This window comes from Castanea sativa, chromosome 2 (assembly GCF_040712315.1).
Source record: "Castanea sativa cultivar Marrone di Chiusa Pesio chromosome 2, ASM4071231v1".
Lineage (NCBI taxonomy): Eukaryota > Viridiplantae > Streptophyta > Magnoliopsida > Fagales > Fagaceae > Castanea > Castanea sativa.
This window is the reverse complement of record NC_134014.1, coordinates 9329211-9401299: the sequence shown is the minus strand read 5'-3', so window position 1 is coordinate 9401299 and position 72089 is coordinate 9329211. Positions and strand designations below refer to the sequence as shown.

General features: G+C 33.1%; 6 protein-coding genes and 1 non-coding gene across 9 annotated transcripts; 2 read left to right on the top strand and 5 right to left on the bottom strand.

Moving 5' to 3' along the window:
- The first annotated feature begins 4166 nt into the window (after positions 1-4166).
- Positions 4167-8944, top strand: LOC142623299 (vesicle-associated membrane protein 724-like). The gene is made up of 5 exons (XM_075796694.1): positions 4167-4505; positions 6591-6732; positions 6843-6954; positions 8334-8396; positions 8477-8944. Exons 1-5 carry the CDS (start codon positions 4316-4318, stop codon positions 8624-8626), a joined length of 657 nt encoding a protein of 218 aa, XP_075652809.1. The 5' UTR covers positions 4167-4315; the 3' UTR covers positions 8627-8944.
- A 15293-nt stretch (positions 8945-24237) lies between these two features.
- LOC142626218 (flowering-promoting factor 1-like protein 3) lies at positions 24238-24979 on the bottom strand. Its single transcript, XM_075800011.1, has one exon. It carries the CDS (start codon positions 24891-24893, stop codon positions 24570-24572), a length of 324 nt encoding a protein of 107 aa, XP_075656126.1. The 5' UTR covers positions 24894-24979; the 3' UTR covers positions 24238-24569.
- Positions 24980-32672: 7693 nt separating this feature from the next.
- Positions 32673-32743, top strand: TRNAG-CCC (transfer RNA glycine (anticodon CCC)). Its single transcript has one exon. It is a non-coding gene; the product is annotated as a tRNA-Gly (tRNA).
- A 7890-nt stretch (positions 32744-40633) lies between these two features.
- LOC142625839 (uncharacterized) lies at positions 40634-42125 on the bottom strand. Of its 2 annotated transcripts, none has more exons than XM_075799572.1 (2): positions 41645-42125; positions 40634-41431 (listed from the first exon to the last, which is right to left on the bottom strand). In XM_075799572.1, exon 2 carries the CDS (start codon positions 41401-41403, stop codon positions 40840-40842), a length of 564 nt encoding a protein of 187 aa, XP_075655687.1. In that variant the 5' UTR covers positions 41404-41431; positions 41645-42125; the 3' UTR covers positions 40634-40839. The 2 variants fall into 2 exon arrangements, with proteins under 2 accessions (XP_075655687.1, XP_075655686.1); XM_075799571.1 differs by having other exon boundaries at positions 41637-42106.
- Positions 42126-52935: 10810 nt separating this feature from the next.
- Positions 52936-54871, bottom strand: LOC142626202 (glutathione S-transferase F13-like). The gene is made up of 3 exons (XM_075799997.1): positions 54625-54871; positions 54406-54454; positions 52936-53484 (listed from the first exon to the last, which is right to left on the bottom strand). Exons 1-3 carry the CDS (start codon positions 54769-54771, stop codon positions 53033-53035), a joined length of 648 nt encoding a protein of 215 aa, XP_075656112.1. The 5' UTR covers positions 54772-54871; the 3' UTR covers positions 52936-53032.
- A 2763-nt stretch (positions 54872-57634) lies between these two features.
- LOC142626326 (protein SRC2-like) lies at positions 57635-58860 on the bottom strand. Its single transcript, XM_075800149.1, has one exon. The coding sequence runs from the start codon at positions 58687-58689 to the stop codon at positions 57859-57861; it is 831 nt and encodes a 276-aa protein (XP_075656264.1). The 5' UTR covers positions 58690-58860; the 3' UTR covers positions 57635-57858.
- Positions 58861-60197: 1337 nt separating this feature from the next.
- LOC142623443 (PWWP domain-containing protein 1-like) lies at positions 60198-64497 on the bottom strand. 2 transcript variants are annotated; one of them, XM_075796860.1, is made up of 3 exons: positions 64277-64497; positions 63173-64145; positions 60198-62884 (listed from the first exon to the last, which is right to left on the bottom strand). In XM_075796860.1, exons 2-3 carry the CDS (start codon positions 64080-64082, stop codon positions 60681-60683), a joined length of 3114 nt encoding a protein of 1037 aa, XP_075652975.1. In that variant the 5' UTR covers positions 64083-64145; positions 64277-64497; the 3' UTR covers positions 60198-60680. The 2 variants fall into 2 exon arrangements, with proteins under 2 accessions (XP_075652975.1, XP_075652976.1); XM_075796861.1 differs by lacking the exon at positions 64277-64497 and having other exon boundaries at positions 63173-64212.
- Positions 64498-72089: the final 7592 nt, after the last annotated feature.

The following is a 72089-nucleotide window of genomic DNA, read 5'->3' as shown; positions in this document are numbered from 1 at the left end:
ATAAGAAGAATACTAAATAAAGGTAAAATATAATTTTATATTACAAGAAAAGATGAATAATATAATACTAAATTATATAATTATATAATTTATATTCTTTATTTTACAAACTCTTTGACAATTACGAAAAAACACATTCTTTATTTAGCAATTAACAATTAACTTCTATTCTTTATATTCAGCAACAAAAATCCAAGCCAATAAATGTATTTAGCATTATCATTTAAAGATATTTAACAACAAAGAGGAGAGTAAGATAGAAAGGGAGAAACTCATCATAGTTGCATGCATTTTGAAGACATGGAACTAATCCATTTGTCTCTCTTTGTTGAAATAAATGCATAGTGCTTATTAGCAACATCTACATGAAAGTCTTTGTCCTCAATCATAATGGTGATGTAGAATAGAAATAAAATACAAGAAATATAATATATACCAAATTACTTCTTGTGAGAAACTATAAGAGAAATGAGGAGGATGGAAGATGTGAAGAGTTTGATGAGAGAGAGAAAATTGGCACTTAGAAGAGTATTGCAAAGTGAATAAAAATCACTTTAGGACTTGCTAAATTAGGGAGAAAGTGCACTGGACTCTTTTTTGTTGATGAACATGGAAGATTTTTGGAATTTGAACTCTGATGTTTTGCTATGTAGTATCATAGAGGTGTTTTTATTTTGCTTTTTCCTCTTTTGCATTCCCCTTTTATGTCCTATGTAGTATCATAGAGGTGTTTTTATTTTGCTTTTTCCTCTTTTGCATTCCCCTTTTATGTCCAATCCCATGTATGTTATTTTATACCCTAAATAATTAATCTAGTCACAATTGAGGCTATTTACATAGTTTTTTATAAAACCCAGATCTATCTAGTATATGCTCGATATAGAACTTAACAAGTAGGAGCAAGCACACACTCCACAACCCTCAAACCCTAATTTATTTATTTGTGCTTTCCCGTTGCTCTCTTACACTTCCTCCTCTTTCTCTAGAGCGCCGCAAACCATATCAGTCCGGTCCCTCCACCCTAATTACTTAATTCCCTTTCTTATTTACCCTTAATCATGGGGGGATTGTTGCATGACCATTTAGTTTTGAAAATTTTATCATTCAAATTTTCACTTGTTTTTCCTTTAAAAAAAATTAAAGACCAGCCGCTTGATAAATATTATGTTTTATTTTTATTTTTTTTCCGTGTATTACATGTACTCTTATGGACTAGCAAGTATTTCAAACATATTTATAGGGCCACTCAAGGAACCCCAATAATCTTTTGCCGAAATGCTCTTTTATGTAATCCAAACCAAAATTTCCTATCTTTCCCAATAAAATGTGCACATCCATTTGGATTCAATTGTTTTTTAGAATTACTTTTGTGGGGACTCGAGGACTGAAGCTTGGAAGCACCACTATAGCCTTTAGTTGTTCCTCACGAAGAAGCATTTATAGCCTGAGGAGAGAATGAGAAGTGACAGAGTGTCCTTGGGGAGTATAAGGGGTGAAGGTGGGCGTCTTAGGGGATAAACAAGATATTTGTGGGAGGTTTCTTGTAAAGTCTCACCTACTCCTCCGCATTAAATGGCTAACAACAGCTTTATCAGCTACATTAATGAGGAAGTGACCTGAACAATAGATCCACAGCTCAGCAGCTTCTTCCACCACCTTCACCGGAAGTCTAATGGGACAAGTGTCCTAAGGAGATTTAGGAGGATTGAAGATGGACAGACAGGATGCAAGAAGCCATGGAGTATATAAAGGAAAGAAACTTTCAGATAAAGGGGATTTGAAAAAAAATCAAGGAAAGGGATTAGAGCTAGAACAGTAACTAAGAGAAAGAGAGTGAACAGTGTATGTAACAACACAAAAACATTATCCTCGGGTAAGCTTGTAAAGATTCATCTACATATTTAAATCTTAGACTTTTGCCTCCTCCTTCTCTATCTTTGTCCTCGAGCGAAGCCCAACTTATTCATTCCACTCTCTTTACAAATATTTATTGATTTGGGTCGGGTTTGGAAACATCAATCTCACCATTCTAAGTGGAATTGGCCACCAAGATTTCGTGCCCTTACAACTTTTTTCCTCATAGATTAAAAAAATAAAAGTTCTCAACAAGAGTTATAAATTATAATTAAGTTTTATTGATTAACCAATATGTATTGGGTAGGTTGTCCACTCCTACTCATAAATGTATATACTTTGTGAAACACGTACGTCAGTACACCTAAGTTTGTTAGGACCTTAATCTTGTTTCATCTATACACTCAACACAACAGAACAATATACATATAACTTTCACTCAACTCTTCATATAATTTTCATTTCTATCAGTTATAATTTCCTTTTTTTAGGTAATGTTGGAAGTCTTCAAAATATATTACAATCAATCGTTACTTTTTGGAAATAATAACAATTCTGAAAAGCTATGTGATTTTTTTTTAAACAAATGTTGTGTCAAACAAACAACTAAGCACAAAGACACAATCGTATAATATTTAATAGACTTGGCATTTCACCCAATTTTTTAAATTTAATTGTTCACATACGCATATATTTTTTCCCCAATTTCCCTGCTTGTGGAGCTCAAAGGATATATGAAATTTTAATATATATATATATCAAACGGATAATTAGATAACTGATCGTTTTCGGGTTTGTTAGGTTTATAATTAAAATAATAGTATTGGAAGTTGTTCTTATGATTAAGAATGTATTTAGATTAATTTATTTTTATTAATTTATTTTATTTAAAAAATCAGTTATGCAAAAGTTTAGTTGTATCCCAAAAAAATTGTTTAAAAATAATATACATATATATTATTTGATTATTATTTTTTCCATCTAAATTGGTGGAGAACAAACTCTCATTTTAAGCTAAAACAATTAACCTGCCATAGGAATTGTTATTTTATTATTATTATACATGATACAGGTAGCAATGGAATGATTCAAATTTAAATTCTCCTTGTGAGAAAGATTGGAAAGAACCGTTGAGTTACAAGGTTTTTGACAAAAAAATTATATAAATTTTGTATCTAAAAAAAAAAAAATTCATTTTAAACTCTATAATTTATAAAGAACAAAGTTTGGCTCCAAACATGTTAAGAGCCTTAGACTTCAACCCCCAATAAAAAAAATGACATGTATCCCTATTATGTGCTGTGCACATGATGTTTGGAGCAAAAATTTTCCATTTATTGAATAGTTTAAAATTAAAAGTCTGGTTAATGGGTGCCCTTAAAGCATTTGTTAATTAACTATTTTAAGAAAGTTTTAATATTATTTTTATGAAAAATATTCAAAAGATCAGTTACTTTTTTCCTTTTCCATAAAAGATTCCGAAAAATATTTTGCTAAATGAATGCCTATAGGGCATCCATTAGCAAAATCCAAAGATAAAATCTAATATCAAAAGTTTCAAATTTAACCTTATTACAAAGTAAACCTTATAGTTTTTTCAGTGTTAATCACACTCCAAACTTTTAACATTGTATTAATATACAATATGAGTATTTTAGGCTTGATTTTTCAAATTTGATTGAGGTTTAAATTGATACGATTTGAAACTAATGTAAGTATAGAATTTTATTTGTAATAGAAGTCTTAAATATAAAGGTAAAAATTAATTTAAAGCAATCATTTAAAAAATGACAGAAGGGAGTTTCACACACATACACTTAGATTAGGCTAGAGTGGAATTCTATCTTGTATAAAAAAAAAAAGTTACATAACCTATTTAATGAGTCATATAACTTATTTCAATAATTTAATGAGTTGGGAGATCTAATTTAATAAACTTGAATGACTTATGGGTTTGAGAAAATTCCTTAAAACCTGTTTAAACCCTTTCCTTAAAAGGGGAGAGAAAAAAAAAAAAAAAAAACTATGATCCCCTAGTTTTTTTTTATATGAATGATTCCCTAATTGAGTTCTTTTTATTTATTTTTTTCTTTCTTTCTTTCTAGAACATAGTATTAGTACTTTGTTTTTGTTTTTATAAGAGTATTTCTTAAGACATGGTCACAAATAGACAATCTCGTTGAATAATCTTTACCTTGTAAACATTCTCAAAAAAAAAAAAAAATCTTTACCTTGTAAAGAAAAGGTCCTAAAATTGGCTAGTCCTATCGTAATAATTATAAATCCCAAGTCTAAGACAATTATATATCTTCGCAACAAAGAAACAGACCAATATTAGCATCCTCCAACTACAAAATCCTATTCTTAACGTACAAACCAGAACAAGTTTAGTTCTCTCTACCAATTGTCTCTGTAGCTCAATCGCCCTTGTCCTGAGCTGACTCAGTGCCAAACACACACAATGAGTCAGGAATCGTTCATATACAGTTTCGTGTCCCGAGGCACTGTGATCCTTGCTGAGTACACCGAGTTCACTGGTAACTTCCCAGCCATTGCAGCTCAGTGCCTTCAAAAAGTCCTTGCCTCAAACAGCAAGTTCATCTATAACTGTGACGGCCACACTTTTAACTTTCTCGTCGAGGATGGCTATGGTAAATTAATCATTCTTTCATTTCCCAGTATTTCTCTCTGTTTTGTACTGGTTTTTTTTTTTTTTTAGCTGGAAGTTGAATTATGAGAGAAAGTGGTTGGATCTGGTCTGAAATGGCTGATTTGGTGTGGGGTTTTACTTTAATCCGAAGCTAAAACTCTCACACATGGAGTTTTGCTTTCTGGGTTTTGTTTATTTTCTTGTTTTCTTTGAGTTCTTTTATTAAAGTTTAATTTTTTGCATATCACACATGGAGTTTTGTTTTCTGGGTTTTGTTTATTTTCTTGATTTCTTTGAATTTATTTTTTTGCATATGATATTCTGTGTGCAACAGCTAAAAGTAAGCTAATTTGTTGTGTTCTGTAGAATTGAGTGGGTTCAAGAACTTTCTTTTTGTACCTGAGTTTAAAATTGCTATTTTTAGAGTTATAGACTTGTAATTTAGTACATGCTTAATGGGAATTTAGCTTTCAGGTGCATGTGGTCATGAACATGAATTCAAAGTTTCCATGAGAATTGTGCTACTTAAAACTGCCAATGAACATTTTTAGAGGGTTTTGAGGTTTAATGGGGTTAATCTCTAGGTATGACCTTGGTTTGTTTGGTTAATTGATGGATAAATGCTGCTGGGCATGGAGGTGTCTATATGATGAAAGCAATCAAAAGAAAATAATTAAAGTTTGCAGGAGAATAATAATGATGTGGGGGTAAATCCAGACAAATGACATAACAAATCATTCTACCTTTACTTTTAGACCTTAGTTGAGCTTCTAATTTTTGACTTCTTGACCAAAAAATTACAGCTTAATCTTTGCTTGGCTGGTGGGAAATTCGTTGTACAATGGGTTTTTTATATTTATGTTTAGAGGAGATATACCATGGAGAACGCCTGTGGCATGAGGGCATTCAGTTCCTTTGGCACTTGTGAATGGATCCTTTCACTAATTATAACTAGGGCTTCTTATAATTGTTTATATAGCCTACATTGACCTAGTCAGACCAGATGCTAGTCATAATTTTTTTTTTTTTGAGAACCGATACTAGTCATAATTGAGGCTTCTCATAATTGTTTCAAAGTTGAAATGACACTAATGTCCTTAGAGAAAAAGAGATACAATGATCTTTGTTTCCTTTTTTCTTCAATGAACCATTGTATATATGTATCTATTTATTTATGTATGTATTTGCTTTAAGTCCTTTTTTCCTAACTATAACAAAAAAGTCTGTTTTGACCAGTGCATCAAACTGTCAATATCATTGGCCCCCAAACAAAAACTTCTTGTTTTTCCCTTAGGAGGGCGTTTGGTTCGCCGTGATGTGCCATTGATGTGATGCACATTACCATATTGTCACATCTAGGTGTTTACCATAAGTAATGTAAGATCACCTCTATTTAAGAAGGTGATGTGATATATTTTGTAATCTTAGATTATGGTAATGTTAGAAAGAATTAAATGAACCAAACACCTTAATGTGACATTAAGGTAATGTGCATCACATCAAGGGCACATAATAGTGAAACGCCACCTTAATTTTGGATGTCACTCAGATTGTTAACCCTTTTTTCATGGTCTATATTCTGGGCCATGTGTTGCAGATAATTCTACCTCAGAGCAGTTTCTGTTTTGGACACCAGATACATATTATACTATATAGCCCTTGTTTGTATCCAGTGCTGGATGGACCATTACCAGATCTATATGCTTATTCTGTGTTGTGCTTTATGATTTACTGCTAATATTCTTTCGTCCTCAAGGTTTTGAACGTCTGTGAAGTCGCCAACGAGTTGTGGCAGTATTTCAGATATTTTGTTTAATTCTTAAAGCAGTTCTTATATGATAGAAGCCAGAAAGAGATATGATCAATAATGTATCTTGTCTTTGAGCACATTAATGCACAAAGTGTATTGAAGTGAAGCAGAGTTGTTTACTAAGTTATAATAGTTGAGAATGTAACCATCATTTCCAGTTCTTAATAGGTGCAAATGCAAACTAGCTATACTCTTATCTTCTATAATTTTTTACCCCTCCCTCTAAATTATATAATTCAAATTATTAAATTTGTGGCTTACTGTGTGAATTTGCAGCTTACTGTGTTGTTGCCAAAGAATCTGTTGGCAAGCAGATACCTATTGCATTCTTGGAACGGGTGAAGGCAGACTTTAAGAAAAGATATGGGGGTGGTAAAGCAGATACAGCTATGGCCAAAAGCCTTAACAAGGAGTTTGGGTATGTTCATTCATGAAAATCTGACTCCTAAGTATGATTTGTTGTTGTCTATGGATTTGACTAGAAAAATCACATTACGAGGTAAAAGTAACATGAGTTTAAATTTACAGACCAATAATGAAAGAGCACATGAAGTATATTGCTGACGATGCAGAGAAGTTGTTGAAAGTGCAGGCTCAAGTTGTAGAAGTTAAAAATATTATGATGAGTAATATTGACGAGGTAAACCATTGATGTTGAGTGAACTATGGATGCTTTTACCCAATACTGTGCATGTGCTCAAATCTGTTTTCAGGGTTATATGTATTCTGGTTTGACAATATGCTTCTATGGTTCTATTTATATGCATTGCTCTAATGAGTGATGTCAGTAGTTTTTTTTTTTCTTTTTCTTTTGAATAGAGAAAAAAGGTGAGAGGGGGTGGGGGGGTGGGTTCTGGAACTGTTTAGATTCAGAATGAAATATGTTGCCCTTTCCATGTAATCCAAAGGACTAGGAGGATTAGATGTTCCTGTGGGTTATCTCTTCATTGTACTCAGGAGGAAACTCTACAGATTGAAGCTATCCATCTAAAGAATGCAATTTTAGAATTGAGTATCTTTATTTTCCTGGTTTTAGGTGTTAATATAGACAGTAAAATGCTTTTGTTAGTAAAATAAGGACAATTTCTGGGGGAAATTTGTACCTTGGTCTGGGGTGTGATCTTTTTGTTATAGTTAAAATGACTGTTTTGATAGCGACGAGAGACTTGTAATTTAGTGGCATTGCTTTGTCTCCTTTACGAGGAGACCCATCTCCCAAGTATCAAATCCCTCCACCCTCATTTATAGTAACAATTGGACCATAAAATAAAATAATAATAAAAAACCCAGTTCTGCTGGCATACTGTGTTGTCTAAAGTCGAGTGGATGTTTTGTGGCACACTATCTTTACACAAGGTTTTCCACCGAAACAAACAGATAAAATTATCTGTTTGTTTCGGTAGAAAACTTTGTGTAAAGATAATTTTCTATATTTTTCAGTGTTTGGTAGCATCAAAAAAAAAAAAAAAAAAAAAGTCAAAGGAAAACTATCTTTAGTCAATTTAAAAAGTATGATTTATTTTTAGAGATTGTTTTCCACTCATTTTTTTTTGGAAAACAACTCAATCTCATAGCAAGCTTAATAAGAGAAGTTAGGAGATTCTTTTTCAGCTCATTTAAGGTTGCTACCAAACATAAGAAAATGAGATAGTTTTATAGAAAATGTTTTTTGAAAAATAACTCATTTTCTAGAAAACATCATCGCTGAAACAAACAGAGATTCCAACCATTGGTACGTGCACTGTGCTGACAGAATTAAACGTGTCATGTCATGGTCTTGATTAAATGACTGCCTTTGATACTACGAAACTTTTGCTTAGTGAAACTTTCACATTCGATGACTCATGTTATCTCAAAAGGCTTGATTCCTATTATTGTATTTTCTTTCCATGCTATATCCTCCGGCATGCTTTAACCTAGCATGCTTAAATTGCATGATGTGAAGGTCACTTAAATTACAGGGGAACCAAGCAAAGGAAGTTGTGTTTTATGTTATTTGACTTTATATGTGCTTTTCAGGCTACTGGTAGAGGGGATCGCATAACTAACATTTCTCAAAAGGCCGAACACCTACGTAGTGAGGTAATGGATCGGAGCAGGACTTGCTTGTGGCTTTATCCCTATGCTGACTACTGAACAACTTTCTTTGTTGCCATTTTCAGGCCGAAGGATACAAAAAACACTCAACACAAGTTAAACGGAAGATGTGGTATCAAAACATGAAAATCAAGTTGGTTGTTCTTGGAATCTTATTACTTCTGGTTCTGATAATCTGGCTTTCTATTTGCCATGGATTTGACTGCACCAACTAGTAGAACTTTTCTTCAGTACACAGAAATGCAAAAAAAAATTACAGACATCTATTCAACAATTTGTGCTTATGAAACCATCTTCTGTAACTTGGATACATCAGCAAAATCACGAGTAAAATTTTGCTGAGCAGGATGGTCCAGAAATTTGCAAGTTGATGCAGGTCTTCTTCTACTCTTTTTTTTTTTTTTAGAGAGAGAGAGAGAGAGAGAGAGAGAGAGAGAGAGAGTGAGAGTGAGAGCTACGTCATGTTGGTCTTGTCAAATATACAGTGATATGTTGTTTATTATTCTAATATAGCAAGTATTTGTGGTAGTCAAGATCATTGTGCAATTCTGGACAATTTTAGTGATTTTTTTTTTCATTAGATTTACCTTCAATCTTCCATATAACTTATCAAACCATCTGTGAATTTTCTCTCATGGGGAACATGTGGAGCTGTAGGCAAGTATTATTTGACCAAAAATGAATGCTTGTGCCTAAATATGTTGGAAAGTGTTTGTGAAATTCATCTGACTAGGCATGTCTATTTTCAATATTCGGGTAACTCTCTGCAAGGAAATAAGCTATTCAAATGCAAAAATAATATTACTAATTTTGTTATATAAATCTTATATACTAATGTGTCAACTTTAAAATACAAAAAAATTAAATTAAATTTTTATTTATTATATTGTTGATATGGCGTCAAATCAATTACATTTCCGTTCAATTAGTGAATATGTTGTAACAAAGTTGATAGTAATTTTAGCTTTAAAAAAAAATGGACGGACTGATTTTAGGAAAAGGTTAATAAATATGTTGTAGAAAAGTTGATAGTAATTTTAGCTATTACAAAAAAAAAAAAAATGGCCAGAATGATTTTAGAAAAAGATTCATGCATGATCAATTTTTAAGTTCAGTTTTTAGTTTTAAGTTTTTATGTACAGCTTTTAAAAAATTTACATTTTCTAATTTTTTTAAGGAACAAAAATATTTTAGCATACTTTTAGTAAAAAACTAAAAAATTTGTTTTTAAACCGGCATCAGGTGACAGCCTTTACACAAGAGCTTAATGACTAGGGGTGTGAATGAGTTGGGTTGAGGGAATTTTTTGACCCAACCCACCATGGTAAAAAAAAAATTTGATCCAACCCAACCCATCACATATGTCCAACCCAACCCATGTGGGTCGGGTTGAACCCATGGGTTGGATATTTTTATTTATTTATTTATTATTAAATTGAACCCATATTTTTTTTATTAATTATATAATATATTTAAATATCTATTAAAGAAAGTAATAGGATTTTATATTATATATGTTTGTAAAAATTGATGAAGTGCTCTACAGTTGGGTTTTAACTTAAAAAAATATTTATTAAATATATAATATATTTTAAATATATATTAAAATATGGGTGGGTCGTGTCGGGTCGGGTTTGGCGGGTTTGTAAATTTATGACCCAAACCCAACCCGACCCGCTACAAATTTTTTTTTATAACACAACCCAACCCACCAAGCCCTAAAAACCAACTCAACCCGATGGGTTGGGTCGGGTTGGGCGAGTTGGTGAGTTTTCTGCACACCCCTAATAATGGCTATGGGGCTTGCTCTTTCTCTTTGAGGCCTTAGAGTGCTTACCCAAATGATTGAGTTATATTATTTGGGTGTTTTTAATATATGTGTAAGTAAAAAAATATATAAAAATGTATGTAATATTATTTAAAATGTGTAAAAATAGGTTAAAACTAGCTTTCCAAATCCTCCTAAATCCTAGAAGAATGTCAAGGACTGACAATAATTGATCCATTGCTAATGATAATAGATAAAGACCCATTGCTTCAAAAGTTGCTTTCACAAATATTTTTTTGGGTCCAAAACAACTCACACCCCTACACTACTTTGTGCCCCACATAGTTTTTATGTTGGACCAAATTTGAGCCCAATTGTAAGCCTATGAATTCTTTTCAAGCGGACCGACCCCATATCCTTTATTACAAAGTGTCAAAGCTCATGTTACTTTGACATTCCAAGTTCCAACTCTCACTTTTCTGTGATTGCTGGTCCAACATTTGATGATTGATAGGGGTTCAAATAGTAGCATCATCCAGTACTTTTTTTAACCCAGGTTTGGATGAGCAAAAAATTCAGTTATTATTTCCAGCATTTTAAAACTCTATATTTCTAGATATATACTTTTATCCAATATATTTACTTTAAGTAAAATAAGATAAATGAAACTGACAAGCAATGAAAATGAAGCATGCTCTTCTTGAAAAAATTTCTAAAATACTTGGGATTGTGCCTGCAATGACTTTTCCACGACAGAAGCACAACATATATAAAAAGTTCTTCTAGGTAGAATTTGGCAAGGGGTAACTTTGTAAGTGTGGGGAGTAAAAAGACCCTGATGGGGATGTGGGCCTTTGGGCCATACTAAGGAAGGCCGACCTGCTCTTGGGTTTAGAACTTGTTAGTACTACGGGTCGGCCCATACGCCGAGGATCCGAGGATCCAGCCGAGGGTGAATTTCCCTTCGGACGGACACCGGAGAACCCGGGACTTCATGGTAAAGGTTAGGGAATGACACGGTCAAGACCAATGGTTAAAGGGGGTGAACCCTTGAATGTCCTAGAAGCACCAATGTTAGAAAAATACCAAAGATAAAGGCTGCCACCTCCACATTAAAAACCCTGCACCTACCACCCTGGCCGCATTAATGGGGAAGTGACACCTGAACAGTGGAAGGGAAACTTCTGGTTACTATTCAAAGGCACTGAGAAAAGAAATATCTAGGCTAAGGGGGAGTTAGGGCAACACGTGTACAAAGTATCAAAAAGAGGAGTATTTAAGAAGTAACCTAGAACAGGAATGGGGGGCGCCCTTTTTTGTAATCTAAAAGAAAAAGAAAAAAGAGAAAGAGGTAATATAAGAACAGCTCTCGGCTTACGTCCGAGCAGGTTGATTTACAATATTCCTTGTTGTTTTCAAGTGTTTGCAATCTTTGGCTTGTTATTTAATCATCAGACACTTCTAACCTGGGTTTCAAGCCCACACTCTACAAATTCATATTGTTTAAGGCTCATTGGGTCTGAGCCCATAACTGTTCTTGGGGCTAGGTGCAATTGTGCACTTACAGTAAGTACTGGCTTGAACCCTGATGGTAGCAAGTTTGCTTTATCCATGATTATTGTTAGATGTAGCCATACAGGGTCGTAAATAAACCAAATTATATATGAATAGCCCAGGACAAAAAAGTTTGTTTATGTTTGTTTTGTTTAATAAATAAGTCAAGCTTGAACAAACTGATTTTAAGTATAATAATGTTCTCGTGAATTAGTTCGTGAGAATGTGATTTGATTAAAGTACTATATATAAAATTATATGTTTAAAATATACTCATATAGAGTTGAGGTTGAATTATATAAATTTATAAATAATTTCATAAGTTATCAAATTATTACTTACAGTACAAATAATTCATTTTGTAGTAAAATATAAATAAACAATTTTTGACCATAGAAAATCGATGAATATAATTGTTTTAAGTTCATAAATACTGATCATTCTATTTAATTAACTCAAATAATACCATTTCAATTAAGTTGTAGTTAGTAATTATTAACATAGTTTGTGAAGGGCTAATTTTTTTTAGTTGTGATGTTTACTAACTTATGGGTTAAATCAAGCAATTAGTGAACATGTAATTAAGCTTGTTTGACAAAAAAATGAATTGAATATGTAATTTAGTTTAGCAATGAACTTAAATTCAACTCTTGTTTGAATAATTTTAAAGGAAAAAATTTAAACTTTTTATATTCGACTTGGCTCAATTTGTTTATAGCTTTAACTTAATAATCTCTGAAAGTTAGTAGGGACTAAGGAGCTACTATAATTTTGTAAATGTATAGGCCACGACGAACTTCTTTACTCTTTTCCCTTAAATAAACGGTATAGTAGATATTTTTTTTTTTCAAGACTATAGAGATTCTTTGTACTTGAACTCTTTCTCCATTTAAAGTTCCTTGCCAAACTATGAAAATGAAACTATCCCAAATGGATAGTGAAGCATGCTCTTCTTGAAAAATTTTCTAAAATACATGGGATTGTACATGCAATGACTTTTCCACAACACAAGTACAACATATGTAAAAAGTTCTTCTAAATAGGGTTTGGTGAGGGGTAGATGAATTTTTTAGTACAGGCTCGAACCCCAATGGTGGCAAGTTTGGTTTGACAATGATTGTTGTCGTTATTGTTTGATGTAGCCATGTATGAATTAACGGAGAAAATAAGTTTTTACCCTTTCTTTTTAAAATATCTAGCAAAATATCCTATGTCTGAAACTAATTAGGAAAATGTACCTGTTTTGAAACTTGATTTTCTAAAATTGAGTTTCAAATGTATAATTTGATTTTTGAAACATTGAGTTAAAGCAAACGTGGACTTAAATTTTTTTTTTTTTTGGAACTTGAGATCCAGAAAAAAATTTTATTTTTATTTTTCAATTTGCTATAACTCGATTGTCCAAAAATTGAGTTTTAAATTGAAACTCAATTTTTAGAAATCGAGTTTCAAAATAGAGACATTTCTCTAAATAGTTTCAGATATGGGGTATTTTGCTGGATATTTATATAAAAAAAAAAAGAAAAAAAGGGGACAAAAGCCCATTTTCTCCATGAATAAACAAAATTATATATGAAGAGCTCATGACAGAAAATGTTTTTTATGTCTGTTTATTTAATAAATGAGCCAAGCTTAAACAAATTGAGTTAAAACATAATAATGTGTGCGTGAATTAGTTCATTAGTATGTGACTTGATTGAAGTACTATATAATATTATGTGTTTAAAATACACTCATGTAAAGTTGAGGGTGAATTATGTAAATTTATAATTAATTTCATAAGTTATTAAATTATTACTTGCAATTTATTGATAGTATAAATAATCAATTTTGCAGTAAAATATAAACAATTTTGACCATACAAAATCGATGAATATAATTTTTGTAAGTTTATTAATAATGATCATTCTATCTAATTAACTTGAATAATATTATTTCAATTAAGTTTTAGTTATTAATTATTAACATACGTTTGTGAGGTATAAATTTTTGAGTCGTAATGTTTACTAATATATAAGAAAATAATAGGTTAATCAAGCAACTAGTGGACACGTAATTGAGCTTGTTTGACAAAAAAGTGAATTGAATATGTAATCTAGTTTGGAAATGAACTTGTGTTAGACTCCGACTTGAATAAATTTAAAAGAACAAATTTGAACTTTAATACTCAGCTCGGCTCAATTTGTTTACCGCTCTAACTTGATAATACCTTAAAGGTAGTGGGACTAACCGACTAAGGGGCTACTATAATTATGTATAGGCCACGAGAAACTTCTTTACTCTTTTCCCTTAAATAAAAGGTATAGTACATAGAAGAATTTCAAGACTATAGAGATTCTTTATTATGTTCATGAACTCTTTCCCCATTTAAAGTTCCTTAACATCTCCATCCAAGTATATTATATTCGGGCAGCCTTTCCATCACATCATTTTCCATATGGTCTCAAAGTGTTCACAACGATTTGAATGCAAAGGTACACATGTGCTCCTATTATTAGTTTATAACTGAGAAGCACCACAAGTCATCACTTGCCTACCACACTATACTTTCAAAGAGTCTTAAATATATTGAGTCCCATGAAATTAAGGTAGGCGCTGGAAAAGCTTTCTTACAACGATAGCCTAATTCCACATGGATGGTCAGTAAAACATAACACAATAGGCAGTAGAAATTTCAACTCGTTGAGGCATATGATTCAATAACGTAATATAATATGTAAGGTAGAGTGCTTGGAATAGACTATAAGCAGTGCTAGTTTCTATGAACCATCTTTATAAATTCTTAATTGTTGTCATGATTGGCACTAGAAAAGTGGTACAACTCTTTCGGTTGTTTTTGGAGGAAAAATGATAACCTCCAAGTCATTTGGCCATGGAAGAAAACCTATAGGGATTAGCCTATTGGGCCATATACGTATCGATATGGCAAAGAAATTCTGAACCAATTGTTAATTACCGAAAGTACAGAGAGAGCAATGTCACTCAACTAACTTGGCTTGACTTATGCATCGAACTGATGCGGCTAGCTTGATGTTTCTTTCACTCCAAAACCGAAGAAGCATTGTCTTTGGATTAGTTTGAAAATAACCATTATTGTGACTATAGTCCAAGATAGAGCTTGCATGGGGACTTGATCAGTCAAAAGACAATGATGAAATGATGTGTCATGGATTTATGGTACACGAAAACGAACATTGGTGCGGTGAAACTTGAACCCATACTCAACTTTTATATTCTTAAAGATTGAAAAACTATCTGGAGCAGGTTTTGCAAATGGAAAATGCAAAATCTATTACCAATTTCTATATAAACACCTATAATTTGATGTAACATTGAATATGATTTGTGTCACTGCATCAATAACAACTAGCAATGGGCTCGCGCAATGCGCGGATAATACTATAAGTTGTTATACGAGAAGATTATATAGTATATTCAAAATGTTTTAAATTAATATCATGAAGTAGTGTTGCGATAAATCAATAATATGAAAAAGAGGTTGTTGTTTAATTAATGATGTAATACAAAACTAGGGGATGGAGAATTTAGACTATAAAGTAAATGTCCTATGAATTAGAAATTAGTAATTATATGGTGTACCTAATAAGTTGATTGTTTGTTTATTTATAGTTTTTATTTCATCGATGCATTGGAGTTAGTATATAAATTTTGGACAAAGTTTAACTATAAAATTGTTTGTAGCCTTAGGCTACAATCTTACTCAATAAAATAAACATCATTATATATTTTAAAAATCTAACCGTTGAATTGTATGTTCTTTATACTCCTAATACACATATCAAATTTTGTATTGATCGGATATTATTTACTATATGATCTATAAGTTTATATTTTATGCATAATTTTAAACTACAAAAACTTGCAAATTAAACAATTTATAGATGACATAATTATTAATCTTCAATTTTCTAAAAATTTTGCAAGCATAGAGTATATAAGAAGAAAATGTAATTCAATTATGGATTTATCAAAATTCATCTCTAATAAAAAGATATTGAGTAAGGTTTTAGCCTAAAACGACAATTGACTTTGTAGCTAAACTTTGTCCTAAATTTTTTGTAATATCATGTTGATGTTTATTTGGCTTATGGAAATATCATAGAAAATTTATGATATTACATTTATATTATTTAAATATGATAGTGGTAGGTTAAACACTTAGTAGAAATATTAATATCCAACTAATATAATTTTATTATAATCCAAAATATGTAAAGAAGGTAAGGTGGAAAGTTAAATGAAAAATACTGTAATAAAGCACCCCATGGCCGAATTGCGAGGTTTTTGCTTTTCTATATAAAATATTTAAAATGCATGCGCACGCGCGGGCACACACACACACACTATATATATATATGTGTGTGTGTGTGTGTGTGTGTATAATTAGTGCACATCTATAGATAATAAATAGGTGTATTTGCACCATTAACACATTCAATGAATTAAAAATTTGACATAAATGCAAACTTTGATGATGTTAAAGCCTAAATGAGAGAGTTTCAAGGATTATGCCACTTGGCAAAATCTCTCTTCCACATGGGAAATTATTGTGTATTCCATGGTAATTCGGGAATATCTAATAATTTTCCCTTCCATATGAGATCTCTGCTTATATATATATATATATTTTGAAGTTACACCTGGTGTAACACTATTAAAGTTACATTTTTTTTAAACCATAGATCTCTAAGACATCTAACGGGTCTACTTTTTCCAGTAAAAAAAGACATCTAACGGTTTAAAAAACACCATTAAATATTAATTCCTTACCAACTCATTTACCTAATCAATAGAATTTTTTCTCACTTCTTATTTATTACTTTCCATATTTTTTTTTTATTTTTTTAATGGTTGAGATACTATTTTTTTCCACCTCATTAAATGTCATTATGCCATTTTTTTCAAGAAACTTTTGAAGTCTTAAGGGTCCATTTGGTTGGAGGGGTGGAAAAGTGGAAGGATAGAAAATAGTGGGAGAATAGAAAAAATTTTATTTTCTCTCATTTTTGTTTGGTTGGGAGTGGAAAAGTGGAGGGATGGAAAAAATGAGTTTGAATAAATTTACTCATAACCACAAAAAAGTGACAAATAACCACAAAAAAAGAGCAATCACCCAAATTTATTAAAAAAAATAAAAATCTCGTCTACTTAAAAAAAAAAACAACTATCACACCTAGGCCCTAGAAAATCAAAAGAAAAAAGAAAAAGAGGGAATCGTTGCCCACTGCCCAGGGAAGAAGGAAAAAAAAAGGGGAACTTGAAGAAGCCCATGTGCACATGCCCATGGGCATTTTTGTCAATCAAGAAAAAATTCATCTCCACTCAGTTTTCTCTCTTTTTTGAGGAGAAAATATTTTGGTAGGCTTGGGGAGAAAACACCTGGACCCTACCATTTATTTTCCTTCCTCTACATCCAACCAAACACACTTCAAAAAAGTTTTCCCTCCCATTTTCTCTATAAAGTTTTCCATCTACTCTATTTCACCTCCAAACAAACACACCCTAAAGGTCACTCAGCCATAGCCAAAACCTCCAATTTCAGCCTTGTAGGTCACCCTGCCATATTTTTAAAGTACTGACCAAAGGTTTTCTTATTGACACTATTTCTTAACAAACAAAAAAACATTGTAAAGATGTTATCTTTAGTAATCCGTGACTTGATAGGGCATTTAACTATATCGTAGCTTTTGTTTTATTAGGGTACCAAAGACATTTTCCTAGCAAGGAGATACCAATGGTTGTTCACCCACTCACAATTGCTTTATGAACCAATTTTTTTATTTAGCCTTTTGGCAACAATATCTGCTAATATTTATTCATGAACTTGGTTATTTGTAGTGGCGTCAACTATATGTAAACTGATCTTTCCATTTCTTTTCCCCTGATAATTTTGGCTATTTGCTTGTTTAAAATATTACTAGGCTATGTCTCTGTTTTTTACAATGTAAAATGTGAACTTGCTTCTAATTTAGTAGAGTAGTTCTACCAAAAGAAGAAGAAGAAATGCAAGTTGGGAGGGAAGGAACAATTAAGGAGAGAAAAAAAATTGCTATTAATTAGTTAAATGAGTTGGAAAGCATAAATAGTCAACCATGTTTTTTAAACTGATCTCTTAGAGATCTACAGTGTAAAAATGATGTAACTCTAATACAGTTACACCAGGTATAACTTGAACTCAATTCTATATATATAATAAATAAAATTTATTTATATCTTTAAAAATTCAGAAACATCAACTTATAAAGTTTAAGTAATAAAACTCTCGTATAAATCACTCTTTTCAAATTGCCCAAGTCCTTTGCTGTCTTGACTATCTCAATGTAATGGGAAGTGAAATGTATCATGGGTCTCTAATTTTTTATTTAAAAAAGAAAAAAAGATGAGCAATGAAAAAACCTCAATGCATATGCATGATAAGACGAAAGCTCTTTGGTGATTAAAATCAAACTTATGAGAAGACAAAGAAAGATTTCGATCTCTTGCCCCATCCTTTGTGGATGTACCCTTCTCTCCTTGAGCTTTTTGTGAGTCTAAATTCACTTTACATTTTTTCGAAAGAATACTGACCACTCAATGAAAAGTGCATTATAGCCCATTCAAAGAAGGAGTGGGTTAGTATTGGCATGCATGAATGAGAATGAGAAAGGGCTGCTCAGCTCTTTTGGTGATCTTCTTAATGGAATTTTTCTCCAGTTGGAAACTTATAGCCTATAGGTGTTGATAAGACTTATATCATCATGCGTTTGTGATTCATGTGATCTTTGTGTAAGTATAAAGGGTCTACTTTTCCCCCACAAAAAAAAAAAAAAAAAAAAGAAGTATAGAGAGGTTCCAGTAAAATATGCTCCACGATATGATCTTTCCTCCAAAACTTTGAAGCCAATTTTTTTGGTAACATTCATGGATTGGTCAAAATGATTAGGTTCATGCATTTTGCTGGTTCAACATCCTCGTAAATTCTTTTACGCCAACCCAAGAATTCAGAAGTGAATCAATTAATCAATGGCACATAGAAGACGCCAAAGCGGAACTAGGAGGGAAAAAGAATCAAAATCTTTTGCGTGTGGTGTGTGTGTGTGTGTATAAGAATCACATGACCACCCAATAATTGTTTTGACAGAAATATATGTTTAAAGAAAATGTCCAGTTAATGTATGCCTTTATTAAGAACATACATTAATCATCCATTTAAAAAATATATTTATAAAAAAATTGTCAAAAAATTTATTACTTTTTTATATATGAATAAGGATAAAACTTAGATATAGTACCTTAGTGCTGTTCTTTAAGTTTTTCTCTTAAAATTCAGTCAAGTGGCTACTTAACTAAAAAATACATTTTCATCTCATAAGAAAAAAAATTCACGTGTCAAAATCTTAAGAAGGAAACGTAAGGAACAGCACCTAAATACTATACTTAAATTTTGTCTTTGAATAAAAAATTTCCTAAAATAGTTAACTAATATATGCTCTAAAGGCATACGTCAGTAAAACCCATTAAACTTGACAACATATATATTATTTTGCACTTTATATTGATTGAATTAACCATATTATCAATAAAAAATGATATGTCAACAAAAAAGAAATATAAACAGTTAATTTATAATTCCATATCAAAATTTCTAATTGAATGTAAAAAGATACACATTTAAAATTCTTGCTTTAGAAGCAAAAATTCAGAATTGTATTACATACCTTTATTTAATTTATATATATCATTTGAAGATTGTATTTTTGCTATTAGGAGTTGAATAGTATATAAGGATCTTTGAATAAATCTTAGATTAGGTTTCCTTTGAATACTACCTTATCTTGTTAAGCCATCTATAATATATATATATATATATATATATATATATATATATATATATATATATATATATATGACTTGATGTTCATTAATAAAGCATGTTAAAAAATATTTTTATTGATAGAGTTTTCATTTTCAAGATTTAGACTCCCTCAGAGTAGTCGATTTATCAATTAGGAGAAATTGATTCCCTAGCAATAAAAAATTGGGTCTACATCAACTTGCATCCAAAAAAAGAGCAAGCAAGCAAGTAATAATAATATGTCCAATACTTTGGGGATATAGTCTTTAGGCCTTATGAAGTGGATGTGTGGGACTGCATTTCTAATACTGTCCTAGCTTATGGCCCGCTAAAGAAGTAAGAACACGTCCAATTTACTTGACGCAAACGTGACATGCTTCTATATATGTGTGTGTATATATATATATAGAGAGAGAGAGAGAGAGAGAGAGAGAGAGATATATATATATATGTAGAGAGAGAGAGAGAGAGAGAGCGCAAGGAGGTCCTATTCATAGCCAGCATATATATATATATATATATATATTTTCTGATTAACCTCTTATGTTTTCTACGCAAAACTCCTTTGCTATAGCATTGTGCTGTTTCTGTCATATATGTATAGTGGATGCCGTAGTTATCAAATGTCATGGCAAGGCTGCTTATCCTCATTCAAGATATGGGTGGACCCATTTTTTTCTCATTGGCGAAACTTGATTGGTTTTGATAGATATATTGTTCTTTTCAAAAGAAAAATGTAAGTGTTTGTGTTATATGAGACACGGGTTAGCTCCAGTAACTAGAGCCGATATGATATGAACTTGTGTCCAATTTCTGCCACGTTTTTGCATTGTGTCGGCTCTAATGCACTGAAAGTTGGAGCTGACCCTTACCCTCTTATATGAGGGTTAACTTGTATAATTTTAGAGTATTTATTTAATTGTAAGGATAAATTGCAAATTTTATATCTCAAACATGGAATTTGTTTGATTTTGATTTTTGAATTTAGAAAAAAAAAAAAAAAAAAAGAAGAAGATTTGTTTTGGTCCTTAAAATGTAATAAGTTCACTTCTATTTACATGACTAACGAAATGTTGAAGAACTTCATTTTTAAGAGACCAAAATTGCATCGCTCTTATATTTAAGGGATCAAAAACTAAACAAAAATTGGACAAAGGGATTGATAAAATTTGTTCCTTTTAAAAGTTTAAAGGATTGGGTTAAGATTTATTTTAAATCAAGGGACCAAAATTGAAAAAATATTATTTTTGAGAGACAAAAATGCAATTTACCCATGGAATAATTTTCACTTAATTTTTTTAAAATTTTATTTATCAATTTATTGCTTGTAAAAATTAAATAATATAATCACCCAATAACCTTAATCTTCACAAAGGAAGATCGACTTCCAATTAAAAATAAAATTAATAATATATTTTTTCACATTCATTATATATAAACATATTATACAAAAAATAAAATAAAACAATTTATCTGAACTGTAATTTGTGCCATTAAGTTGAATGGTAAAAGAGAAAAAAAAAAAAAAAAAGTGGTTTGATAAGACTAATATTCATGGACCGATTTTGATTTTTTTTTTTTTTCCCCAAGTCAATTGACAATGGGTATAAAATTAATGATTTTATTTTAGATTTTTTAGAAGCTTTTATTTTAGATTGTTATATATATAAAGAATAGTATCATACTATAAAACTAAAATTATAAGACCATTAAGTATGTAGCATATGTCTTTTATTAGATGAAATAAGCGTCGACAATAGAGATGGAAATACTCATAGACTAAGGCCACTACCCCCCCCCCCCCTAAAATTTATAAATAGTGCATTTAAAAATGTGCATTTTAAATTTTGAGGAAAAAATATATATTCGAACCTCCCCTCCCCCCCAAAAATGACTATTGGCCCAAAAAAATTCAAAAGAAATTAATGGTTATAATCTAGCTCGTTCATGGTTTTTTTTTGAAAATTTTAATATTAAAATTATTTTGTTAAAAAAGATGATGACCATGTTTTGCACTTTAGTCGTTTGCTGTATGGAACCCAAAATTAAAAGTTTGAAGTCTTAGGATTTGGATGCTATTGACAATAGCATCCAAATCCTAAGACTTCAAACTTTTAATTTTGTGTTGTTGTCTGACTTCACTTAAACGATTCATTTGGATGTTTTTTAATCTTTTTTACTTGTACCTTTGTTTGTTGGAAGAATATTAGACATATTATATAATGCTCATGAGTAGCTAAGGTTGGGTGCTTTTGAACTTTTGTGTGTGTGTGTTTGGGTGTTTATTTATTTATGTTTATTTATAAAGTTTACTAGGCAACACTGATTAGTTTTTTTAATTAAAATATAATTGCAAATATAATGAGATAGTAAATATGATTTCATATAATGGAAAAACTAATTACAATATATATCTGACTTTTCTACCATGAAATATCCAAACAAAGTTTTACAATAAATTGAAAGATGGTTTTTTAATGGAACTTTTGTATATTAAAGGGAATTTGCTAAGAAATTTAATACATAATAAAAAAAATACATGATTGTTGGTATTTAAAATAACATTGAGTTCCATTTTAATAGATATTTAAGTTGAAATGTATCAATAAAAAAAATCATTTTTTGTTAAATATTTTATTCATATATATTTTGTTAATGCTAAATATAAGCTTGTTTAGATTTTTATATATTAATTTAATTTTGAATCTTAGTATATTTCTTATTCTTAAATGGAATATTTTTTTTTATAAGAAATGATATGTCCACAACATTTTTACAATAAATCTTAAGTGGCAGGTTATTACTGGTTGTTATTGTTGGGGCAAAAAAGTAATCTTAGTGTTAGGTTCAAATTTGAACTAATAATAACTAACCATCTATGATTTGTTGTGAAAATATTGTAAAAATGTTATGGACGTAGCAGCTCTCTTTTTTTATACATAAAAGGACCTCATCCCCTGGTTGACACAACAAATTGCAATATTTCGTTTATAAGCAGCAATTGTTTCCCCTTTTATCTATAAATTGTAAGGACAAAATTAGAGAATTTAACTTGTGAGGACTGGAATGAAGGCATAAATGAGAATCCAATGCAAAAGTTGTATTTGCTTCAATACACATGCATGCATACATACATACATACATATATATATGAAAAATTATTTTCCTATAAAATAAGTCTTACACAACTTTATATATTAAGTTATTACAAGAAACAATCCTTATTCTTGTATATGTAATGTGAAAAAAAAAAAAAAAAACTCAGCATTATATATTGTAGATTTAAACATAATTTTTTTATGGGTAAGGCTTAGGTACTGTTTTTTAAGTTTTCATCTTAAGATTCTGCTATGTGGATTTTTTCTCATTAAATGAAAGTATATTTTTTTAGTTAAGTAGTCACGTGGCAGAATCCTAAGAAATGAATCTAAGGAACAGTATCTAAAATACTGTACTTAAGTTTTGTCTTTTTTTTAATGATTTATACATGCAGATGCAGTGTTATTCAAAATAAATTTTAAGCGCCACTGCCAAGTATTATACGACTTCAACAAAATTAATGACAGAAATTTAATTCTCAGCTCAGCAGGATTAAATTTTTTTGGAGTTCTGCTCCAGCTGGCAATGCCATAAGCTAGGCTATTGTCTATACTGTTTTCCTGAGCATGGGCTAACACAGTGACAATATGACCTAGAGTCCTTTTTATTTTAGATAAATTGTCCCTTTCTAATTTTGGAAGGAATTTCTATGTTGAGTTATCTAGAATAAAAGATCTTGCTGATCCAAATCTCACAGGTAAAAAACAAAGCCATTCTTGTTCACATTCCATTCCAGTTTTGACCCAGGAAAATGTTACAGAGAATTTAGAGATTGCCTTCACTTATTTCATATAGTGCAGGCTTTTTGGTATTTTGAATCATTTTATACGATCAAAACTCCCTTTCAATACGAATAAGACAGATTTGTCCACTTGGATATAAACACAAGACAGTACCAACTTTTTGTTTTTAGTTTATTGTTTTTGTTTTTGTTTTTGGTTTTTTTTTTTAAGAATCGACTCGACCAGCTTTTTGTTTAAACAAAGCAAAATGGCTGGCTTCACATGAATTTACTTCTTACCCTCCAACAATCCTTCATATGTCACCAATATTCGAACCTCTTCATTGCTGTGAGGCAAAGAAAAAAAAAAGAAAAAAGAAACCTCTCCAATCTTCATAGCTAATGTTTAAGCCACATTTCTTTTACTCGTTCCAAAAGTTTCTTTTCTTTTCTCGTTAAATCTAGCAAGGCATATTTGGACTAGATTCTTATTGAATAAAAATTGTTTGTTTCATTATGAGTGTTCTTAGTTAATTATGTTCCACCAATACATACATACATACATATTCCTTTTTATAATATAACGAAAGTTTATAGGCACATAATGTATTATAGTTGGTGGAATATAAAATGAAAACACTAAGTAGAATAACTATAACTATATAACAGATACTTTTGGGACGTGACATTGCCCCATTGCTATCCTAGGGCACATCGGAAAAGAAATGTTATCTCAGCCAAAATGGCTTATAGAAGAAAAAGAAAAGAAAAGAAAAGAAACTAAAAAGAAAGGGATTTGGACTATAGTAGTGGAGCAAAATTTACACAAAAAACCAAAATTCCATTGCAAAATGACACTTAAGAATTTACAGAACCATGACACATCTATTACTCACCAACCAGACCCTTACACTAAATCAGCTTCCCCTACCTTAATCAGCACAAACTTGACCTATTCCATCATCTGAAAAAGGACCCATATATGTAAAATCATAGACCAACTAAATTAGACTGACAAAAATCAAAGTAAAAACAGTTTGCAACACAAACAAACAAGCAAGTGATCCAAATTAAGAAATTACATTAACACACACACACGAGCTATATATATAGCACACCATGAAGAACAAGCTAGCTAGCACCATCAGCACCAAGCTAGCACTAGCACTGCATGTCCTGTACTTCAAACATGTTGCGATTTTTCACGACTATATCATACATGTGCATGGACTTGAACTTGTTGAAATCCTTTGGGAGAGAGATGAGGTGGACAGTGGACCTTTTGTGAAACTGTAAGAGGTCAGGGTCGTCGTAATACCTTTCCCAACCAAGTGACAAGAGCTTGCGCTCAAGAGCAGCATAAGATGTAATTACCTCTTTGCTAGGAGAGTGAACTAGCACTTTGCGACGAGAACTTGAGCATTCAGCAGCTGGGTTCTCAACTAGGCGAAGCACACCGTTCTTGAAAACCCAAACACCAGACATACTTTGTGAGAATTGCTAGCTAATTAGAGAAAGAGAGAGGGACCGGAAGATGGGTGAGAATATATGTGTATGAGCTGTCTGTTTTAGCTTGGGGATGGACCAGCAAGGAGGTTGGGTAGGCTATATATATAGGTGAAAGTATGGCATGAATTGAATGCTGAAACCAAAATTTTTACTTTTCATACTGATGAGTTGACATGTTATGATTGGTGTATAATAAAGTTATTTCAGTAATAAACATGAAAGCGGTGTTTTAATCACAGTATATTATCTTAATAATTTATTAAAAAGATTGAAAAAAAAAATGTGTATCCTTGATTATATGGGAATGTTTGGGTGTGGGTGTAGGTAATAAGGGGGCCCGCCCTAAGGATACATTGGGGTCATGGTGTTTGGGACACAATTTACTATCTATGTGGGCATAAAAGGATTGAGGGGAATCATGGTTCTTTTTTCCAAGTCTTTCAACCCCACCAAGGGAATCTTTGTCTTGTTTGAATAAAAAACATTAAGATTGAGACTCATTCTATCTACTAGAAAAGAAGCCTACATTTAAGTATGGTGTATTGTTGATGTACTAGTCAAAATTTTGTAAACTACGGATTTTTACCACTTCATCCGATATTTGTATTTGGGGAATCGACAAAAGGAGTTTGGATGCTGATCATGGAAATATATGATATGGTATATAGTGTCACGCACTACAAATTACTCATTTCTTTATTGTCTCTTTATTATAGTTTCTCTTTTATACTTTTAGTTAAGAAATTAAACTTATTCGAAGATGATTTATAAATTATAATCTTTTGCATGTGGAACATGCATAGTGATATTGGGCTTTACACTACAACATAGGAATGGAGGTTTAATTTAAAATTTAATTGGGAATAAAAAAAAAAGTTGATTAGGGCAATATAGACAGGGAGATATATATATATATATATATATATATATATATATATATGTGTGTGTGTGTGTGTGTGTGTGTGTGTGTGTGTGTGTGTGCAAATGTGGAGAAATGAATTGATTAATGGTTTTGCATGGAATATATTTAATTTCTTTAAGTAGAAAGTATGGATGCTTATGGAACTGTAAAATATACGTCTTTTTTCCAAAGTTTGTGAATGGTTGTGGGGAAAGAGAATGAAAAGGTTTGGGGAGGTGGGGTGGGACCATAATTCTCAATTCTAGTTGTTAGAGAGGAACCAACCAGGGGCTTCGTAGCGCCGGTTTTTGCCTAACTCTTATGTTATTTTATTTGATTTTTTTTATCATTGATAAAAGGGCTGTTACCTAATTTTTGACTATCTGCCTCATTTGCCTGCTCAAATGTATTTGCTTAGGGATGAATACAAATTTCTCTACTTAAATTTGTGTGGATAGTATTCCATAACAATTAAAGCATTTAACTCATTACAAATTTTTCTACTTAAAGTGTTTTAAATTAACTATCTTATTATTTTCTTTATGTATAGTGGCAATTGTATAAAGTTGTGCTGAATTAGAGCTCAACATTACGGGTGTCCAATGGACCTGAGCTGAAACTGATCCGATCAGGCGGCTATGGCGATTGGCGCCTTCAAAACCTGATTTCATTGAGTCTCAATTTCTTTCCTTCAAAACCCGAGCAAATTGACCTGACCAAAAACCCAAGGAAACTTCAACGAGATTTGCCAAATTAGGCAAAATCTTAGCAAGATCTCGCCAGATTTTGTGAGATTTCTACTAGATCCAACGAGATCTCAGTTAATTTGTTGAAATATATCTCACTAGATTCGGTAAGATCTCTCTGGATCTAGTAAGATTTCCACCATATCTAGCAAGACCTCACCGGATCTTTGCTGTTTTTCAACAAAATCTTGATCATCGCTGCTTCTCTTGGTTTTGACAGAAATTGACTTGACTTGTGAAAGAACCGACTTGACATGACCCGCTAATGTTACCTGTCGACAGCAGGTCCTCTATTCTGCCACCCATCAGGATCGAATCAAGTTCAGGTGGAGCCTAAACCCCAGACCAACCCATTGATAGCCTTGCTCAACATGCATGGAGTGACAAACCTGTCAAAATTACTTACTAATGTGGGTCGAGTGTTCACCAAATTGAACCAAAACTGCCTGCAAAATGGCCGCACCGCTAGTAACAGTGCACCGGTGCAGTGTGGTTTTATAATAAGAAAATTGCATTGCACTGCATTCTCTCTATATATTAATACATTTATTTATTTATTTTTAATCATGAATATATTATTAATAGTCTAATAATCCTAGTTTTCAACAAACAAAAAAAAAAGTTTGATAACCTTAGTAAGTTTTGAACTGGGTAGGAAAAGCCCAAAATTTACAAAAATTTACTGATTTCAAGCTGTTCAAATTGCATCTTATACATCGCACCGCACATGTGACCGCAAAAATGAGGTGCGGTGTGGTTATGGTTTTGTTTAAACTTTAACCCGCACCGCACTGCACCACACTGCACATGCGACCGCAAAAATAAGGTGCGGTGCAGTTATGATTTTAGTTAAATCGCATCACAAAGTACAGTGTTAAAAATAGCTCAAAACTATATCACACTGCACCGCACCGCGAACACCCCTAAATGTGACTATGAATTGTACATTTTCAAAGTGCATTAAAAAATCTTTATTTTTTTTAAGTATAGTCTTTTCAAACAACCTTATTTAAAAAGCCTGACAAATAAGCTATGCCAAATAGGCACTAAAGAGCTATCTAATTGCATTATAAACTTTATCTTGTAATGGGTTATTTACACCTAATGGTATGTTTTTCTACACTAGTAATTTTGCCATCTAATTTTGTTGTCTTAATTTCTTCTTCTTTTTATCCCTGAAATTCCCCACAGCTTTTGAGTGCCATTATGTTGTTTTTCCAAGGCTAGGGCACGGGGAATGAGGTCATGTTAAGCCCAAAATGTGCTTGCGAGAACATTCTCTAGTATTATAGTACGCAACACATGTATTTGTTAGTGCACCAATAATTTGCACTTGTCTTATATTGCCTAAAGAATCATGGATAATAGGCAATGTATATGGAGGAACTAGCTTGCAAGCGACAACTTGGAAGCATAAATGTAAAAGTAGTGGTACATTAATTTCTAGCACCCAACCCAACCATACCAAAGGTGATGGATGTAGTGTGTAGGCCTTAGGACGCACATTCTAGCTTTTTCCAGCACTATGGTCGCAATTTTGCTAGATTTGGTAACTTCTTCCTCGTGCCACATGGTCCAAACATGAAAACTAAAACCGACCAAAAACCAGCATTTCCCTTCTCATGACAATGATTTCCCCACATAAATATCCAACTTGTCAGCTTCTCTAGCTAAGCTAGCTAATTCCACTCAATCTCAATTGGACCACACCTTAGAATTCAATTTCCTCCAAAGTTATGCTATTCTTCCACAGCTAGCTAGCTAGAGACAGGTTTTGAAGAAATCAATCTCAAAGAATTCCTTAAGAGCTAGGGTCATTTTCAAGAACGAAGGAAAACTATATCTTTTTACATTATCTGTCTCTACACCAAAGCTATCTCCTTTTTCTTTTTATTTTGTTTGCTTGCTTTTTATTATGTGTTTTTTTGTTTCTTTGTTTGCTCTTTTTTTGTTTGTTTCAAACGATGAAAAGTCACTTCACAAATTATATTCTTTTTTTTTTTTTTTGAATCTAAAATTGAAGGCACCAATAAGATTATAAGACCAAATAATCACGGAAAGAACACTTAAAATTCCTTGATGAGATCATGACCGCGTAGATAATGAGGTAGCATTATTTAATCAGCAAAATTTTTTTCACCCCCAATAAGCCATGTCCACCTCAGAAATCAATATGATTCTAATAAATATCCAAATTCTATTATGAGGTTCTAAGATACTCAACCTCAGCAACTTTGTACTAATTTATATATTTCATGACTTTATATAAAGTCATTCATGGGAACATTTCCATAGCCCAATCCGATCACCCCTTTCTTAACATGCTTTGCTTTAATCCTCTATCACAGTGAGAATCATTTTGTACCTGTCTCCATAACAAATGGAAAGCTCTAACACTCACTACATATATACAACAAGCCCATGTGATTGTCCCTAGGCAATGCCAAAATTTAAGTCCTATATTTTTCTTAACAACCATTACACTTTGTATCATCTTTTCTTTAATGTTGGTATCAAATTAAAAAGAAAATCATTTGTTAAATGTATATGCCTTTCCATTGTAAACTCTTTTTTTTTTTGAAAGAAAAAGTAAGGACCAATCTCAATCAATAAACTTCTTGAAAGACCTTACGGGTTACACTTACACCTTGATGTGGCTCATGTTATTCATGTGAATTTCAGAGAGCAAATCCACTAAGGATCGAATTTGTGAAGAAGGAATGATTTTGAGAAAGTACAAAGACCTTTTTATAATTGCTGTATGTGCAAATTGGGAATGTACGACAGCGTAACACGACCTACTTGTATATGTGTGTGTGTATATATATATATATATATATAGAAAGTATAAACTATAGGGCATAATCCTTTAGAAAAAGGATCATACAGCATCACTATACTACATTTCTTTATTTGTAAATAGTTTTGTTAAGTGTAAATGAAGCTATATATTGTCCATAGTTTTGGTTAGTTTTGGCTTTATCTTAAATTTGAGCATCGACAGCAATGGAGTCAAATTTTTAACTTTTTAACACCATAAAAAGGCACTTTATCTATTTTACCTTCTCACATCTAACAGCAATGATTTTATTTTAGCTTTTAACACAATAATATAATATAAACACTACAATAAAATAATATTTCATTAAACCGCTAAAACACAACCACAACCAAAAGTAGTGTGAACGCATAGTGGACATTGGGAGAGACACGAAGAGATAGTGAGCAGAGAGATAAAAGCAGTGTGAACACAAATTTTTAAAAAAAAATTTACCTTTCAGCCACCGTGCATAGCCAAAAGTAGCTGTATACTGTAGCTGTGGGGCCAAAAAATATAGCTTTAACTCCACTATTGTAGGATACATTATGATATTTAGTGGTGCTAAAAATAGCTATATAGCTATTTAGCACCACTATTGCTAGTGCTCTACTTGATCTAAACCATGAATAAATTTAGCTTATATCTCATGCACTGAAGCATTGGACCAAAACTTCACCAACCATGAAATGGATCAGTTTTAAAGGAGATGATATTATCTCATAGGAGACTTAAAATAGTCCAATTAGAGCTGATCTTAATTATTTAATAATTATATATTTATATTTGTTTAATGATAAGAAGAGTGATACATAAAAACTCATCCTAATTAGGAGACCATTTGTGAATGTTCACTTAAAATGTCATTTGGTGAATAGTCAGATACTTTTGATGGTGAACAGTTACTTTGACAATTAACCGTCAATAATACTCCTTGACAGAAATGAGTATTAATAGAAATCCAAAGTTTAAATTGAGGGGGTCCTTAGTCTAGTTTATAGCCTTCTCCTTAGAAACTCTTTGGTGGATATGAGTGTGGACACAACGGGGAGGTGAGCTTTTTTTACAAGGCAAAACTAGGAGAATTCCTTCATTATTTTTCAATTTGCAGTAAGTTTTTCTCTATGGATTACTTAAAAAACAAAATTATAACGTATGGTAATTTCTTCCGATGTTTTAGATTTCTCATATTTCCGACCATAACAAGGGTTGTAACAGGACTACATATAAAGTGTTTAATATGCATGCCAGGAATGTAGCCGATAATATAGGATTAATACATCATTGAGCATTTCTTCTGAACTCAGTCAAAATAAAACCACTGGTTTCTAATCTGTTTCTTTCTAACACTAGCCCAATGGTAATGACTTGAGTATTAACCATTCATTTCAAAGCTGCTAGGTGGGACTTGAGGACTCGATGCCTTGATCTCTTCTAAAGGAGAGGCAACTATATATCACAAGGCCCAAAGCTCAATGGAATATGCAATCAACATTGTTTACAATAAAAATGGAATTTTTTCCCCCCATAAAGTGAGTTCCAAATGATCATCTATTGTAATTTAGATTTTAGTATCTGCTATTTAAATTTCTGATGGCCCCTGGTGTTTATATGAATTTATTCTCCATTAGAGTACTATAGTAATACAAAAACAATCATTGGGTTTTATTAAAGTTGAGTAATTCTTAATGGCGATTGTGAATAGATCGATGGGAATTTTTCTTCTAGAAAGAACTAGATAACTTTTCTATTAAAGGGAATAATACAACCATTTGCTTGTCTATTGTTAGGTTTATGCTTAACTTTGATTAAAAAATGGATAGAATGAGGCCATTTACATTGATTATGAGAATAAAGCACTAAACACTTGGAATGTAGGAATTTTTTTTTTTTTTTTTGATTCTCAAAAAAAAAAATTCCTTCAAGAAAAATAAATCAAAGGGGGGGAATTTTATCATCGTATTCCATACTTTCTTGGAAAGGACATGATCATTGTATTCTAGTTAAAACCAGAAGTTAAGAATTTGTGGACACCCTTCCATTTTTTCGATTGCATGGAGTGTGACGTTTTTGTCTTGAAGGATAATTTCTTTGTTACTTATTCAAACTTCAAAGTACCAAATAAGTATGTCTATGTGCTTCCCACGCTCAAAGTTTTTATGCAAAGAATCCAAATTGTGTGAAAGTCTATTTATATTCTTGACTAATAATAGTTATTACTGCTAGCTTCTTCATAGGGGAAAAACACACAAGCAGTTATTTGATTTAGTGTGAAGTTGATAAAAACAATGGAGTTATTTGTGGGGAAGGTGGATGAAAGTTAATTAATAAAAAATTATGCAAAACTGTAGTTGATTTTCTGTTCTTGAATTTTAATGTATCTAATAAAAAAGATTCTTGATTTTTTATATTTTTGTTATTTTACTTTTGTAACATAATTGTTTAATTTTCTTTTGATATTGCAAGAACATTTAAGTACAGATATGTCTGAAAAATCAGAAGACAAGATCAAACTTAGCTACTCTCTTTATGGTAGTAGAGATTATAGGAAATATTCTGCTCATTGTATAAAAAATATAAGCCTTTAAGTTAACTACAAGAGATAGGTGTGTTCTATTTCTGGTGTTTCAAACCCATTTTCTTATGCTTTACATTTTCCCCTACCTTTGTACTTTTACTCAGTTGTACTTGTAGGTAATCTCATGCCATAATACATTAAAATAAAGAAAATGATATAAAAAATACAGATGACTTCTTTCTTCACTTTCTGCTAATGAGGGTGTCCAGAACTCTTTGAACACTTGACAATTTTCTCTTATATGTATAAGAGTGTAAAAAACTCTTTGAACACTTGATTCTTCTTTTGAATATACATAATTTCTTGTCTCACCATATTGAATATGTATTTGTCTCTAACCCTTCGCTCTCTCGTTTAAAAAGTTAAAAAAATTCAATGGACAATTAATCAATAACCAACCTAATATTATGCTTCATCTAGCCAATGTAACACTCCCTTTACTCTCTTGGATAGTCCATTTGGGCCCAGGTCCGTATACTAGCTGATGATAGGTTGAGTTTCATTACATATGTGGCTTGAATCCAGCTCCTAATGGAGCTCTTTATGATTGAGTGGGTTTCCAATAATGGATAGTGATTCAGGCCCTAATGGACCACTGCCCACCATTGAATTGGGCTTCTTTGATACTAAACATGAAAGTTGTAAATGAAGGATGCACTTTTCATTAATTATTATAGTGTTAAACTTTATTGTGTGAACAAAGAAATGTAAAGCGCATCTGGTGTAGTGGTATCATAGTACCCTCCCACGGTACTGACCAGGGTTCGATTCCCTGGATGCGCATTTTTGAAAAGTTTTCTCCTCCCAAGTTTTTGGAACTCTACTTGTCCATTATCGAAGCACCATTTTTCTGTCTCATGTTCATATCACATGTTGCAGGCTTGTTATAAAGACATATGTTGGTTTTTATATAGGTGGAAAATTGATCCAAAACTGTCCCCATTTTATGTTGCTTAATTGATTTTGTAAAAATGAGTCTTAACCCTTCAATTGATCTTATCGAAAAAGAAATTGTGGCCTATTTTATGTTGCTTAATTGATTTTGTAAAAATGAGTCTTAACCCATCAATTGATCTGATCGAAAAAGAACGTGTGACCCTATTGGAACTTAAAAAGAAATAAGTTATATTACACCGTCTCTTAAGGGTTTTATAAGTGAAATGGATAAATTTATACTCTCTTTTGATATTTTAAGAAATTACAATCCTCCAAACGTTTCAAGAAATAACATTTCTTTTGAGTTTTTATAAATACAACAGATAACTTCATACTCTCTAACATTGTTACTTTCTTAATGGAATATGCTTTTTTATTTTATTTTTTATAAATTGTTTCTACACATTTATACAATTCTAGTGAGAAAAGTGTCATTCATCCACAAATCACAAATCTTAAGCGGGAATATCACGTCTCCATAGTTTGGGTAAAAATCTTTATTAAGATTAAAATAATTGTTTGAAAAATGACAGTTTAGCTAAGAATTTGAGTTAATTATTATATTTAGAAAAACTTTAAGAAGTGAAGTGTCATTTCTTGAAACATTAGGAGAGTGTCATTTCGTAAAATCACTAAGGAGGTCAGTGTAATTTGTTATTTTACCCACGAAAATTCTAACTTACAAAACTTTAGAGCCTCTTTTGGTAAATTTTTGGTTTTAATAATTGAAAACTTTGATACCCACCAAACCCATGTTTCTCTAAAAACTATTTTTCGAAAACTCTCTAATATCATTCAGTGTACATAACAGTTTTGTGAAAACAATCTTCAGTTATTTTCATTTTACAGTTTTATGATTTTAGTGGCATTTTTGCAATAAATTAACGGTGTTTTTTATTCAAATTTTCTCATTTTAAAAACTGTATTTTGAAAAAAAAATTCTCAAAACACTTAAAAGAATAAGTTTTGGAAACAAAAAAAAAATTGAAAATAGGAACCAAACATGCCCTTAATTTTCCTTTTTCTTCAAGAGGATGGAGGGTATTGTCTGTACAGTGATTTTATATGCTAATTGGCAAGCGATTTGATCTTGCATTACGTGGATTAGTATATACAAGTCTATTCATTTGCATTGACCATAATGCTACAAACTAATGTCAAAATTCCATTTCATATCTTTTTATTTCAACTAAAAAAGGAGTTATTACTTAATATCAAGATGGTGGGCAAATTCTATAGAACTGAAGCATTTTCCATTTGCAAATAACGAGTGCAAGTCACAAGGATTGCTTTTTTACTTGCTTTTGTGCATCGTTTGATGTCTTTGAAAAAGCAAAAATCTAACTTATCCAAAAAGAAGAGAGAACATTTACAAACACTATTATATAGGTTTGAAAATCTAGTGCAGCAATGATCAAACATTAAATCTTGTAGATTTCTTATTGCATCACATAACAAGGTGTATATCCATATCAACAATTCATCTGAGCGAAACATCATTAGACATGTTACTATGAGAATGGAGTCAAATTTAGACGAGTCTCAAGTCCCATAAGGCGTTGCCGACTTCAATGTGAAGAATAGGGATCGCGACAATCCCAGTACCAAAGCCACATGAAACACGTTACACGGTCCTCGGGTAATTTTCGTCGTAATTGCCTTTGTATTTTAGACGAAGAAACCACTCTCCCGGTATTAATCATGAGCACTAACTAGAAAATATAAATAAAATGCAAAAACTAGGAAATCCTACCAAGACCTTTTTAAAATATCCAATTGGACAGTTGAAAAGAAGAAATTGATTTTTGAATATCATTTGTGTTTAGGAAGCAAATTACATATTTTTGAAAATTTTGTGTAGTTTCTGATTTTAGCCCAGATCTAATTTTTACATTTTACATTTTATCTCCAAAAAATAATTAAAAAGAGAACAGGAATCAATCATATGCCCTAAAAGTCCCCGGCACCTGCAATAACCAAAAAATTAAAAAGAGAAGGAAAAAATGAAGGTTAGAATAGACAAAAACATGGTTATCTTACACAAATTGAACTTCTCCATCGGGTAAACATAGGGTTCTTGAATTATGGTTATCTTATTTTCCCATCAGCACCACCTTGATTTTTAATTTTTTATAATGAGATTCTACTTATTAGAAAAAGGAAAAGTTGAATACTGTCAAATATTACATTACTTGGATTGAGATCAAGTTCTCTCAAATTTTTTTTTCTCTTTTTACTTCTCTTAAACTTTTTTTGATCAATAGTTGAGATTGAAAGTTGGTTTTTTCAACTCTCAATCTCGATCATCGAGAGAAATTGCATATCTTAACCATTGAAAGGAAGTGCGTCACATGCAATACCCTATAGTCGAATGTTCAATAGAAATGATAGGTGCCATACAATTTATAAAGCTATCCAAAGGACGTGGTGGCATTCACAAGAACAAGGAGCTACAACATATGTGCACTGTGTGCCTACTAGGAGACGCCTCAAAACACAAAATAAGTTCAAAACCAAACGCATAGCAAAATACCATCCAATTCTAATATAAAATACCTTGCAGATTTTGCGTAGGCATATGTACAAAAAAGAAAGGAAATTTTTCTTTCCACCTCTCTAAAGATGAACTAAAATAGCCATATATTCAGAACTATGTCAATGTGCCAACTACTTCTATTCCTCTTGATCATGCTGTCTAAAGTTTAAACTGTACATTCCTAACACTTAACTTCTTACTCAAGTATCAGACTAGTGGGTCTTTTCACGTGATAATACTCCAACAGGTTTAGTTTAGTGTTTTGCATGCTCTTCTATTTTCCTGGCTGCAGAAAATCAATGGATTCAGTGTATAAACTATTCACCAATGTCATATGTTACTGGTTGAGTTAATCAGAGACAGAGAGGCACATATCCTAATGAGCACTTCAACTCATGTACAATTTCACTACACTTGGTCAGAAGGTTTAACATTTGATGGGAGATGTCTACACTTAGGCTAGGGGTGGAGTAATACGTGCGATTGTTTCTAGACCCAACCTGGCAATGCTGAAAATTACAAGCTTGAACAGATTGAAGAAGCTCAGCCGATAGTATAAAACAATACTAATAAGATCCTCTGCATCAATTGTGTTGATTACTGGACAAGGATAAAACAATTCAAATTTCTGTACAACACTGAATTTGACAATCAACAGCTCAACTTGCATTCTTGCTGTTGCAAACTTGCAATACATGGTTGTAAGTAAAATTCATCTAGTGAGAAAATTACAATTTGGCATCGATTCCCAAATTGCATCAAAGATTGACACACAAATGTTAAGCAAAATAAACATTCACGCAAAACTGTAATTTCACACCAGCAAAATGGACAAACGACTTGCCAGGAAGAAATTTAGCTATAATCTGCTCAGAACGCGCAAAGTTCTAATTCTTCATTTCAGTTTTAAACAAATGATTTTCCATCCCCTAAGCCAACTAAAAAATGAGATCAAAATCTGTCCTATATTAAGAGAATCCTTAACACTCTGCTGAACTTAAAAAGACAATATGGTCTGAATACCAATGCATTCATAAAATAATTTTCATGATTCAAAAATCTGGATAACAATCAATTCTACAGAACACCATATTTCACAATTCAAAACGTGAAAAAAGTAATGAAAAGGAAATCAAACAAGTGAGTATAGCCTAATTATACTTTTACACAAATCAGAACTAATGAGATTGAATCAAATGAGAACAAGTTTAATTAGAGTGACAGAAACGGGATATTTCATAAATCATGTATGGGCAGAAAAACTGTTGTAGTGGAGATCACATGAGGAGCTGGTATCTCATAAGCCAGGCGCATGAGACCAGCCTCTCACAAGCAGGTGGGCCCCACACATGTGGGGTCCACCTGCCTATGAGAGGCAAGTCTCAAGCGCCTAGCGAACGAGAGATTTTTCCTCAAGTGAGACCGAGTTTGACAAGGATGAAAAACTGTCCTATAAGACCCTAATATACATGCAAAGCATGTTGCTAAGGTGTGCTAGAACACATTATTTGGAAAGAGATTTAGTTAAGCTGAAGAATAAGCTATGGTCCTACTGGGTTGTGGACCCAGGGTACATAGTTCTCTAGCTTGTGATGGGCCAGTTGAAGCACACAACCTGTGTACCATAATGGCCAAGATAGACACTTGACTATGGATGACTAATCAAACTATAAGCTCCAATATAAATATTGCACTTATGGAGGCAGCCAACTATAATCAGCAGCACTACCTGCATTGAAGTCCTTCATGTCCTACTCTATTTTTGGGGCTCATCCCAACCACACACTTAAGTTCAATTTCAAGTTTAAACTACTGCATCCTTCAACACATGGTTTGTGACAATTTATACATCATATGATCAAATAGAGCCAAAGGTGCAGTCCGTGGTATATTATCCTCAATTTCTGTCATCTTCTAAAGTACAATCACTCCAATTGTTATCACTCAATGGTGAAAATAAAAATCCAAATGGGATGTGCCAAATATCAACAGTCATAAAAACTTCATTTGTGTCATGATTGTGGCTACAATAACAAAAAGTGGAAAGCCTTTATGCCAAATGAACTTGAAATGCGTATACAGAGACTGAACTAATCAGAAAAAAATCTGTAGAAAGCTTTTGAAAGTAGGAATCAACATTTCCAATGTATAAAAGGCAAATCAAACTAATGAGTACAGACTAATTATACTTGCATACAAGTCAGAAATGATGAGATTGAACTAAACACCAGCAGTCACTGAACCAACAAGTGATATAAAGAGGAGAAATCATAAATCATATCTGATCAATATAAGTATTGAACTGGAGATCATGTGACACCAGATTTGACAAAGATGAAAATTTTGTCCTACATGACCTCATATACATGCAAAGCATGTTAATTAAGTGTCATTAAGTCAATTTGAAGAATAAGCTAGGTCCTAGGGGGCCTTGGACCCTGAATACCTAGTAATCTAGATTGTGGCAGGCCATTTATGACATGGTATTTTAAACTTGTATTAATCTAGTTGTTAAAAATAAATATAGAATGTGGAGTCCAGATGTAGCTCGAATAATAACTAGAGCATAAAATCGGGCAACGATGGACTCCTTCCAAAGATATTAATCAGATAAATGGGAAACCCATCCATTAGATCTTTTCTCTCCATCTTTCTTTCCCAGACATGTAACAGTCCCTATCATGATGACTGTGATAGAGACTTGACTATGTCTGGATGACTAATTATGCAGTAAGAACCAATAATAGATAGTGCACAAAGGAGAAAAAGAAACAAATACTCCTAGGGAGATGGCCTTTAATATGCAGTTTACATTCCTGCATTGGATAGCCCTTCGTATATTACTCCATTACCTAAGGCTCAAAGACACGGCCTTTAATGACCATGGAAATTGTCTCAGTCTCTAGGTAAAATTAATTGGGATGTGGAGTCCAAATGTAGCTCGAATAATAACTAGAGCATAAAATCGGGCAACGATGGACTCCTTCCAAAGATATTAATCAGATAAATGAGAAACCCATCCATCAGATCTTTTCTCTCCATCTTTCTTTCCCAGACATGTAACAGTCCCTATCATGATGACTGTGATAGAGACTTGACTATGTCTGGATGACTAATTATGCAGTAAGAACCAATAGTATAAAGTGCACAAAGGAGAAAAAAAACAAATATTCCTAGGGAGATGGCCATTAATATGCAGTTTCAATTCTTGCATTGGATAGCCCTCGTATATTACTCAATTACCTAAGGCTCAAAAACACAGCCTTTAATGAGTATGGAAATTGTCTCAGTCTCTAGGTAAAATTAATTGGGATGTAGAGTCCAGATGTAGCTCGAATAATAACTAGATCATAATATCGGGCAACGATGGACACCTTCCAAAAATATTAATCAGATAAATGGGAAACCCATCCATCAGATCTTTTCTCTCCATCTTTCTTTCCCAGACATGTAACAGCCCCTATCATGATGGCTGTGATAGAGACTTGACTATGTCTGGATGACTAATTATGCAGTAGAACCAATAATATAAAGTGCACAAAGGAGAAATAAAACAAATATTCTTAGGGAGATGGCCATCAATAAGCAGTTTCAATTCCTGTATTGGAAAGCCCTTCATGCATTTCTCACTTACCTAAGGCTCAAAGACACAGCCTTTAATGAGTATGGAAATTGTCTGAGTCTTTATGCAACATTAGTTGGGATGTAGAGTCCAGATGTAGCTCGAATAATAACTAGACCATAGAATCGGGCAACGATGGACACCTTCCAGAGATATTAATCAGATAAATGAGAAACCCATCCGTCAAATATTTTCTCTCCATCTTTCTTTCCCAGACATGTAACAGTCCCTATCATAATGGCTGTGATAGTGACTTGACTTGTCTGGATGACTAATTATGCAGTAAGAACCAATACTAGATAGTGCACAAAGGAGAAAAAGAAACAAATATTCCTAGGGAGATGGCCTTTAATATGCAGTCTCAATTCCTGCATTGGATAGCCCTTCATATATTACTCAATCACCTAAGGCTCAAAGACACAGCCTTTAATGACCATGGAAATTGTCTCAGTCTCTAGGTAAAATTAATTGGGATGTGGAGTCCCGATGTAGCTCGAATAATAACTAGAGCATAAAATCGGGCAACGATGGACTCCTTCCAAAGATATTAATCAGATAAATGGTAAACCCATCCATCAGATCTTTTCTCTCCATCTTTCTTTCCCAGACATGTAACAGTCCCTATCATGATGACTGTGATAGAGACTTGACTATGTCTGGATAACTAATTATGCAGTAAGAACCAATAACATAAAGTGCACAAAGGAGAAAAAGAAACAAATATTCTTAGGGAGATGGCCACTAATAAGCAGTTTCAATTCCTGCATTGGAAAGCCCTTCATGCATTTCTCTCTAACCTAAGGCTCAAAGACAGCGTCTTTAATGAGTATGGAAGTTGTCTCGCTCTTTAGGTAACATTAGTTGGGATGTGGAGTCCAGATGTAGCTCGAATAATAACAAGAGCATAAAATCGGGCAACGATGGACTCCTTCCAAAGATATTAATCAGATAAATGGGAAACCCATCCATCAGATCTTTTCTCTCCATCTTTCTTTACCAGACATGTAACAGTCCCTATCATAATGGCTGTGATAGAGACTTGACTATGTCTGGATGACTAATTATGCAGTAAGAATCAATATAGATGTTACAGAGGAGAAAAATAAACAAATACTATTAAGGAGATGCTCAGTAATAAATTCCAGGATTGGAAAGTATTACTCACTTGCCTAAGGCTCAAGGACACTGCCTTTATGGTAGCAGTTTAACATTGCATGTATATGCAAAGGAAAATGCAAATACCATTCCAAGCATATTTGAAATAAAAGATATGTCTCAACCATATAATTCTAACAAAAACACACGCTTATAAAAAAGACCAAAACAAACTGTCCACAGAACTCAACAAAATGTCTTCTTGATTAGTAAATTTACTAATTTTAACTAAGATTCAACAAAATCATCAAAATCTCGCACAAAACACAGCCCCATATTAACCAAAATCGGATAAGACACATTTTACGCAAACCAAGAGATATCACCACAACAACACCAATCGATTTGCCAAAACCCCAATTCCAACAATATCACAAGCACATTTAAACTCGTTAATGAAAAAAATAAATCAAACATAACCATATAGCAAAAAAGACTTCGGATCATCATCATTGCAGCATATAAAAGACAACAAAATCCCATCTTGATTAGTAAATTTACTACTCTTAAGTAAGTTTTCAACAAAATAATCAAAATCCCACATGAAACACAACCTAATATTACCCAAAATCAGAAAAATAATATCACCAAAACAACACTGACCCATTTGCCAAAACCTCCTAAAAAACCTCAAAGGTCATCCTCCATCCTCAAATACTCCCCAATATCAGCCTGGTGAAGCACCACAATCCCATTGGGATCCAACTTCCTACAATCCTGAGTACTCTTAGCCGAAATACCAAACCCAAGAGGCACATCCGACATTGAAAAAACCACAACCCCATCACCAGGAGCAATATTCTCAGTAATCCTCCCCAACCCACCTTTCAAAACGTGGTTCCCATACAAAAACGCCATCTCCGAGGTGGGTTTGAGCCAAACCTTGTGTTTTGCATTGGCAGCCAGCAAACTCAGCGACTGGACCGTGAGGTGGAAGCTACCGCCATGGGTGTACTTGCCGATACACGTGCCGAGAGAGACCAGGTTGTTTCGAGCGACGTTGGTGGCGCGCTTGACCAAGGACTCGCTCACGTAGTAGACCTTGTTCTTGTTTATGCGGAAACAGTAGCGGCTTGGGTTGGAGCCAGGGCCTTCGTAGGAAGGGTTCTCAACTATGTTTTTGAGGTTGTTGCCTGTGAACTTGAAGAGCTTTTCGAACACTGCTTTGGTCTCGTCCTCGTCCAAAGGTCTCATCTTTGTTTGGAAGATGGAAGAGTGGGGGCTATGAGATGAGAGAAAAAGACGTTGGTTTGGGGTTTTGTTCTGCTCCTTCTAGGGTTTTACGGTTTTTTATTTTATGCAAAAAATATTAACTGAAACGACGTCGTTTTGACTCTTTTTTTTTTTTATAATAAATTTCGGAATTTAAAGAACATTAAAAAAAAAACTGATATTAAAAAAAAAAAAACCGAGGAATCGATTAAAACCTGAATACCTTCGAGATAGAGACGAGTCGCTCTTGGGAGTCGATTTCGTCGAAATGCTTTCGCCAGCGATCCCAACTCCAGTCTTATTCTTCGCGTCGTTTATCTTCGTCGTCGGCGGCGGCGGCAATTCCGGCGTCTCTGTGAAGATCGTTCGGGCGAAAGAATCGAATGTCTTGATTGCGCTCTTGAGACAATGGGCTCCACAAGTGGCAGTGCTGAGTTATGATTCAGTGGGTGGAACTCGGTGCTTGAAGCGGTTTGGTGTGGAGTGCCGATGGGTTGGTTGGCCTTTGTACGCGGAGCAAAGGTTGAATAGGACGGTTTTGGTGGAGGAAACAAAGTTAGCGTTGGGGCTAAACGATTCGGCAGATGGGTTTGTGAGTACAACTGAGTTGGAGAAGCGAGTGAGGGAGTTTGTGTACTCGGAAGTGGGGACAGAGGTGAGAGAAAGAGTTTCAGATTTGCTGTGAAAGAAGGTGGGTTCTCTCGGTTTTTTTGTTTTTTTTTTTAGTATCAGTTTTTTTTTTTTTCTTTAAATTCCAAAATTTATTATTAAAAAAAAATCAAAATGATGTCGTTTTGGATCAATTAATAGTAAGACATAACTAGAGTTTAACGGTGTACTAAATTAACAATGATTAAAAATTAGATGATTGAAATGACAAAATTGAAAGTTAGAGAACTAAAACGAAAAAAATTGAAAGTTAGAAGGTCAATTTTGCATTTTTGTCTTTATTTTATTTTAAATCTCTTTAAACGGCGTATTATTTTATTTAAAAACAAATTAATTAATTAAATATTTAGCTGTTTTTTTTTTAAGAAAGAATTAAATATTTAGCCATATTACATATTACAACCTCTAATATTATCGTAAATTCAATTTCATTTTTTGTAACTTATGATTTATTGATTTTAATCCTTTTTTTTCACCTAATGTAGTCCCTTTATCCTTTTTTTTTTTTTAAGGATAGAATTTCCAATTTTATTAGGTTAGTTCCTATAGCTATCCAAAAACTACATAGTTTTACTTACTTCTTTTTCTTCTTTTTTTGAACTTTTTCAATTAAAAAAAATAAAGAATATATATAATGTTTTTCATAATTATTTCACAATTATTAATATATATATATATATATATATATAAATATTCTGTTTTTCATAATTATTTCACAATTATGAAAAGAAATGAATATCACAATATATATATATATATATATAAAAGATTTTTTTGTGTTTTTTATTGAGCTAAGTATCACATTTTAGCCAATTAGATCCAAAATTCACCCAATCATATCATTCAAAGTTTCATAAAAATATATTGTTGGTACAGTTTTTGTATAAATTTACATTAACACAAGTCATTTTGCATTATTATGTTAAATAAACAACAAAATTTGCAAGCGAATGCAAATATTCTAAGAGCATTCACATCAATGTGTATATAATTAAAAAATGTCGAATTTATACATATAAACCCAAAAACTATCCACGTCGATCAATCTGTCAATGTGTATATTTACATTGTTGCTATAATAGTTGTATATATTTACATGGTTAGAGCAATCGTACTAATGATGTCAAATAGAAAAGGTGTTTTACACATTTTTGTTAAAAAACTATCCACGTCAATCTCTTTATATCACTGTTCACATATATTTTTGCTATAGTAATTGTGTATATTTATAAGGTTACTGTAACTTTATATCTTATTTTTTGTCTCACCTTTTCCATTCGATTATCTCCTTACTTCTCACATCTGATTCTCTCTCTTCCCATACCCTCTTCCTTGACTATTCCTTTGTCAAACTCATCCTAAACCAAGATCCCAAACTCATCAATCCATAAAGAAATCATCAAAGTCATATTGCAAAGAAGACAAAAAGAAGCGACGAAGAAGACAAGAAGGAGAGAGAGAGAGAGAGAGAGAGAGAGAAACCAATGAATGGAAAAAAAAAAAAATAAAAATGATTATTTATATAAAATATTGTGTATAATAGATAATCTAATGTATGTGTTCTTTAAAATTGATTTTGTAAAATAGAAAAAAAGTAGGTTATTATGCTAAAATATACAGAAAAATTTAGACAGGTTAATGTGAATACTCTTACTATTTACATGCGAATCTATTTTTTAATACTTCTTTATTCAGATGAACAAAGAGAGAGATATGATTCAAGAGAGTAAAAAAAAAAATTTTAATGAAATACATTGTAAAATAAATTAATAAATAATTTCATATTAGTATTTTTAAAAATAATTATGTAAAATAGATAAAATAGGTTTTTATGCAAAAATATAAGTATATGATTTTTTTTTAATAAGCCCAACAGATTGAAAGTAAATGCAACCGGGGCCGATAGATTTTTCTTTTAGCAATGCATAAGCCCAGTATTGTGTTTGTATGAGATACTGAGAAAGTCCACTCGATACTAAAGATTGCACTATCTCTCTGGATGGGCCGCTCCACGACATTTAAAGAAAACTAGCAAACGTTGTTGCAAAATAGGACCTGAAACTTTGAGAGGTTTGAAAGGAATAGGAAAAAAAGGAAGAAGAAAAACCCTACTATATTCAATTCTGATACGTATTCATTTATAAGTTTTAAATTTTGAGTTGAATGATGGCCAACAGAAAGAAACTTATTGATTAGTAATAGTAGAATACTAGCCTTATGCCCGTGCGATGCATGACTTAATCAAAATTTATATGTAAATAATTTTTATTATTAATTTATTTAAAATAAATGAATATTTTACTTTTAAGTTGCATAATAAATGCATATTGTGTGAAATTAAGGTATCATAATATGCATATATATATATATATATATATAATGATTTTCAATAATACATTGAACTTTAAGGCTCAATTAATCACGTATATTTAAATGGAAAACCTTTGAATTTAATAGTTTAAAACCATCCAAATAAATAATTGAGATCATGTTTAAGTGAAACCTCAATTCAATAATTAAGAATAATATAAATTATTAACCATTTAAAAATTTGAAGTTGAGAGAGACTCACATGAGAATTTAATCTTTGTCCTTGAAAGCATGGAAGAAGACACTGAAACTTGAGTGAGTTTCACCCTACCAAGTTTAAGTTTAAGTTTAAACTTAAAATTTAAGTTCTATGCGTTGCATGCTACATGTGTGTGTATATGCATGAAAAATTATCTGAATTTAATATTTATTGTAGAAAAGAGGTAATGTAGTTTTATCCATGTCTAGCTAATTCTTGTTATAATTCATTCGTGTAGCGTGTGTATATGCATGAAAAATGATATGAATTTAACATTTATTATAGAAAAGAGGCGGTGTAGTCTTATCTCTGTCTAACTAATTCTTGTTATAATTCCTTTATTTTGCAGGGAGGAAGAAAACCCTTGTTTTATTAAAAAAAAAATCAGCATTAATATATAATAGCTAAGATATTAATCTTTGAAAGTGATATCTCATATAGATTAGTATTTCAATTGTAGGTATTGGTAGTTAGAAGTTAGTACATAGTAGTTAATAATTAGAAAATTACTTTGAATTTTTTTTAAACCAATCCCTTAAAAAAGTTTTAGTAGAGTTTAAATCACGTTAATAAATTACCTCTCTAGTCAAAAAAAAAATTTTTTAATCATATTAATAAAAAGTTACTAATAAAACTATTATTGGTAAACATTTCTTAGGCTTATCTATTTAGCTTTGTTGCCAAATTTATATAAACTCTTTTATTTTTTTTCCAAAGAATATAACATTACTAAAAACCTATAAACAACTGTAAGAACACAAAACTCAGTGGCCCAAACCCACTTAGAATAGTGGATTTTGTACCACCTCACAAGGCCCAAACTAATAGATATTTGGTAAGAGAGAGTGGATAAAAACAAGTTGAACTTAGTCCGAAGATTCAAACATGAAGGGGATGAACCAAAGTTCAAGTTAAATATATTGAAGGTTCTTTTCAAGCTCGCCCGAGGATGATGTTCTTATGCTGAGATAAATATTGTCCTTCTTCTCTCTCTCTATCACTGTTGTAGTCCTAATCTCTTTTGCTTGATTTTTTTTTTTTTGAATTCCTTCATCTAGAAGTTCCCTTCCTTTATATACTCCTCAGCTTCTTGCATCCTATCCCTCCATTTGCAATCCTCTAGGCCCTCCTCAGGACACTTGTCTCACTATACTTCTATTGAAAGTGGTAAAAGAAGCTGCTTTGCTATGAATCTACTATTCAGGGGTCATTTCCTCATCAATGCAGCTGATAAAGTTGTTGCCAGTCATTTAATGCGAAGGCAATAGGTGAGCTTTCACAAGAAACTTCTTTCAACTACCTTGACTCTCTCTCTCAACATCATTCTCTCCACTTAGACTTCTGGGAAGTATTTTGTCTCTTCCCACCCTATCCTTGGGCAAACCCACTCCTCGAGCTTAGAGGGCTTCCACTTGAAGGACAGATGATGGTCACGACAATTCTATTCTTCCTCGATCCTCAAGTCCCCACAACAACAGTTTACATTCAATATAAAGAATACAATCAACATTATTCATAATTTAAAATTAAGAAATTAAGACAAATTACAAATTAAGATATAAATTTAGAAAAATAACAAAGAATAAACCTGTTTATTTTCTTAATCACTTTGAGAGATGAAAGTGTGAGTATGTAACTAAAACTTGAACCAATTATTGTAGAAGAGAATAAATAAGTACAAAAGTTTAATATTATGAAGTGGATTAAAACGTATGTGAGAAGTTTTTATTAATTTTTTTGAAGTTAAAGAAAAATAGCTTAAACAAAATGAAAAAATTAATAATGAAGAAAAAATGCATACTTGTCATGGGATTTAGGCATTCACATATTGGAATAAACTTCACTTCAAAAAAGATATACATATATATATAGGTAGTTTCATTTGATATAGAATTTAAATCCTGTTGGAATTAAGATTTCTAATCAATTTGTTTGTTGCTATCTCATATATCCCATAAAAAGTGAATTAAAAAAAAGGTCATATGAATAGTGTAAAGTTGAATTTATTCAACTATGTGTTGGTTTTATTCCGTGCCAAATTTACTTGTAATTTAGCATTTAGAAACCCTGTATTTAGGTGGGAATAATGTAAGGGTTATGTGTGAGAAAGTGTGAAGATTTGATCAAGTGTGTGCAACAAAATGTGTTTCGCTACTAGAACTCGCGATTGACTCGCGAGTGGTGACTCGTCAAACTGTGGCACACGTGTGAAGCATGCATGAAGTTGAAGGGTTATGATAGCTAGATCACTACAGGACAAAAAGTATAGTCTGGTCATTTTGGTAACTCACGACTCATCCCAGTCATGAAGTAAGTCACCAGTGCACCCTGTTTTGCTGAAAACTGACTTTTCACATTCCATCTCATACCCTACTATAAATACCCTTATACCCACAAAATGTAGAGAGCTTCTAGAGAAAATTTTGAGAGAGAAACCCTAAAGAAAAATAAGATTGATTCATCCACAATCTTATACATTTAATTCTCCAAATTCCTCTACTCTCACCCTCCCCATTGTCATACCTATGACAGGATCATAAACCAAATCCTTACCTCACCAAATTCAGAGTAGTGAGAAGGTACTTGGCGTTTGGGAAGCAGTTCAAGAGAAAACCAATTCATATTGGTTGATGCAATGAGTTAATTGCAGGATCAGGTAAGCTAGAGAATACACGAGGCGTAACCTTGTTGGAGCAAGAAGCTGGGAGGGCTTAGGTGCATTGGGTAGATTAGGCTTGGAGTGTCTATTGCTATTCATGTATCCCAACTGATTTTCTAGTGGATCATTTACCGCTTGGAGGGCGGCTGTGAGATTTTTTGCCGAGTTCTTCAGTTTCCTCTTCGATAACACATGCCGGTGTTATCTTGTGTTTGCATCTCTCTTCCCTTACTCTTTAACCATTAATTACTGTTGTGTTTGTGATTAATTATGTGTTAAAGTAGTTTGCCAAATTGGGTATTGCTTATATTTCATATTTTGCAAATATATTGTTTAAATATAAGCTTGTATTGGATATTTTGTTTTTGGGAGTTTAAACATTCACAACTGTTTTATACACTAAGTGAGTTTTCAAATAGAAAGAAAAAAGAAAACATTTTTTATTGAAAAAAGGAAACTTTTCTTTTATAACCAAAAAAAATAAAAAAAACAAACGTTTTTTTAAGAAGAACAAATGTTTATTATATATAAATACTTTTTTTTTTTAGAAGAAAGAGAAGGTGTTTACTTTAAACTCAAATATTTATTACCTTATTTACAATTTTTTTTTACCTTTATCCAAAAACATTTTTGGTAAATCGGTATGAAAAATAATTATCTAAAAAAAAAGTCATGTATGAAGAGGAAGATTTTGTTGTTGAATATGTTTCTATGTTTTTTTTTATGGGTAATGTTGTTTTTTATTTTTACATGAAGTAATATAATTTAAATTTAAAAAAAGGAATAGATGAGGATTGTTGTTGTTTTTTGTTTTTTAGATGTTTTTTTTACACATAGTAATATAATTTTTAAAAAAAAATATTAGATGAAGAGTTTGAATTGTATTCAAATTAAAAAATTTTATCAACTTATAAATTATAATAATAAAAAGATTAGATGGAGCGTTTAAATTATAATCAAATTAAGGTTTTTAATAATTTAAAAATTATAGGAGAAGAAGATAAGTACAAAAAAAAAATATTAATGTTTTAAAAATTCTAAAAAAATGTCTGCAATTTAGTGCAGTCACTTAGCACAACCACGGCTTTTAAGCTAAACTTTTATTATATAGTATATGATATCCATTATATAGACTATATAAAATCCATATATAACTTATTAAATATTGGTTGTTCTACTGTTTGCCGATGCCCATTTTTGCAAATCCATACCCAAAAGCCTATGAGGAAGAAAGCCCGATAAGTTGCAAGACGCAAAAGCCCATCCGAAGGAAAGCCCAATGAAAAGTAAGGTCCAAAGAAAGAAGTATCAATCTGCCGCAAAATACAAATCTACCGTAGAATACAGCTTTACCGCAAAATACAGTTCTCTAACAGAATGGCTTCGGCAGATTGGGCCCAAGACCCTTTTGATCCAATCAACATTATTTGACCCACAAAGGCCCAAATCCTTTTGGATAAAGAAGATAAGCGTGAAAGCTAATATGAAGAAGTACGATGAAAAGAAACAAGGAACAGCAGAAAGTGTCAGCAGCAAGAATCACAAGAAGAAAAGAAAAGTCAAACAAAAAAAATGACAAATGCAGCAGGAATGCATGAAGAAATAAGACAAAAAACACGCAGCAGGACGAAACCGAACTAATCTGCTATGGCAGAAACGACGTGGGAACGAAAGGAGACAAAAACAGAAAGGCCGGAGCACCACCAACCTGTACCCAACCAATACAAGAGAGGTGGCCTACGGTCAAGGAGATTCAGAGGGTGTGGTTTAGTGGTGGGGGAAAAAGAGGGGTCTATATTTGGTTTCCTGCCATAACTTCTTTTGAGGGTATACCTTGCTGGGATAGTATCTTACCCAAAAGAAGTAGTAGATGGTTGGGACCATAGTTGTCAAAATCGCGATCCATATCGTAGGATGGCACGATTTTACGATCCCACCTCATCAAAACGTTTAAGATCGCACTAGGATCGTAAAAATACTAGGATCGTATGTAGGATCATGTAGGATCGTATAGGATCGTAGGATCGTATAGGATCCTACCGATCCTACCAACAACATAAATTTTTGGGTTTTTTTTTATCTAATTTTTTTTTTTATTGAGTTTGTTTGATCATTTTATAGCTGCTGATTAGTGATAAAATATTTAGACTTCTATAATAATGAGTCTTTATATATGTTCTTTGGAAAGTTCCATACTGTTTAGAAATCGCGAGCAACAATTTTGAGTTTAATCTTTCAAGCAATTTCTCTAGCGGTTGCAAACTCTAACATGAATATATGTGGCTCCCCTTCTACAACCAAACACTAGAGTTTTATAGAAGACCTTGTGAGGTGTGAACTATTATCCTAAATCATCAAAAGTAATAATGTTCATGTCATGAGAGTTGGGTTTTAGATATATTTACTAGGAAACTAATTCTACATTTGTTATTCATCTCCTAATATTACTAATATATATATATATATATATATATATATATATATATATATAATTTTATCAGCTATGCTTGTATTTGTATATTGATTGATTGATTTTTTTGAGTATGCTCTTTAATTGTTATTGAGTGGTATAACTTGAATAGTTGAGTGTGACATTGTATCTTGATGTCTTTTATAGTTCTAGTATACAAATATATAATGTCTACATAGATGATGAAATAGGTGATGATGATTAGGAATTTAGGACGGTAGTTATAAGAACCTTGGAATGAGAATAATTAAATGTTCACTTCACCTTAATATTCATTTTACTTTTGGATTTCATATTGTAGTTAGCTAGTTTCCATTTGCTAATTTATTTTGGATTTCAAACTTGGAACTTAGAACTTAGAAAATATTTTCCATATGTTTTGATTAATATTTTGGTATTTGGTTGCTTTTTAAACATTTATTGAACTTTTTAAATACATTGGATCAAAACTTAAATATATTTATTTCGTTAGTATAAATATCATATGATGCAAATCTTAGTTTTTTGTGGATGAATTTATAATTTATGTAATTATTCAACATATAAAGTCATTATCAATGTGTTTTTTGCTTTAAATCTGAAAATATGTAGGATCTTACGATTTACGATCCGATCCTACGATTCACGATCCCACCTACCTTCAACGATCTCACGTAGGATCCCGATTTTGAGAACCTTGGTTGGGACCATTTGATGCATACCATAGAGCTAGGTATTGAGGTAGCCCAATTCTTACCCGTTTGAACCTAGAGATAAAGGTATATAGCAAGAACAAACAAAAATGAATTTTATCGTGAAATGAGTAATGGTGCAGCAAACAAACTGAGCAATGGCAGTGGTCAAGGCAACCAATGGGTCAGTGGGTAGTCCTGAATGGATGCCCACAACAAACCAAAAACAATTGGTGAAGCCCTAGGGGTAAAATGAAGAAATCTCATTGAATTAGCTCATTATAAAAGGAGGTAGTCATGGATGAGAAGAGGAGAGGTAGTAAGCACGGGAGACTCAATAGGAAGGGGACCCAAGAGAGGAAGCACCTAAAGGAAAAGACCCAAGTGAGAAAAACAACTTACAGCAAGAGAGTAGTAAGGAAATTAAAAGTAAAAAAGAATGGAGAGAAAGAAAGAAAGTGGTAAAAATAAAAAAAAACATGGCAGGAATAGGGGCATGCATCAATAGACCATCTTTTCCCTCCCTCTTAACAAACCCATTCTTTGAAGTTTCCAAAAAGTAATAGCTAGTAGTCATTTAGGCCTATTCTCCAAAATGCACAACTTTGATGGCAGGAGCCTATAACAAGGTTGTTCAAGTTGGGGTTTGGGTTCCTTCTTGGTTTACTTATTCTATGGGAAAATTCAATACTTCATTTCAATTGCAAATATATTTGTTTTCTCTCATTATAACTTATATCTACTGTATTTAGTCAATCTGCGGTAGCATGTTTTTCTCACGTCTGCTGCATCAATTGGCCTACTGTGGTATTTTTACTTGTTGTACTAGTTATTCTGCTGTAGCACCTTTTTTATTGTATTTACCGTGCTAGCTATTATACTAGCTAAACCTTTCCTGCCGAAACTTTCTTATTTATTTTTGTTATTACGTGTTTTACTTTTGACCAATTATCCTACCATAAGTATATATATATATACACACACACACACACACATATAACTTATCTCTCATGTTCTGCAGAATATATTTTATAGATGTATATGCGTATATGTATAAGTATATTTATGAATATATGTATGTATATATTTGAGAATATGCTAACCCATGTAAGCTAACACTTGCTTGACTGGTATTTTCTTTGGGTTTTAGATTTGTTTACGTGCAGAAAGTAGAAAAGTATTTTTTGCAGAAAATGAAGAGTAGTCATTCACAGTAGATAGCTTTATTGCACAGCAGAAGGCTTTACAACAGACGACTTTAATGCACATCAGACAGCTTTGTTGCACAGCAGAAGGCCTTACAGCAGACAGCTTTAATGCACAGTAGACAGCTTTATTACACAGCAGAAGGCTTTACAGCAAACAGTTTTACTGCACGGCAGACAGTTTTACTGCATAGCAGAAAAGTAAGACCTGCGGCAAAAACTTGAAAAAAGTTCTTTCAACGGATGAAATAGAAGATATGCCCACTTTGCAGTGTCTTCCTTTGGGCTTGGACTCATCGTTTGCACACAAGCCGGACCAAGGAGGGTTGCTATTGGACCGGTCCCAACTCCCTGATCTAGAAAACTTTGGGGCCAAGTGTAGCAGGAGGCGACCCAGCCCAACATTTGCAAAAAAGGCCCAACACATTGTTCTAATCATAATCACTTAAAGTTAAAAATTTTGTAGTCCAAATAGTATTGTCATTTTTAATTTATAAGAAGAATCAAAATTCAAATCTTCCATTTGCCATTGTTTATAACTATTAAACTATAAAAAAAAAAAAATTTATTATTACAAATAATTAAAGAAAGAAAGATAGCATGCAATTTATTAATTACAAGAAAAGGATAACATCATACATAAATGCAAGTCAGCTGCATATATGTTACTCAAACATGTTGTCACACTTTGTGGGAGGTTCGTATCAGTGCTGTACTTCAAAATGGTTAGTATAAATGTATGATAGAAGGTTTTAAAAAAAAAAAAAAAAAAAAATTATCCACTTATATAGTTTATGTCAACTTAGTATATTCCCAATGTAAATGGGATTCAACACCTGCCCATATTATGCATTTATTATTCAATAACAATCAAATCCATAAAATATGGATATGATAATCTCATCACTTAAATCTCTAATGTCCTTGATATGTCCATGTTACACTGTAATATTCTCGAGTCACATGGCCTTACCAAATTGACCATAATACCATTTACAACCCAAGGGAAGGGAGCATAATAGTTGTGTATATGTCATTTGAGTACTTTTTTTAGGTTGCGATAAATCGTTATCAATACCAATCTAATAAGATCATGTTGATCAAAGGCAAGTCAACATAATGAGGGAGGGTATTAGGAATTTATGTGAGGGAGATTGCAATACTTTAGATTATGCAGATTTGGACGATGTGATATTTTGCAAGATTGTACTAAGTTGATTAGAAATACATAAATATAATAAAAATATAGATGCAACTAGCTCTTTCTCGAATTGTGGCATATGCTTATTATTGCTTAGCAACAAAAGGAAGGTAGTTACTGAGTTATTACATATTGATAGTTTGAGTTTGACACCCTTCAATTCATCCTCATAAAAGGGACATGGTTGCTGAAATTTTAACAGTGGCAGGCCTCGAGGAAATGTCATTCCACCAAGCACTAACATGGGGACGAGAAGTGATGGCACTGGCCTTGCTAGTTTTCATGAAGTAAACAAGGTGAGGAATGTGATGCAGATCAGCCAAGCTATAATTTTCTCCAGCAAGGTACTTAGATTTAGACAACCGCTCCTCATACACGTCCAGAACTTTTCCTAGCTTCTCCATTTCAGTCTCAATAACTTGCTCATCAGGAGCTTTCCCATACTTTGGAATGACAATTATTTGTCGAAGAATTACTGAACTTGGACTGTCAAATTTATGTGCCTCCACTTCCATCCATGTCTCCACAAGGGCAGACTGTGTTAAGCTATTGGATAGGAGGAGATCAGTCCCAATGTCCTTGTGCTTGCGTGCTAAGTACCGGTTAATTGCCCTTGATTCTAGTCAGAGCAGTATTTACCACACGATTAGTAAGACCAAATTATGCATGATTTAATATTATTGGCTTATAGAACCGTAACTTGATGAAATGTTTGATTCGAGGTAATCTTATAGAATTCTTGAAAATTAGCAAGAATTTCGGAACATTTTCCATGTTTGGTTGCAAAAAGACAAGGAATCCTTAAGGGAATCCAAATATATGCAAGGGACTATGAGCATTTGGATACCCACAGAAACTCACCCCTTTGTTTTTGTGAATTTGGATTACTTTTTAAAAATGTGGGGTAATCCATATTCCTCTGACTTGGGAAATTATTATTTTTAATGTGAAAACAACACTCTTGGTTTAATACCGTGTCTAAGAAAAATATACCTATTGTCTAATATCTGCTCATTCTTTACACTTCAGATTTTAGAACACTATTGAAATGCATTCACACTACAAGGAGAGTTCTCTCCTGTTACACAATAAAAATTCTTTCGTTGAACCTAAGTTTGATTTATCCAACATATTTTATTTGTAAGAAGCCACCTAAAAAATAATGGATAATATCGTTCACATTAAGTTTATGAACATTTTTCTCAACCAATTTTTTTTTTTAAGAATCTAAAAATATTTTAGAAAGACTACATAATTCATTAGAATTTCTAAAAATAAAAACCAATAAAACTTAAAAAGATAGATTGTTAAACCAAATATTTGGCTCTCGACAAGAATTTATCCTTGCGGAGTGATCATCACGCTAATGATACGTGGTGATAAAAATTTATAAGATTTCTAATTAAACCAAATGTGAGCATAACTGCATAATTGCCATTTCACCCATCAGTTCTCAAGAAGTTGAATATCGAAGGGTATATTACTGATTGGATTTCTCATACCAAATGTCGTGGAAGAGTCTTTGGTTCAAAAAACTTACCAAAAAGACTAACTTCGCCATCTTTGAAAGCAGGTACTTCGCCAAATGGCTGAAAGTGAAATTGAAGTAAAAGGGTAAAAAAAATCTTTGTTATTATCTTTCTAAAAGTACTTTCTGAAACATAGCAATAGCAACTGATATAATAAGTAACCCAAGAGAGCAAAATAAGATTCAGCAACAACAACAAAAAACAGGAAAAGATTTTAATGGAGCTCTCACATTTAGTGAAAGAAATGGCTGTTGTTTGTGGGCACCAGCAACCATGTCAATTGGCAGGAGCTCATAATCAAGGCCTTTCTCGCAGAGGCAAATCAAAACTCGTGCGGTGCACGTGGAAAATAGAGCCCCATGAACCTTAATTGCCATGACTAGCTAAGCGCGCAAGAAATTTCTAGTTGAAAATTAAGAGTGAGTAGACATGAGGACCAGGTCTTGTGTTTAAATAGATGAACAAGAAATAGAATTGGTAACTTACGCAGATTTTTGTCTTTATGTATGATGCATCCCTTCTCTAATTCTTTGTTTTCCTAATATTCAATGCTGCCGGACATTTTGTTGTTTTGTTAACAATAATGCTAGAGAAATATTTTCTTTATTATTGCTTTCAATGATTGTACTTATTCTTGTAGAAAATTACATTGGACAGCTCATTCGTGGATGTTGATAGAACAAAAAATGTATTTAACAAAATAAAAATAATAATTAAGTTGACCCTCTGGCCTCTTCACTTTTCACTCCAAAACAACAAAAATCAAATATCAATGTTCACAAGTGTGTCCTCCATTTTGATGAACCTATTCAATAGCTTTTGTAACAAGTGAATAAATCAATCTGGTCTCTCATATATTGAATGCATAAAAGACTTATTACTTTATTAGAGCACGTAACTACAAAATATTAGCTTACATTCAAAATAATTGTTGGTTACTTTTTCTACATACTCAAAATTGACCCCAATTAAAATGTCAAGTTTATTGATGGCAAGTTTCATCACAATATAAAATGTCATTTGTGTCTTTAATTTGTCCACGACGATCAAATCAAGTTCAAGCTAGATTGTATAAGAAACATCTCAAGAAAAGCAAGACTAATTGTACTCAACTGCCTTTCGATCTAGTGACGATTGATAGAAGATCGACTACCACTCAATCAAGGTTTCATTGATAAAAAATCGTGGAGTATTTTAAATTCTATAAAGTTATATGTGCTCAGATTTCTGCCTGCTTACATCAAGTATTAAAGGGACCATTATGCACCATTTTCAAGAGGCTTTAGAGGTTTCTCAACAAAAAAAAAAGAGGCTTTAGAGGTTTCTGTTGTACCCTAAAGAGAGAAATCATACAAGCCAAAATTAACATATCCCGTGAGTTCAAATTGAGAGATCTTTAAGATAATTATTGCAAGTGTTCAAGCAGTAAAATTGAAATTCACAACATCCCAGTGTTAATTTTGTGGAATGAAGTTTCAAAAGGTTCTTGGAGTGAAATAGAAGTTCCGGCCGTGATAGCGGGTCTGTCATTTGTGGAGCATCCATATAGTTGAAGAGTTCATAAATTATGAAGTAATAGTAGGTTTCTACTGTAAGTCGATTTTCTAGTTGTAGAGCCTAGATAAAGGCTTTACTTGGACGGTGAACTTCCCTTACTATAGTAGATTGCTCATCCCTTTGTTTTTCCCATGATTTCCACTTTGTCACTGTATCACTATTCTCTTTTCTATGTTTGATTGAATTGCAATTGGTGATGCCCTATGCCATATATTTAATCTCTTTCCATTGGTTAAATGAATTTGATTAATCTGGCATTGTCGGACTTGGACTTAATTAACAAAATCTGCTACGTAATAGACAATCAGGGTCTAAATTACCCAACAGATGGCAACCATCAATCACTTCGTGATTTTTTCAAGCTAAACACATACGGTTTGGCTGGGGGTCGTCCAAGATTAATCGGTACAGGCGGGTTGAGTCAAGAGTCAAGATTACGAGGAAATATGGATCAAAATTCAATGGGTTTCTCTAGAAACATAAGAATTGTCCAAAACCGCTTAAAGTTGAATTCTGGAGAATTTGAGATGGAGTAAACCAAGCCCATTAATTACGAATAAAAAACTTTGATTGTTGAGAGATCGATGCTTACATTGTCCTTGACCTGCTTAACCAATGCAGTTCACTCACTGTTTGCACTCACAAATACAATACCTTTTTGTCTGATTGCATATACTTGTTTAGCTAGTTGGGACTACTTTTGTTTATTTTTTTGGTTATGTTTTGATTGTTTTTTGATCTGTTGGCTTTGTTATAAGCTAACTTGAGGCTAATGTAATGGGAGTTACTTCCCCCTTAATCTTTAGCGTACCAGTAGTTTTTTTTTTTTTTTTTTGTGAGAGAGTAGCGTACCAGTAGTTGATGAACTAATTTGATAAATTAATAGTTGATTAACCAAATTAAACTTGATCTAATATTTCAATACTCTATTAATAATCATCCTAGTCTATTTCTAGCGTCTTTTTTTTTTTTGCTAGGTAAGTGAGGGGAATAGAACCCCGAGCAAGAGGTTACAAAGGAACCTGGGTACCACTGGGCTACAAGGCCATTGGCTATTTCTAGCTATTTAGAAGAACAAAACCAAGAGAAAAATAGAAGAACCTTGGGTCGTTACAAACCCTTGTTTTGTAAAATTTCAAAAAAGGGAACGTGTTACTGAAGTTCATAATTGCGGGTCCAATTTTCCCCTGGATCAACCTCCCTGATTATACGTCATGTTGACCTTAAAACCATCACCTTTTTGTTTCTCAAAAAAAAAAAAAAAAAACCCATCACCTTCAGAAGACATTTAAAAACCCTATTCCTATTCTTTGTTTGTTTTTAGCTACTTGGAAATTTGGAATCTTGGATTGAAGTGTCAAACACGTTGTTGATAGCCAATTGGGAGAAAAGTATCGCTTTCTTCACAACCCTTAATAAATTATTGATGAGCCAATTGGGAGAAAAGTATTGCTTTCTTCACAGCCTTAGTAAATTATTGATCTAATACTATAGATATTATCCAGCCAGCTGATGGCTTAAAAATTCCATGGAATATTCTCACAGGCTCAAACACCATAAGCAAAGCATGAATACATACAAACTACAAAGCATATTAACAAACTAACAATTAAACCCTTTTGGTTTTTATAAACAAAAATATAAGCCATATTATCACATTCAATCCATTCCTACCTAAGCATGTGTAAAATAAAAGTAATATGAATACAGATCTTTAAACATGATGTCACATGAATCTCTCCTCAAACATAGACGAAAATAGAGAAAATTTAACAGTTTTAACAATAATTATCTCCTTCTACATCCAGTATATGCATTATTTTCCTCAGAAACATGTAAACCCCATTAAAGAAAAAAAAGTATAACAAAAACATTAAATTAAAAAAAGAAAAAAAAAACAATAATAATCAAAAACCACCATCAAATCCTCCATCAAACCCACCACCACAATCACCCATATCAGACACCATATCTCCAATCAATAGCCCTCCAAGCGCTCCTCCTAGCAGCCCAGCTCCTAATCCCATCCCAAACTTGTTCTTCTTCTGGGGTTGTTGTTGCTGCACAGGCGGTGGGTACCCATATCCTGGCCCAGGTGGGTACCCATATCCTTGTGGAGGTGGTGGTGGGTACCCACCATATGGTTGTTGATACGGTGGTGGTGGTGGTGGTGGATACCCATATCCTGGTCCTGGAGGAGGAGGAGGAGGGTATGAACCAACATAAGGTGCACTAGGCCCAACCACAGGTTGGGCTACAGGGTAAGCAGTGACAGGCTCAGCCCCATAGACCTTTGAAGCCACTGCTGCATTAGATACTTTCTCACCAAACTTGTAAGAAAAGTTCAATTCGCCTTGGGGTTTCCCTGAGGGCTTTCTCACCTGGTAAGACACAAACTTCATAGACTTGTTGTCTCCTGTAGTGTTGAGAAGCTCTTGGATGGGCACATAGACAACACCGATGTCTTTGTCACCAAGGCTGCGGTCACACCGGAGCTTGAACTCGAGGGTCAGCCGGTTTTGCTGGGCTGCATACTCTTCTATGGTGAATTTCATAGGGAAATTCCATGAGGGGTTGGTGCCACTGTCTTTGGCCACGTTGGTCTTGGCTTTCTGCTTGTGGTGGTGTGAGTCTCCAGAGAGTGAGACCACTACGTACACGTCCATCTTGGAGAAAAGGTTCACATCTTTGAGGTCTTTGGCAGAGACTACGTTCAGTTCTAAGGTCCTGTACTCCATGTTTTGAGATTTGAGAGAGAGAGAGAAAGAGAGAGAGATTTTCTTTTTTTGCTGAAGAGAGAGAGAGAATTTGGTGCAACCTCTAACTTCTCAATTATTTATGTAGTGAACTGGTCAACGCTATGAGCCTGTGAGATCTAACTTTTGTGCAAGGAGGATGGATGATGATTCGAGGTAGGTGTTATTTTCCTATGGAAAAATAGTATTAAGTACGGTTCTAGACTTCTAGTGGCTTCTTGTAAGGTTCATCGTTCGGTTGAGAGGTCTTGCTTTTCTAATTGTTTTGGTGTGCGTTAGACAAGTCTCAAGTCCCATACGGCGTTGTCGACTTCAATGAGAAGAATAGTGATTGCGACAATCCAAAGTACCAAAGCCACATGAAACACGTTACACGGTCATTCAGAAAATTTTCGTCGTAATTGCCTTTGTATGTTAGACGAAGAAACCACTCACCCGGAATTAGAGAGGTGTTTGGGATAATAATTTTAACACATTTTACATATTTTAAACGATAGTACACACATTTTTACGTATATTTTCACCCCACATGGATAAAAAACATTCAAACTAGAGGGGTGTAGGAAATCCTACCAATTTTTTTTTTTAAATATCCAATTGGCACCTATGCACAATCGCCATCATCACCACATGCATATAATTTGTCATAACATACATAGTTACTAAGAGAATTGTGCACAGACAATCCACAGACATATAATTTGTCATAATATATAGCCCATTTGGTATCACAACTTAAACAATGGTTTTCAGTTTTTAAACATTACTAAGAGACTTGTTCGGTTGAAAAGAAGAAAATGATTTTTGAACTTTCAAAAGATGTTTGAATATCATTTGTGTTTAGGATGCAAATTAGATTTTTTTGATAATTTTGTGTAGTTTCTGATTTTAGCCGGTTAGCCCAGATCTTTTTTCTTTTCTTTTTTTTTACCCCAAAAAATAATTATAAAGAGAACAGGAATTAATCATATGCCCTAAAAGTCCCGGACGCCCGCAATAACCAAAATATTAAAGGGAGAAGGAAAAAGAAGAGGGTTAGAATAGACAAAAATATTTTTATCTTACACAAATTGAACTTCTCAATCGGGTAAACATTGGGTTCTTGAACTATGGTTATTGTATTTTCCCATCAGCACCACCTTGATTTTTAATTTTTTATAATGAGATTCTACTTATTAGAAAAAGGAAAAGTTGAATACTGTCTAATATTACATTACTTGGATTGAGATCAAGCCCTCTCACAAATTTTTTTCACTTTTTACTTCTCTTAACTTTTTTTAATCAATAGTTGAGATTGAAAGTAGGTTTTTTCAACTCTCAATCTCGAGAATTGAGAGAAATAGCATATCTCAACCATTGAAAGGAATTGCGCCACTAAGAGAAATTACATATCTCAACCATTGAAAGGAATTGCGTCACGTGCCATACCCTACGGCACCCTATAGTCAAATGTTCAATAGCAATGATAGGTGCCATACAATTTATAAAGCTATCCAAAGGACGTGGTGGCATTCACAAGAAAAAGGAGCTACAACATACGTGCACCGTGTGCCTACTAGGAGATGCCTCAAAACACAAAATAAGTTCCAAACCAAATGCATAACAAAATACCATCCAAATCCAACATAAAATACCTTGTAGATTTTGCATTGGCATATGGACAAAAAAGAAAGGAAATTTTTCTTTCCACCTCTCTAAAGATGAACTAAAATAGCCATATATTTAGAACTATGTCAATGTGCCAACTACTTCTATTCCTCTTGATCATGCTTCATGCTGTCTAAAGTTTAAACTGTACATTCCTAACACTAACTTCTTACTCAAGTATCAAACTAGTGGGTCTTTTCACATGATAATACTCCAACAGGTTTAGTCTAGTGTTTTGCATACTCTTCTATTTTCCTGGCTGCAGAAAATCAATGGCTTCAGTGTATAAACTATTCACCAATGTCATATGTTACTGGTTGAGTTAATCAGAGACAGAGAGGCACATATCCTAACGAGCACTTCAACTCATGTACAATTTCACTACACTTGGTCAGAAGGTTTAACATTTGATGAGAGATGTCTACACTTTGGCTAGGGGTGGAGTAATAGGTGTGATTGTTTCTAGGCCCAACTTGGCAATGCTGAAAATTACAAGCTTGAACAGATTGAAGAAGCTCACTGTCCTCAAAAACTTGTGAAATCGAGTTAGGGAGATCAATGGGAGGAGGCAAAGGTGAAGGTATAGCTTTGTGGAAGTTCCTAACATTGACATTGATAGTAGAAAAGGAAGATGATGAACTACCAGTTGGATTATTACCATAGGAGTTTTTGATGTCACTATCAATTGCAAACCGCTCACTTTCACTGGTTTGATTCCCACCCAACATTAATTTTACGTGTAAGGTTGTACCAGGTATACCTGTGGTGGACCTCAAGTCATCACCCGGTGGCTTCAGCTGATGAGATGACTTTGGCTGAAACTCTGATTCTACAGAATTGCAGCTGCTCAATGATGTCAAATGTGGAAACTTATATTGGGCCTCTTCTTCAAGCTGCTTGCCTAGCTTATGCAATTCTGGTTCCAGAGACCCTAGGGTTTGCAATTGGTAATATACCTTCACATTTCCAAACAGAGAACGACTTTGGACAGCATACCTATATGCTGCCTGAGCATCAGAATTGTATTTGAACACAACATGACATTTTGAGGCTTTCCAAGACACATAAGAGGCAGAATGATCGAGGGGACCAAAGCGTGCAAATTTTGCTTTCAGCTCTGAAACTGACGGAAGTGCTGATTGACGTGGGAAATTCATCACTAGCATTGTAGGTACAGGAACCATTTTGGGAGCAATTGGCTTCTTTAGCACATTTCTTTCCTTCTTTTTTGAAACTGTCTCATCTATTTCCTTACAGTCTCTTCCTTGAGACTTTACAGGCTTTGAGTTGCTAGCCTTCTTTTCTACGGTCAATGTCTCCAGCTCATTTAGGTGTTTTAGTCTCTTTGTGGACATATCTTCCCCACAATCGAAGATATGGCCAGACTTTGCATAAATATCAGATTTCAGCCGTTTTTTGGGTGGTTTAGAAGAAAGAGGCAGGTCCCGAGCGCTCCTAACAGGATTGCTCTCAGTAGCCAGAGGAAATACATGAGGTTTAATGGGCTGAGTTTCAATCAATACTGGCTCTTCAGAAGAAGATACAACCAAGTTTCCCTGATAGACAATAGATCTAAATTGCAAAAAAAAATTAAGCACAATTGCAGGTCTGTTCTGTTCCACATCATGGAAAGGATTTAGTGCAAGAGCTAATAGATCAGAAATTAACTGAGAAAGTCCAGTTTCAACATTTCTTGTATAAAAAATTTTCTGTCTAGCAATGGAACCAGAAGAAATGGCATGACAGGCTTCAATTGCTCTCTCCTGTTGGTCCATTGGTGAATCCTCTCTATGAACTAAAGCAGTTGGGCTAGATTTTTGAGTTGATTGTCTTGCCAATGCCTTGAATGTAGCAGGTTGAAGGAGTTTATATGAAGGCTCTATGCCTGCATCCAAATTAGATTTTCTTTTCTTTTTCTTATTTATATCTACCACATAAGCTTCCTCATAACTCAAGTCCTCTTCAGAACATTTAAGTGCCTTTGAGTTCTTATACATATTGTGACTATTTGTACAAAGAACATTACCAGGTTGTGAGGTGTCCAAGGGAGAGGTAATTCTGCCAGCCAAATGCATGTTCTCAGGCCCATTATGATTTTCATCTGTTTTCAGCTTTCTTGGCTGAGCTTGTTGGAAATCTTGAGAACTGTCAGTTAATTTTGTCCTATTTGATTCAGGTCCTGCTTCCTTGTCCGTGGTTACACTCTCTTTCCCAGCAAGCCCCGGATTAAGTGGCATACTCACTTTGCTAAATGTGTCAATTCCATCCTCTTTGCCTGTGAACTCAGTATTCATGAAAAAGTGTGGATATTTCCCTTCCAAGAAATGCTCTCTATCTGACAAGGCTACTTCCTCATACATTGATGGGCTTAGGAAACTTAGTTGCTCTTGACCAAGGTGATCGGCTCCCAAAATGTTGGGATCATCAACCTGTTTAAGAAAATACTGATCTCTCTTACATTGAATTTTTATAGGACTTGTAGACTTCTTGCCAAAAGCTTCATCAATAAGGGGAGAACCACTCAAGGTTGCTGCAAACAGTAACCGAAAGACAGTATTAGAGCAAAGGAAGAAATAAAAACTGAGGCTAAGCATTCATCAACAAACAAGAAGGAATGTCATTTTTGATCTCATGCACATATGGAGACTTGGAGAATCCATATGTATATGCATGTTGAAATGAACCTAATTTCCACATATTAAATAGTCATCTTAATGCAGTGCATCTACCTTGGCTGTGCAGAGGTTCAGGGAATATGATATACATGAACAACAAAACATATAACAGAATATTCAGGGAAAAGATAATTAAATTATACCTTGAGACAACAATTCTTGCTGATTTAAAACCCTCTTTGAACTTGCAGGGCAAACTCGATCAATCCCAGATGCATGTGAATAGGTCTCGTCAGACTTCTCAAACACAACCATCCGATAGGCAAGAACTTTAGCCATACTTTTAATCCAATCAATATTTCCCTGCAACTTACTACATGGCATTAAAGCCATTTGCCACACAAAAGAAAGCATCTCAAGTGGAAAAAACTCATCTCTAGCCCTTATAATTTGCTCCGTTGAATACACCCCATGAGACTCATAACCTCCCACATCAACTGCATAAAACCCACGAGCATCCACAGGCCGAAAATTAGAAGGGTCGCGACACCGGCATTCCAATCCTAGTGCAGCCCTTCTACAGGCCTCATTCTCCGCATCCTCAACAGCACTCACAAAAGCCTTTGCATTCGTTTGCATTGATTTCTCAGCATAGTGAGGATCAAATGGGATAATTTCTTTCATGTTTAACCAACCATAGCTACTATCCCCAAAGAATGCTACCAATACATGCCCTTTTTTCTTCGTTCTACGAACCGAAAGCACTGCAAGTGCTTCATCAAATATTTGACCCGGCCACCACGGATACGATTTCACCTTTCCCCACACCATATCTCCCACCTCATACTTCACATTTTCTTTGAAATCATCACTCACAATTTCACCAATTTTCGTTTCTCTACTTACCCTTTTCACCAAATTCAAACTACTATATACCATACTTGCAGCCTCTAATACAGAATCAATTTCTTTAGAATCATCAACCTCACAGCAAACACTAGTCCTCCAAGAATCACTATTCCCATTTCCTAAATTTTCAACACCAAAATTACCAACTCTGCCACTACCAAAAACCCCACCTCCCAAAACCCTAGCTTTCTTATTAGACCCCATATCTTCATATACACCCACTCTCAGTCTCTCACACAGACACACACAAACATTTCAAATCAAAACCTGAAGAATGGCAAATGAGTAAAATGACAAGATATTCAGGGCACATTGTATAAGATTATAGAAATGAAATGAAATCGAAAGCCTAAAAAGCTAAAAGTGAGACTGCAAGTTGAATAAAGATGTACATGTACCTCTCATATTCAAGCGGCTCTTCGAAGGTAATCCAAGAGATTTGAGAATCTCAACCATTCCACCATTTCTAATCAAAATGTGCTCAAAATTAGTGGTTCATTATTTTAACATATCAGCTTCAAATCAAACACCCTAGAGAGAGAGTAGAGAGAGTTGATGGTGATTTCAGATTTGTGCGTGGAAAGGGATTTTTTCCTGTATGGGATATATGCATGTTATGCAGTGGGACACCGGACAGAGATGTAGCGTACATAGGAAGAATGATGGCATGGTGTGGTCTTTTTATCATGGTAGGTGTTTTAAAAGTAAAATGTCAAAACTAGCCTTTTTCATTAAAATGTTGTTTCATTATATTTTTATTTGTTAAGATATTAACTAATTTTTGACGTACGTGGAGATAAAATCTTATATATCTTATTCGACTAAAAGGGACTTTACCGCTAACTGGAAGCCAAAACACACACACACACACATATATATATACATATACAGTATGATGTTTCATTAATGGGGGAGATTTTGAAAACATGAAAGAATGTTAATTGAATCAAAAAACTCTTGATCAAAACACTAGCATAAAAAATTAATAAATAAAAAGAGACAAAAGTGTGTGTGGACTAGTTTTTTGCTTTTTAACATCACTTTTCAAAATACAAGTATACTCTCAGTAAAAAACTAAAAAAAGTCATTTCGAAACGGAAGAGATAGAAAGAAGATGATATGAAATTAGTTAGAGCATTCACAAGTGATGCAGAACCCTTGGGAATGCATAATGCTATTGACACAAATGCACAAAAAACCAACTCCATTTGCCGATGCATTTCACATATGAATTTGCATTCTTGTTGTAGTATTACGTGTGTTTGCATAATCCTATAGACAGAGACGGACCCACGTTGGGGCAGGGGGGCCATGCCCTGCCCCCCCCCCCCCCCCACATTTTGAAAAACAATGCAGCACTGTATACAAGTAATAAATGTTATTAATTTTTTTTTGAGGGTCAATAAATGTTATTAATTGATAACATTTGTTTGTTGATTTATTTTATGAATTATTAACTATTAATTTTAGAAAATGATTTATTAACATTAATGTTATAGCTTGTGGGGTATGTTTGTTTGGTTTATTTTTTGGACTAAATTTTGAAACTATAGAGCTATATAATATGGAAATAATGGAATTTTTATTTGAATGGTTGATGATGGGAAAATTATCTATAGTATTTGATTTTTTTTTAAAGAGAAAAAATTGCAAATAATTTGAAGCTAATAATGCAGCATTGCCTCTAGTGTTGATGTTCCAATTCATGAAAATTTTCAAACAAAATTCCAAAAAATTACCACCGATTAAATCAGTATCAATCCAAATTGTAAAAATATGAGATTATAATGTTAATGAATGGGATGAAATTTGACAAAGCTTGAGTAGATGTTAGTTTTGATTTTCATAAACTTTTTTGTATTTATACTTTGCCCCCCCCCCCCCAACTTCAAATCCCGGTTCCATCCCTGCCTGTAAAACCATTCTTTACTAAATTAATTGTTTTATATTATCTTTTCTCTCTTTGTCCTCTTCTCTCCTCCTTTTGGTGTAAAATTGTGGGTAGAAAACATATTATTTTAATATGATGGAGTGCAAAATAATGAGCTGTAGGATTTGTTGTAAAAGTAATAATATATAATGATGGTGAACAAGAAAAAATTGAACTCCAACTCGTCCATAGGAGTCGTCCAGGTCAAGAAGACAAGAATGGCTTTATTTATCAGGACGGTCGTTCATAGGAGTCGTCCAGGTAAAGAAGACAAGAATGACTTTACCTATCAGGACGGTGGTCCATAGACATGTGGGTCGTCCATGAGGAAAACACTTGGACGACCCCTGACACTTGGGAAAAATTCCAGAAATTTATTTACAAGAGCTAAATCGAACCACCTGTTATTATCTCGAGACATGAGTTAAATCCTGGTTCATCGTTATAACTTCCTCCTTAGTACTTAGCTTCCATGACAATTATAGAAGATAAAATATTCTAACTCCTATAGCGGTTATGGAAGTTAACCTTGAATCCTCTGACTTCCTTATTTGTAGGGGAAATTATGAGACAAGTAACCGCTTCAAGATCACACTATATAAACACTCATTCACATCGAGTGAAGGTAAGTTTTTAACAACTTCTGAAAAGTTGGAACTCTAGAATTTAAGAGAGAAACTTAACTTTGACATCAGAGGGTTCTTGGTCGGTTCATCCCGATTACCTTTGATCATGTGTTCTTCTTTTCAGACATTCCAAACAATCACTAGCCATTTGAAATCTGAAGCATCCAGCCTACTGATTTTCCTTGTATCATTGTATAATGAATAAAGTAACTTTTAGTGATGAAAATTTATTTTTTTTGAATGCTCTTAGACCATAATTGATTCATGCTTCTACTCTAAGAGCATAACTGATTCATGAAGCATGTAGAAAGAAATAATAATAACGAACCATGTGCTTAGGTAAATAGTGAAGCTAATACTTTATTACAATGACACATATTATAAGCTTTGCACCTTTTGACTAAATTGTTTATTCTAAAATTTAACTCTCTTTGTCTCCTGTTTCAGTTGCTCATCCGCATCCGACTCATCGCCACCTGATTCGACAACTCCGGCAGTCGAATGCGGGTTCTGAACTCTATAACTTGACTCTTGTGGGTTGGTTGCCAGTTTTCCCTTTCAAAACCTGTGAAACCCAACCCGCCCATATGCTTCAGATTTTTTCGATGATTAATTAAGCATTCTGGACCAAATCTAGCTAGATCTGGTCCAGATCCAGCGAGATCTCGCTATTATCCGACAAAATCTAGGCCAGATCTCAACGGATCCGGCCAAATATTGGCCCTAGTGATAAAACTTGAGACTGACTCGATACAACCCGAAACCGATGAAGCTCGAACCAGAAGATCGAACAAAATCATCTAGGTCGTTTTCGGGTTATATTTTCATCCACCTGAATTATTTGGGTTGAGTTCGGGTTGGGCACAAACCCAACCCGACTTGACCCGTAAACAACCATAATTAATATATGCCTTGCATTTCACTTTTTATTTTGTAATACATCCTACTAGTTGCTAACTAGTGCTATGCACGAGAACTTACCTATTTGTGAGGTAGACTGAAATAATTTTATACAATCTTAAATTGATTAAGAAACTACACTATTGCATGATTTTCTCTTGTATAATTTCAATTTGTGTTACAAATTGATAAAGAAGCTATTACTTGAACGTGTAATGACTTACAAAAAATTTATCAAACAATTTCAGATACTACAAAAAAATAACTCAAAAATTCAGATATCAAAACTTCTAAAAGACAAAAAAATATTAAAGAAAAATTTATCAACGCTTGAGTTTGAGTTTAAGTTGAACTTGTTAGAGAGATAGAGTTTCATTCCTTGTTAAGTTTGGATTAAATAAAAATAATTTTGTTTAAAAAAATGATGAGTTTGAGTTTAAGTTGGACTTGTCAGAGAGATAAAGTTTTACTCCTTGTTAAGTTTGGACTAAAATATATATATATATATATATATATATATATATTTTTAAATGATGAGTTTGAGTTTAAGTTAGACTTGTCGGAGAGATTGAGTTTCACTCCTTGTTAAATTTAGACTAAACAAAAATAATCATGTTTAAAAAAAAGATGAGTTTGAGTTTAAGTTAGACTTGTTAGAGAAATAGAGTTTCACTTCTTGTTAAGTTTAAACTAAATAAAAATAATTTTATTTAAATATTATGTTGACGTGGAAAATTGTGGGAGCTTTAGAGACTTCGGTTTTGTTAAAAAAATGATAAATTTGAGTTTAATTTGGACTTGTTAGAGAAATAGAGTTTCACTTCTTGTTAAGTTTAAACTAAATAAAAATAATTTTATTTAAATAAAATGATAATTTTATATAAATATTGTGCTGAATTGAAAAATTGTGAGAGTTTCATAGGCTTTGGTGTTATATATATATATATATATATACATACATATATATATATATTTTTTTTTTTTTCATAAAATTCTCCCCTTTTTTTTGGTGGGATGTGAAACACTATGTCAATGTACATCCCATTTGTTTCCATTTTCATGCAAAATAATTTCTCGCTAGGCCAAACATAAATCTCATGCTCCTTAGGCTTCGTTTGAGAGTTCATGAGGGAATAAAATGAAATGGAATGGTGGAAGAGTTCATGATGCAAATCTACCCATTTGTGGGAGTAGGGTGTGGGTATGGTGGAAGAACTAAGAAAATAGATGAGCCGAGGATAAAGAAACACAAGAGAAAGAAGGAAGAAAAAAGATGATGAAAAAGAGAGTCTGGGAGAACTTACTTTAAAATGACAAAGTCACCTTGGCCCAATACTTGGTAAATGTGAAGGCGCATGTAGATCGCAAGGGGTGGCAGATACGTTGTACGAGTGTTGTAATGTGTAAAAAAGGTTTTGAATTGTTAGTATTTATATCAATGGGAGTTATGAAGCGGGAAAATTCCCGCCTATGTCCCATTGCAACCCTCAAACATTAGATGCGCGTCACGTCGCTGAGCGTGGGGGACAGAGAGACATCATAATTTAATTTGGGGATGCTCTGCATGCCGAAACGTCAGGAATGTGCGTTGGGCAATTCAAAAGTCGTCATCCCTGTCAGCAAAGATGTGTGATGTGTACAAGTTAACGGTAACAAATGTCGAGATTCTCTTTTCCTCCCGAGGTAGTAAAATGAGAATCTCGAGGGGCTATTGTAGGGTCATTTGGGCCCAAGAATATGTGGGAGGTGGCCCAAGAGTATTCTTTAGGCTAAAGACCCAATCCGAGGATACTGAATGGTCTGAGGATGTATGAATGACAACTCATAAAGCAATACTAAATAGTAAAGAGGTAATGCCTGAACATGTGTGTCCAAAAAGATAATCCGAAGATGATTATGTCCTCGACTATGTAAAGCCGAGGCAGGTAAAGGGCTGGTTAATATCCACAGGCAATGTTCTAGAGAATCCTATGGGTAGGGGTAAACATGGAAAATAAGAAGAAGGGTGATGAAATATCTAAGATAAAGCTGTTACCATCGGCCCCGCATTGAATGCTCTGCAACTGCTATTCTAGTCGCATTAGTGGGGAAGTGAGACTCGAGCATCAGAGTTTAGCCTGCCTCCTGTCTCCAAAGACTTTATGGGAGGTGGATGAGACAAGTATCTAATCCAGCAATTTAACACTGACATGGAGGATGAAGAGGAAAAGAAGGAGGGAATATAAAAGGAAGAAGGGACCTTCAGCAATGGAGGGAGAAAAAAACACTGTATACCTCACGATCCATAATTGTAATCTATCTGGGGAAGAAATAATATAAATCATCATCGGCTTATGTCCGAGGAGAAGATTATTTCATAAAAACAGTTCCTTGTGTGTATCATTGCGATCAAAGCCCATCATCTTTGTTATTTAGATATCACTAGAACCTGGATTTCAAGCTCACTCTCTACAAATTTTATTGTAAAAGGCATTTTAGGCCCATCCCCTTCTGACTGTGGATCCGGGCTCAAATTGTGGCCTTACACACACACACACACACACACACACACACACACACACACATATATATATATATATATTTATATTTATATTTTCATAAAATTCTCCTTGTTTTTTGGTGGGATGTGAAACACAATGTCAATGTACATCCCATTTGTTTCCATTTTCGTGCAGAATAATTTCTCGCTAGACCAAACATAAATCCCATGCTTCTTAGGCTTCATTTGAGAGTTTATGAGGGAATAAAATGAAATGGAATGAAATGATCATAAGGGTATGAAAATGAATGGAATATATTTAAGCAAGTTTGGATTAAATAAAAATAATTTTATTTAAATAAAATGATAATTTTATATAAATATTGTGCTGAATTGGAAAATTGTGGGAGTTTCAGAGGTTTTGGTTATATATATATATATATATATATATATATATATATATATTAAAATAATTTCATAAAATTCTCCCCTTTTTTTTGGTGGGATGTGAAACACTATGTCAATGTACATCCCATTTGTTTCCATTTTCGTGCAGAATAATTTCTCGCTAGGCCAAACATAAATCCCATGCTCCTTAAGCTTTGTTTGAGAGTTCATGAGGGAATAAAATGAAATGGAATGGAATGATCATAAAGGTATGGAAATGAATGGAATATATTTGAGCAAGGGAAATGAATTGAATGAAATTGAATTAAGTAATCTTAATTGGATGTTTTAAAATAAAGGAATAGAAATGAATGACAATGAATGGAATGTAAGTAATTTTACTTTGGAGTTTATGAAGGAATGAAAATGAATGGAATGGAATGAAATGCATTTAAGTAAGGGAAAAGAATGGAAAAGAATGGAATAGAATGGAATTATGTAACCTTGATTGAATGTTCTAAAATAAAGAAATAGAAATGAATGAAAGTAATCTTGTTGAGAGTAATATAGAGGGAATGAAATAAAATTATTTTATAATAATATTACTATTAGACCCATATTTTAAAATAAATGGTTGAATATTTAAGGGTATTTTAGGAGTTTTAGTAAAAAATTCATTAAATCTAATTCTATTCTCTCTCATTTCTCTTAATTTCGGGGGAAATGAAAATTTGAGATTTTAAAAGAATAGAGAGAAATGAGTGTTATGTTCTACCCATTCCATTTAGGGGTGGCAATTCGTGTTCGCGGGTCGGGTTCGTGTCGTTTCAAGCCATGAGTATTTGACCAAATGGGTTGACCTGAACCCGACCTGTTTAGTAAATGTGTCAGTAATCCTCAACCCAAACACGACCTATTTATTAAACAGGTCAACCTGACTTGACACGTTTAACTCGTTTAATTGACAAGTCATGTAAATTTCAATACAAATAACTTGTTTAATAATCTATTTGATTAATAAGTCATACCTAACCTATATTATCTTGATCAATTTCCATATATCTAAAATTAAAATACAATTACAACCATAAATATAATAATAAACATATAAAAACAATCATAAATTAAGCAATAAAAAAAAAAACTAATAACTTAATAAGCTAGACAAGTTAGACGAGTTTGCATGTTGAACACAAACCTGACCTGTTTATTAAACGAGTTAGCCATGTCAACCCGAATATGACCTGAATCCGTTTAGCCTCAATCCAGGACCTGTTTATAAACTAGTTAGTCGCGCTGGGTTCGTGAGTCGCGTTAGATTTTGCCTCCCCTAATTCCATTCCCTCCTGATTAAACTCCCAAATAAGGGAATGAACTTTTCATTCCCTCCATTAAAACTCCCAAACAAGAGAATAGAAAAATATTCTAAAATTATTTTTTTTATTTATTTCCATTTCATCCTCCCAAACGAGGGCCTAGATCTACCAAATTCATATTTCCTTCAAATTTCATTTATATAATTTAGATATAAATTAGAGAAATAGGTACTTATAATTTGATGGTTGAATAAGATATATAAAGTTCAATCCTCGCCTACATAAAAAGTTGATTAGTGTCTTCGTTTGACAATAAAGAACATAATTATAAAAAACAAATGCAATATACTAAAACTCTCTCTCTCTCTCTCTCTCTCTCTCTCTCTCTCTCTCTCTCTCTATATATATATATATATATATATATATATATATATATATATATATTGAACCCCATTTTTATCAAGAGCCTTGTGGATTATTAGCACTTTGATCTTTCTATTGGAAGAATTTGGATTTTAAACCCCCTTTTAGCATGTTGTAGGGAGAGAGCAAGAGAGCTTTCTTGAGCAGAAT

What these genes read in the sequence shown, in the direction of transcription:
- LOC142623299 (XM_075796694.1), top strand. Translation starts at nt 4,316, where the DNA reads ATGAGTCAGGAATCGTTCATATACAGTTTCGTGTCCCGAGGCACTGTG. An exon ending in TCTCGTCGAGGATGGCTATG is followed by an intron (nt 4,506 to 6,590) that starts GTAAATTAATCA and finishes GTGAATTTGCAG; the next exon opens with CTTACTGTGTTGTTGCCAAA. An exon ending in AGCCTTAACAAGGAGTTTGG is followed by an intron (nt 6,733 to 6,842) that starts GTATGTTCATTC and finishes TTAAATTTACAG; the next exon opens with ACCAATAATGAAAGAGCACA.
- LOC142626218 (XM_075800011.1), bottom strand. Translation starts at nt 24,893, where the DNA reads ATGTCTGGTGTTTGGGTTTTCAAGAACGGTGTGCTTCGCCTAGTTGAG.
- LOC142625839 (XM_075799572.1), bottom strand. Translation starts at nt 41,403, where the DNA reads ATGAGACCTTTGGACGAGGACGAGACCAAAGCAGTGTTCGAAAAGCTC.
- LOC142626202 (XM_075799997.1), bottom strand. Translation starts at nt 54,771, where the DNA reads ATGGCAATTAAGGTTCATGGGGCTCTATTTTCCACGTGCACCGCACGA. An exon ending in AGCCATTTCTTTCACTAAAT is followed by an intron (nt 54,455 to 54,624) that starts GTGAGAGCTCCA and finishes TTTCACTTTCAG; the next exon opens with CCATTTGGCGAAGTACCTGC. An exon ending in TGGCGAAGTTAGTCTTTTTG is followed by an intron (nt 53,485 to 54,405) that starts GTAAGTTTTTTG and finishes TGCTCTGACTAG; the next exon opens with AATCAAGGGCAATTAACCGG.
- LOC142626326 (XM_075800149.1), bottom strand. Translation starts at nt 58,689, where the DNA reads ATGGAGTACAGGACCTTAGAACTGAACGTAGTCTCTGCCAAAGACCTC.
- LOC142623443 (XM_075796860.1), bottom strand. Translation starts at nt 64,082, where the DNA reads ATGGGGTCTAATAAGAAAGCTAGGGTTTTGGGAGGTGGGGTTTTTGGT. An exon ending in GCAAGAATTGTTGTCTCAAG is followed by an intron (nt 62,885 to 63,172) that starts GTATAATTTAAT and finishes TACTGTTTGCAG; the next exon opens with CAACCTTGAGTGGTTCTCCC.